The 72,089-nt window shown below is 40.7% G+C and overlaps 1 protein-coding gene and 1 long non-coding RNA gene across 2 annotated transcripts in view; both read right to left on the bottom strand.

The window, feature by feature from the left end:
• tmtc1 (transmembrane O-mannosyltransferase targeting cadherins 1) overlaps positions 1 to 11,489 on the bottom strand; it is an 83,169-nt gene extending 71,680 nt beyond the window's left edge. The window contains 1 exon segment of the mRNA XM_039601018.1: positions 10,010 to 11,489. Within this exon segment, the coding sequence (XP_039456952.1) occupies positions 10,010 to 10,314 (305 nt within the window). The 5' untranslated portion in view covers positions 10,315 to 11,489.
• A 14,900-nt stretch (positions 11,490 to 26,389) lies between these two features.
• On the bottom strand, positions 26,390 to 41,622 carry LOC120433829. Its single transcript, XR_005608796.1, has 5 exons — positions 41,452 to 41,622; positions 37,292 to 37,373; positions 34,946 to 35,050; positions 27,436 to 27,478; positions 26,390 to 27,350 (listed from the first exon to the last, which is right to left on the bottom strand). It is a non-coding gene; the product is annotated as an uncharacterized LOC120433829 (long non-coding RNA).
• Between the last annotated feature and the right edge of the window lie 30,467 nt (positions 41,623 to 72,089).

Here is a 72,089-nt window from a genome sequence, read left to right as displayed (position 1 = left end):
CAAAAACTATATTACCAGAGGGAAGGCCCACTAAGCAACTGCTTGAGAGGCTGCAACAGTGTAGAGCAATTAGAGTGTCATCAAACAAAGAAACAATCCTGCTGCTTGACCACACACACACACACACACACACAAGCATACACACGTTGCAAGTCTTACATTCAAAGGCTGTCTTTCAGTGCCAATTCGCTTTGCCTGGGGAAAATGGTGTCTGTCATCAAAAGAGCAGGTTTCCCCTTGCTACCTGAAAAAAAGTGCTTCCAGCACCTGCTGGGCAAAGCTGCTGGCCCTGAGTGTAGTTCTCGATACGAACAGAGGTGGACGTTATGAATTCCCTTGCTGATTTAAGGCCCCAGTATACCCGCCGCAATGGTTGCTTTGCTCACCGGAGAGGTGCACGACCAGCCAATTTGGCCATATTTCAATAAATGTGCTGCTCCACTCAGAGTGGGATGGATGCAGTCTCTCCTAATAAGACCAGGTATCCTCCAGAAAGTTTCCCAATTAATTATAAAGCCCACATTGTTTTCTGGACACCACTCAGACAGACAGCAATTTAAGGAGAACATGCAGTTAAACATGAGGAGGGGACCAGAGAAAACTACAGAGTCCGACATTGTTTTCGCAAAGTTACACACCGATTCAGTATTAATATTAGTGACCTTTAATTGACGCAGCTGAGTGTCATTACTGCAGATTATGTTTGGGTTTTTTAAGCACACTTTAATTTACTCCAATAATAACAAAGAGCAGCTCTACACTGTATTCACACATTGGTGAATATGTTTCTGTTTCAGTTGTTTACGTACTGGGAAAACTGCCACTGTTAATATTTTAGACTGCTCCTGCTGTACAGGACTCAGTGAGTGTTAAGTGTTCTTATCTAATGTCTCTCTGCCCTTTGTTTTCACGGACACCTTCAGTTTCAGTAAGAACAATTTGTTATAATATACTGCAGGTTGACTAGAGGTTGACTTCCAGAACTAGAATACGTAAAAACTCTTGCTGGTCAGGATTAACTTCCTGAGTTCAGTGTTTTTGGATGTAGAATACATTGATACTGATACCACTCCTAATTTTTCAGTATGTGAGCTGGATATCAAATCTGAACATCCATCCATCCATCCATCCATCCATTCGCTTCCGCTTATCCTTTTTCAGGGTCGCGGGGGGTGCTGGAGCCTATCCCAGCTGTCATAGGGTGAGAGGCGGGGTCCACCCTGGACAGGATGCCAGTCTGTCGCAGGGCTAATCTGAACAATGACAATTTATTTTTCTTAATCTGACTTAATATCGGTTTTATTACTAACTTGTGTCCTGTTTTAAGATCATATATGTAAAATTGTTGTCTGACTTGTGTCGATCCAGCCACTCAGAGTCCGTGGTTACCATGGTTACTGCATAAGCAGCTGTAATTTAAACAGCTGGCACAGCGGAAACCTACCGGCGACATGAGTGTTTATGTTTTTCATTGCAAAAGAACTGTCTGAATGGTTAACTGAAGTTAACTTGGATAAATTATAGTTAAGGAGTATCACAGATAACGCCCACGTGAGCTGTGTGACTGTTCACCACTGCACTGAGATAAGTAGGCTATTACTGAAATACACGTGCTATATCATAAACTGTGATATAAATAGGGAGGTCCTATTAACATGTTTAGTTTTAAAGGACACCTTCCTGCCTTTAGTCTCATTCATCAGCAGTATTAGTTTTCTTCTAACATCCAGAAGTCTGCACGATGTGTTTCATAGTTTGTAACAAGCCTTTGACAGGTAAACATAACATGACCAAAAAAGCAAAAAACCAACAACAAAAAAACAAAAAACAAAAAAACCCAGACAAATTATATGTTAACCTCATTTATTTTTAGTTAAGTACACTCTAAAAATTCTAACAGACAGCTGGTGCTTAGAATACAGTTGAATAACTATTAAAAAACAGATGATGTAATATTTCTGTCCAGGTTTCAGTCTTCATGATGAACATGCTGTTGCAAACTATGCTCCTCTCAGTGGAAATGTCCTTCTCTTTCCTCTTTGTATAAAAACACATTCTAAAAGTCAGTTTAATCTCAAAATTCACTGTTAAATCCAAAACACACCAGGTAATAAAGAAAAGCAAATGTGCCAGTGAGACATTAAACTTCAGTAAGACTACGCAGTTATAAAACGTAGCTTTAATCAGAGCCAACCAATTTGCTCAGTTGTAAATAAAACAGCGAAGTAAACGTGACCAGACAGACATAACCTGTCCAGGATGTGTACATCCACATCATTGAAAGAGTGTCCACTGGCCTGTAGGTGTAAATAGACTGCAGAGTCCTGGCCTGACGAGGTAGCTCTTCTGTGTTGTGCCATCCGCTTCGCCAGAGGTTGTTTGGTTTCCCCAATGTATAAATCCTGGCAATCCTCCTGGCACTTAACAGCGTACACTATGTTACTCTGCTTGTGTCGGGGGACCCGATCCTTGGGATGGACCAATTTTTGGTGCAGGGTGTTTTGGGGTTTAAAAGCCACAGAGATCTGGTGTTTAGAAAAAATGCATCTCAAATGTTCCGATACTCCTGACACATATGGGATCACTACAGGTTTTCGCCTGGGCAGCGGTTGTCCTTCTCTCCTGGATCGGCTGGAGCTTTCTTTTGGCGCCTTCCCAGCTTTGACAAGAGTCCAGCTGGGATAACCACATTTACTCAGGGCCTTCTTGATGTGCTGTTCTTCTGCTTCCCTGGCCTCTGTGTCTGTGGGGATGGTGTTCGCTCTGTGTTGTAGCGTCCTGATAACACCCAGTTTGTGCTCCAGTGGATGATGAGAGTCAAAACTTAAATACTGATCCGTATGCGTAGGTTTACGGTACACGTCAGCTTTTAGATGTCCCCCATTACTGATGGAAATCTCACAGTCTAAGAAGGCTAACCTGCCACTTTTTATATCCTCCCTGGTGAATTTGATGTGTTGGTCCACCGAGTTAATGTGATCCATGAAATGTGGAACGTCCTGAGATTTGAATTTCGCCCAGGTGTCATCCACATACCTGAACCAGTGGCTTGGTGGTGTTCCAGGGTGTTTAGCAAAGCCCTCTTTTCCACTTATTCCATACTGTTTATAAGATAAACCTATAAAGTGCTCTGTATGGGAAACAAGCTCCAGCAGCTCTGCGCTCGGGAATAAAGACTATATTTACTTATCTTTTGCAGAATAATGTGCCAACATTGCGTTAAATCAAGCACCGGCTGCACAGTTAAACTGTGACTATCACCAGGTAACGTGGCCTCGTTTCTTGAATTAGCAGCAGGTGTTAAACAGTTGACAGGTGAGAAGGAGGATGCATGCAGGTAAACTGAGGGCCTGTTGAGCTGTTGAACTGGTGTCCTGAAGAAAATGTCAGCTCGTTCTTTCTTTATGTTACAGAAGCACAGAGACATAAGACCAGGCGGAAAGAGACGATCGTTCGGTGAAAATGAGAATCTGCGAATGCAACATGTGGAACACGGAGAGTGGAATATGTAAACAAGCTGGTTAACGTATATATACATATATTTAAAACCACACACACACACACACACACACAAAACAGTTAAGCTGGAACACTGGGGCTGTGAGCTCGGTACACTCTAGCTAGCAACATCTCCGAAAACATCGGAGCACTTTGCAAACATGTCCTATGTTGACAACCTGACCAGACATGTGAAGATTATGCCGCTACATTCGCAGCTAAAACAATACTAAAAGTGTAGTTGGTGACAGAAAAACGGGGTCTTTTCAAACTTTGTGCCACAACCATTGCTGCCTGTGATTTGAAATGTATTCTGGGATACCTGACTGCCCCGAGTCCACAGTTGTAATCGATTATCTAGGATCGACCTGTCTTGACTTACTTTACATAGCAACCACTCAAATGTTAGAGAAGCTGCAGTGGCAGGGTTAACCCCGCCCCCTGAGTTTGATGGGTGAGCAATGACTGTAGAAAACATGGACGATGCGACAGCTCCCCAAAAATGAAGACAAAACGTCTCTATCGCCCCCTGGTGTCTGGCTGCAGTATAGGTCATAAACCCCGCCTCTTCCATGTTAGCGGATGGGACTGGGGGGGGACTAAAATAAATTTATTCTCCTCAGATAATTTTTTTCCAAAGATTCTTTCTTTTGTTTTCAATAGTTTTCATCACGCTGATTGATGTCCAAGGGGTCTCCTTTCCCATAAGTTTGATTCTAATTCCTACCGCGGTGATGTTAAATTGGGGTGAAACGTCATCATAGCAGCTTTGACTGGCAGCTGCAGTCACGGAGAAACTTGCGTATCTCTGTTCGGGAATAGCAGATAGAGCGTAGGCTCTGAGAGGCGGGCCAGCGTTTACGCTACGAAAACACGACCGACTGTTTTAACCTGACAGCCTGAGGTGTTCTTCAGTAAACTGGACTACCCGACAGAAGGACCCGAGGCCCCGCTGCACTTTTTCGTTAAGTTAAACATGTTTGTAAGCTAATCCGTAACTACGGTCCTTAGCTAGGTCCTGAGACCTAGCTAGCTAAGATGAGCACTCGACTGTCAGGGTTCGTTTAGCTAATCTGTGCAGGTGAATGAATTTACTAAAGAAATCAAGAGAAACGCCCCGGGCTGCTCAGTCACTAATTACTGTTACTGTACTTTTATTACAAGTATTATACTGTAAAAACAACAGGCTGCACGCTGCTGCAGCTCCTGTGCAGAGCTGAATATTAAATATGTGCAAACAACAGCATGTTTTCAGTCTCTTGCCACATCTGTAAAGACAGTAACATTTTTTTTAAAAGCTTGTACTCCAGTAACTCCTCATTAATCAGTAACTATGGATTAAAGCACTGTAGTGTACTGTAATACTGAAAAAATGTAAGAGAAGAACTTCAGATCCTGAGTGTGTGAGGACAGAAGAATCAGCTTTATTTCAATTTTGAGGGATAAAATTTATATCTGAGTTTGATGGTTCTGTTCTCTTTGTGATTACAGGAGCTGCCCTCAGATTCAGACCTCAGCACCACCCAGTGACAGCAGACAGATCATCCAACATGTTCACATGTTAACTGCAAAATGAACTGATGAAAACAGTACAAAGGTTAAAGTACCACACGTGTTGTAGTGAAAGCTGCAGCTTTATTGATAAAGTTAAAGACAAAAAAACAAAAGGATTAATCACTCATGTAACTGTGGCACTATATATCAGCATTAACAGGACCTCAGTTTGGTGTTTCACAAAGCTGCTGATCTCAGACCTGCACAGCTTCCGTTTTAAACACTTGATGTACTCAGCTGCATGAAGAGCATATGAGATTTTCTCTAACACAATTAAATAAAACCTGATGAAGGTCAAAGGTCGTCACTTGTATGTTGAACTACAAACTTGTCATCTGGAATTCTTTCACAGTTTTTTGCAGATAGTGTGTTATTTACCATAAAGTGATTCAGAGTTATTCATACCAGAGTAACCAGAGAGGATCATATATTTTAAATATATAACTTTCTACAGGACTGAATATAATATCTTTATGTAAAAGTCCGAGCCTCTGGGAGTATCCAGTATTTATAACATTACACAAACCAAAGGTCTCCATCACAGTGTTCATGAAATGCTGGGTTTATCCATCTCCTGGGGCGGGCCTACGGAGCAGTGCTGAAGATTTCCCTGTGAGGGAGCTGCTGGTGAAGATCATGAGTCCTGCTTAATCAATGCGATGAGCTTCAGTCTTCCTGGTGTTTCTTAAATGATGCCTCTCTCAGTGGGTCAACAGAACTTCTGGCAGAGGACAGCTGTGATGAAAGAAAAGGAAGAAGTTTCTCCAAACCTCTGGACCCAGGAAACCCAGCTTGGTCCTGGTGGTCTCCCTCACTAGTTTCTCACCAGGGTGAATGTAGCTGTTGATATAATATGGACTCTATTATTAAATGAAAAGAACAAATTAGACTACACTACTGAAACATTCTGCTGATGTTTTTAAAGTTTCCATGTTACCAGGCTGTAGAGATTTAAACAGTTTTAGATCCATTACACTCACAAGCTGTGTCCCAAAACGTCGGCAGCATCCTTCGGAGGACCCGGCCTTGGCGGGGTCACGCTGGCGGGTCCTTCAAGACCGAGAAGGCCGGAAGTGCGAGGCTGTGAAATGGGACGGTCTAGCCTTCAGATTTGCGTCACCGCTGTGTCGGTGGAGTTTAATAAACTCGGCCGTCTGCTCCTTGCTATCTAAAATATAACAGGACACTGGCGTAAATTCTCGACCGTCTCACACTTCTGTTTAATCAGTTTTCTGTTTGATGTTTATTCAGCTGTGTGAAAATCCCGGAGGAACCCACCCGATGGATTAATAAAGTTTTATTTTATTTTATTTTATTTTATTTTATTTAATAATCTAATAACTTTGATCTCAGCCAACCCGATTTACTCCGGAACAAATAAAACACAGAAAAAAGGCAAACAATTACATTTTGAAGTTATCCGAGTGACTTACATATCATGTTTAACCTGAGTAGCGAAAGAGCGGGGGTCTGAAAACAATGAAGCCGGGAGTCCGCTGCTCTCGCCGGCTCAAGTGACCAATTGAACCCCCCGGCTTGCTATCGAGCAGGTGGGTAACAGACGTCTCCGAAAACGTCGGCGCACTTTTGCAAATATGCGATGTCTTGATAAACCAAGCAGATATTTGAAGTTTACACAGCTACTTTCTCACCTGAAAATATGTTAAAAGTTTATTTTGTGACCCAGAAAGATTAATAAGACTAATTTTAAAACTTAGTAGCGGCCGCCATTGTTGGCAGCTGAAATTTGGCTGGGCCACGCTATGAATTCTGGGATATGGTGGGCCACAAAGGACACACCCGACCCATCCTTCAAATTTGGGGAAATGAAGGACGCATTTGTCGGCCGCATTTGAACGAGTCGACAAAATGGGACAGCCTTTGTCGCCTGGCTGTGACGTAATCGGCCTTCAAATGCGGCCTCCGGAGGATGCAGCCGACGTTTTGGGACACAGCTACAGTCTTATGTTAAAATCTCAAAGGACAGCATTATATTTTTGATATTAATAGTAATTCTGGGCCTCTGTAGAGTGTGCAGATGATCTCATCGCTGTCTAAAAATGGATAAAAAAAAAAAACCTAAGGAGTGCTGAATCCTTCAATAACACAGACTATTAGAGTAACAGGTGTGTAGCATCGCTAACTAGCTAGCAATAAGCCTCCAACACAGTGCGTATGCTAGCGGCTAATCTAGCTAACGAATTAACAACAGAGTGATTTTAGAACTATAAGATCATAAGCTGTGTGTCTTTTTTTTTTTTTTATAACAGTGACATGGTTGTATTTACCTTAATTAAACGAGTCGTCAGTCGCGGTAAACCAGCAAAAAATCTCGAGCCGCCGGGCTACGTAAAAAGTGTAGGGGGGCGTGTCACTAGTCGTGTCACAAGTCACTACTGCGCAGACTCTGGCTCCAAAAATGCAAGATGGCAGCCTCCACAAGCGGGGTATTTTGCCTTCATTTTTGCACAATGGGAGGAGGCGGTGTCGTGTCGTCCATGTTTTCTACAGTCATTGTGGGTGAGGCTGACAGAAGGGGACAAAATGCCAAAATGAATTAAATAAAAATATCACTTAATAATGAATGAAATATGTCAATAACTATTTCAATGTGTCATTAATTAATTAAATGTGTCATAAATATTTATTTAATTAATTATTTCCAATTTTAATTAATATTGCCACATTTAATTCCCTAGGGCCTTTTCTATTGCTGTTCCTAATGTCTGGAACAATCTGCCCCAGCACATTAGAGAGGCCCCTTCACTGTCCACTTTTAAAACACGTCTTAAAACCCATTGTTACTCCTTGGCATATGACGCGGTATGACCCTGATTTGAAGTCTCTAAGTCTAAGACCATAAGAGTTTTTCTATTGTCATTTTATTGTCGTATGCGTAAGAAACATTGAAATAGAAACATTGTGGGTCTGTATACAAGAGCAGTTATAGTATAATAAATAAATAAATATTTATTATATATTATTATATTAATATATAATAATATATAATAATGTAGTCGTTCATAATTGCCCTGGCTCTGGAGAGACATCTTGAGCTGGCAATTAAGTCCAGGGAGGAGAGTGGACAGCCGATCACCTTCTCTGCAGTTCTGATGACCCTCTGTAGTCTCTTCTTGTCAGCTGTTGTGCAACCAGCTTACCACACAGGGATGGCGTGCACCAGCACACTCCCAATAGTGGCGCGGTATAAGCACTTTTGGAGGTCAGTCTGCAGCCTGTTCCATCTGAGAACCCTCAAGAAATGAAGGCACTACTGGGCTTTCTTCACCAGGGCTGATGTGTTTGTGGACCAAGATAGGTCCTCAGATATGTGGGTGCTGAGGAACTTAAAAGAGGACACCCTCTCCACATAGTCACCTTTTAACCTTGGAGAGGGGAGGGGGATCAGTTCTTGTTTTACGGAAGTCCATGACCACTTCCTTTGTTTTCTTGGTGTTTAGGGTGAGGTTATTGTAGCTGTAATCTAATTTGCTGATTTTATTGTTTTAAATGTAATTCTAATTATCATTTTATTCTATTTTATGTTTTTGCTATTTGTCCTGATTTTATTACTTTAAATGTCTCACACTCACACACACACACACACACACACGGGGTGATCGTGGCTCAAGAGTTGGGAGTTAGTCTTGTAATCGGAAGGTTGCCGGTTCGAACCCGGCTCCGACAGTCTCAGTCGTTGTGTCCTTGGGCAAGGCACTTCACCTACCGCCTACTGATGGTGGTCAGAGGGCCTGGTGGCGCCAATGTCCGGCAGCCTTGCCTCTGTCAGTGCGCCCCAGGGTGGCTGTGGCTACAATGTAGCTTGCCATCACCAGTGTGTGAATGGGTGGATGACTGAATGTGGTGTAAGGTGCTATACAAATACAGGCCATTTAACATTTTTATAATCTTATATTTTATTTTATTTTTTTTTAACTTATTCAATGTATCATTTCTGGCATGTCAAGTGTACAGCACTTTGTGTTCAGCTGGGAGTTGTTCTGAAAGTGCTATATAAATAAATTGCTTGCTTGCTTAATTAATTATTTAATGGTGTATTTAATTAATTCATTATGCCAGTCCTGGTGTTCCATAGAGGAATACACAATACAATTTAATGCTAAAAAAAATATCCTCTTCCTGCAATCATAGTTGGACTGGAGTATTTGGGAAATACAACCACACACACACACACTATGAGAGTTGAAATAAAATGTCTGATTTGATTAATGGCCCATTGTATCCCACCAGAGCTTTATGTCTCGCAACAGCCATGCTCTGTGACTAACAAACTGCCTAACGAGCAGGAAACGTGGGGAATGATGGAAACATAGGTGAGCATTTATCTGGAGGCCATTGTGCGAGTTGTTTACGCATTATGCTCTCCCTTATCAGACATTCCCACCCTGTTATGGAAGCCCGACTGGGTACTCCCCACCCTCGCTATTTCCATCCATCGAAGACCCGAGCACAACAGACCAGCCCACTCCAAAACAGCTCCAACCACTACTACATCTCCACCCACACAGTATACCTCCAACTACACTACCAGACTTCAAACACTTAAAAACCTGCGCAACAGGTTCCACAGATGTCTGTGCGATACGTGAAACTTGAACCAAAGTAGTAACGTGGGCTGGACGGCTAGATGTGCTGAGACAAGCTGCTCTGCACGCTCCAACTCTACATAGAAAGAACTGGAAGCGAGCCTCTCGCTGTAACATCCCTCCCGAGAAGACCCTGCCTGGTATCGGCACATAACCGGGGTTAGCAGCGCTCAGCTATTGCAAAGTTGAGCATGACGCTACAGCAGCCCGTCCCTACAAGGAACAGCTGGATGACGTCAGCCTGAAACGCGTTTACATCGCGGAGCTGTCGATCCAGCTGAACGACTAGCACAAAGTGTTGCTGTTCAGCGCTCCAGGTAAGGCGGGAAGGCTGAGTTCCGAAAACTTACTTGAATGTGAGGATGCACAGCGGTCTGTAAGACTTGTGGCTCGTGTTGTCCGCCATCCTCTTGCCCCAAAAGTCGTCGCTGAAGATGTTTCTGAGGCTGGAGCCAGGTCGGACGTCCGGATTGTTGACGATAGCCCACACATCGTCGTGCACCAACTCCCCGTGGAGAGAGTTGCTATAGCACAGGATACACAGAATACACAGGGCGGCCAGCGCGATGTAGCGACCCGCAGCCCACACCGTCTCCGGACGGACGGTCACCCCCGACTGCTGGCAGAATTTCTTGTCCCGTGCAGACGCTGTCATGTCGGGCCTGGCTTTCCCCGCGGCTCTGGCGGACTGAGAACGGGAGTAGCGGAGAATACGTCCATTCCACCTGGAGTGTAGCGGCTCAGTGTTCTGGGGACAGCAGGGATGGTGGAGATGTACTTTGCTGCCTTTATGTTCTGTGGGAGAATGTCCTACTAGTAGGACATTCCTAGTATTAGAAAATGTGAAATCGGCTTTATTGTTTTTATTTCTGTTATATTTACATTACTCTTTTCATAAATAGCTGTTTCCTATTTACTATTAACAAACCAAAGTGTAATCTGTTTTGTTTACATACAAAGGTATGCACTTGATTGGTCGTTCTTGACCTTGACAAGTACAAAGACAAGTACATCAGTTACCCCCTTAGATTCTAGTCTTTTTTGGAGGAGGGAGGGGCAAAATCGCTGGCAATATCGTTCTTATGTTGTTTGGTTTGTTGTAAACCTAGTGTGACTTATATTTTTGAAAACAGAACATATGACATTGCTGCTAACAAATAAACAGACATGACAAAAGACTGAAATAAGAGAAAGAAAGGGGAATTTTTTCATTTACTATGTAAAAGAGTCTATTAATAGATGTTATTGGTGGACCAAAGGCAAGACGAAGCGTGCTTGTACGAGCTTATGTGAAGAACCTGAATGCGACATCAGCACAGATCGCGCCTGCAGACGCATGCGCAGGAGACGATCCCTCTCTCGGCTTTTAAAATATCAGCCGCAGATAATCAATGCAGGCGGGGCCAAAACTGCACGAGCCCATCATTGTGAACGCGCTCACGTGAGCTGTCCTCCAGCTCCGTGCCAGCCGGACCCCACACAGCAGCAGCAGCAGCAGCAGAGTCGTGTCTGTACACCTTGCTGCCTGGTCACATCTAAGAAATTATTATTATTAAGGGAGCATATTTCCTGATACACAGACTTTCGTTTCTAACATCTCCTGTTCAATTCTGTGCGATATTTCTGGGTTGTTGTATTTTTGGAGGGTTGTTATGGAAGCAGACTATATCTTTTTTTGGTTAATGCTAGCAGAGCTCTCACCAGCTTCAATCAGACATACTGCATTATTAGTGTGGATGCTGATTAAGCATCCACAGTTGGTTAAACATGTGCTTATTAGTTGTAGGAAGTATGTAAGTCACAGGAGGGTGATGAGGGTTGAAATGAGTGGTGGAAGGGAACTTGCGTTTGAAAAAGTGGTTAATCAGTTAAGTCAGTGGTTCCCAAACTTTTTTTGCCAGGCCCCCCTTTTTTACAAGAAAAATGTTCGCGCCCCCCCACCACCTAACCCCCCCGCACAAACACATCCTCCAAACACACACCCCCATATTTTGTTTACAAACTCCATTGCGGTTTATTTCACACCTCAAACATTTAGTAAACAATTAAGCAAATACAAGTAAATGGCAATAAATTACACTCCTTTACTCTTTTACGCTGCGTCCACACCTACACGGGTATTTTTGAAAACTCAGCTGTTTCTATGCGTTTGGGCTTTTCGTCAACACGTAAATGGCGTTGCGATTCACCGAAAACGGAGATTATTTAAAACTCCTTTTTTGCGTTTACGTGTGGGACGAGGATTACAGAGTTCGTCGCGCAGCGTCAAAGGTATGTGCCTCTTTTCACGTCACGCTGTGCGCCACGTTATTGTTTACATGAGATGAATTGCAGAATGGCAGATAGAGACAAAATACTGTTACTGTTAATCTGACTATCTTCAGGTTTTACACGCTTACATATACACACACAGCTACTGTCCCTCCATTTAGAAAGGCAGAGGCGTCACGGTGTAATTATTTTACGTGTAGTTGTTTTTTTTCCTGTGTAATAATATTCAACATTGCTATCAATACATTTTTCAAAAAATGCCTCTCTGTGCAAAATGGGTTTAAACACATAAACAGCTGTGGGATACTGTTTGTCCGTGATTTGAACCGGGGGAACAAATTACGGCAGGATCAGCCTGATATTATTTGTATCCCGCTGTAACTTTACTGCATAAAGAGCTAACATGTCCAAACTGTCAGGAGTAGTTAGTTATTACAAGAAGTGTTTGTGAACTAAAAATCAAGAATGTGGGATACTGTTTGTCCGTGATTTGGAGAGCCCAGCGCGTGCTCCCGACGCAGGGAAACTAATTTTGCAGGGGAGACCTACCTTGGCACTTGTGCAGGTGAAGCCAAAGGGAAGATATGCTTCACCATATTTTCCTGTCTTTGGCTTGGAAGGAAGTTGGTTTGGAAACATATTTGGCGATGTTTCATCTCCTGCTTTGCGTTTATGTGGGAGCCCCATCAAAAACCTGTCCACAGTGTCCAAGCGCTCTTTTTTTTTTTTTTCCTTTTCATACCGCGCCCCCCCCTGCAATGGTGCCACACACTTTGGGAACCTCTGAGTTAAGTCGTTGGCTGAATCCCAATTCAGGGTCTGCAGCCTTAAAGGCTGCATTTTAAGGGTGATTACGTCACAGCGGCGCGCCGAAGGCTGTCCCAATTCAAAGGCTGCTCGAAATGCGGCCCTGAAATGCGGCCTTCATTTCCCTGAATTTTAAGGCTGTGGCGATGTAGACTTCGTGGCCCAACATATCCCACAATTCATAGCGCGGCAGTCACTGTGGATAATTTTGCCGCAGACGACAGAAGCGGAGCGGCCGAAGAGTTAACCGTTAAACGTAAGTACTGAATATGATGTCACTTATTTATGTGCAAATGTTTAATAATGAGGAACATTAAAACATTACTGTTGGCCACATGTCGGCAAAGTTATTTGCCATTAGCGATGTTTGTACTTTCAGCGTTTACTTGGTTTTAAAGCCTTTAAAATATAATAATACAATAGTTGACCTTAATGTCTGTGGAGGTTCTCAGTCATCCAGGTCATTGTAGTCAAAGGAGTTTGCAAAGAAAAGCGTCTGGACTTCTTTAAGTTGCTTGAAGACGTTTCACCTCTCATCCGAGAAGCTTCTTCAGTTCTAAGGTCAAATGGCCGAGAGTCCCAGATTTAAACCCAGTGGGAGTTTCCCCCCAAGGAGGGACGAAGGACCCCCTGGTGATCCTCTAATCACATGCGCCAAGGTGTGAAAGCGGGTGTGGGACCTAATCAGCCAGGGTTTCGGGTGAGCTCATTGTGAAACCTGGCCCCACCCTATCATGTGATTTCCTGAGGTCAGATGGCCCAGGATGTGAGTGGGCGTTAAGGCGTCTGGGGAGGGAACTCAAAACTGGATTATAGATGGCAGACAGTTGGTGTCGTAAACCACCGCCTCTGTTCAAAGATGGTCGCTCACAGTGGACATAGATGGCCTCTTTCACTCCTCTTTCAAACCATCTGTCCTCTCTGTCCAAAATGTGAACATTGGCATCCTCGAAAGAGTGACCTTTGACCTTAAGATGCAGATGAACTGCTGAGTCTTGTCCCGTGGAGGTGGCTCTTCTATGTTGTGCCATGCGCTTGTGAAGTGGCTGTTTGGTCTCGCCAATGTAGAGGTCTGGGCATTCCTCGCTGCACTGTACAGCATACACCACGTTGTTAAGTCTGTGTTTAGGAGTTTTGTCTTGCGGGTGAACCAGTTTGTGTCTGAGTGTGTTGCTGGGTCTGAAGTACATTGGGATGTCGTGCTTAGAGAAAACTCTCCTGAGTTTCTCTGATACACCGGCTACAAAGGGGATGACAACGTTGTTGCGTCTGTCTTTCTTATCCTCCCTCGCTGGTGTCTGATCTTCTTTTCTGTGCCTCTTTGCTGACTTTATGAACGCCCAGTTCGGATAACCGCATGTTTTCAGTGCTTCCTTTTTATGTGTGTGTGTTCCTTCTTTTTCCTTCAGGCTTAGAGGAACATGTTCTGCCCGGTGGTGTAGGGTCCTAATTACTCCAAGTTTGTGTTCCAGAGGGTGATGGGAGTCTAAGAGGAGGTACTGGTCCGTGTGTGTGGGCTTCCGGTAAACTTCAATGTTGAGGTTGCCATTCTCTTCAATGTGCACAGCGCAGTCCAGGAAAGGCAGAGAATGTGATGATTTTATCGATAATTACAGTCAGTCATATATCCACAAACACAACAAGCTGAAAGTCAGTGATGCTGCTTGGTTTGCAGTCCTGAATATCATGGCACAAGCAGGATTCACTGCACTGTTAATGTTAGCTATGTTATATTGCTGCCTCTGTTCGGTGGTGTCGAGCCAGACGGACTTTAACGTGTGTTTGAACGAGCTGACGGTTCACTCGTTAAGCTGAAAGAAAGATGCTTTAATCACAGGAGTCACACATGTGTCCACTGGACCATCTGGGAACTCTTCTTGTTTAGCACTCGTAATAACACAAACACTAAATCCTCCTTCTCTTGTGCCGTTTTGTAGCAGTGTATACACCTGAGACTGTCACCTGTCTGTCTGTCCTGCACTCTCTCTCTGTTTCTTTCTCTCTGATTGTGGAATAAAAGTATGAACATGTATTTATAAGTTACACTTGTGTTTGAATCCTGCAGCTTATCACACATTTGATTTCCATGTGTGACAACTGCAAGTGTCCAGAGTGAGGACAGACTGAGGGACCCACTGCTGCACATCATCTGTGAGGCTTTGCACCCCTGATGATCCACCAGGACAAACTCAGCAGTGTGTGAGGAAGAGGAGGAGGAAGAGCCAGCAGCAGCTGACAGATGGAGAGAATAGACAGACTGTTCCCTGTTTGTAAAGGACTGCTAGAAAAGTTTAAAATAACTAATTGTCTGTCCTGAATCAGTCTTATTAGGTAATGTTCAAATCATTTTATCATTCCAGTGTTTTCAGTGTGGGAGAAAGTACTCAGGGCCTTCAAGTTACACACTATGAAAGGCAGCAACAAGTTTAATATTCAGAAACCTAAAGTATGTATCAGCAGCAGAATGGAGCTAAAAATAAATGTTTGTTTCAGTTCTATGAAGCTTTGAGTATTTTGGATTAGTAGCACTGCTGTGTTTGTTGCATCATATTGCTGTAATTGTTTATATGCTTTATATATTCTGAGGTAAGTTGATCTTTAGTGTTACATCATATTCTATAAGGATGTTGTGTGTTTGTATACTTTCTGCCCAGTTTGACCCATTTAGCAGAAGTCGGCCTGTTTAAGGCTCTGATATCTATTCTGTATGACTTAAAGCAGTTATGACATGGTCTGATTTTCTCACCCAATAAATGAATATTTCATATATCAGTCTACTCTTCATTCTATCAGAAACAGTTTTCACAGCTCGTACGTTTTCCTTTTTACACATATATGTAAGCACTGAGCCAAATGTAATAATGCCAACATATTAAACGAACAATATTTGTCTCTTATATATAATACATGTATATATACACTGTCAAAGATACTTGTCTTTGAGTGAAGATTTAAGGTGATAGGACATATAAACAACTACAACTTGAATCTTGTAGTGCAGCAGGATGAGTATGTTAGTTTAAATGAATCAACACCCCCGAGTCATTCTAACCACCAGAAACCTCGAAGCACAGGCCGAGGGGGCGGTGTGGCAGCAATTTTTCACACCAGTCTATTAATCAACCAAAGACCAAGACAGACTTTTAATTCATTTGAAAGCCTGATGCTTAGCCTCGTCCACCCCAGCTGTAAAACTCAGAAACCAGTCTTACTTGTTATCATATATCGTCCACCTGGGCCTTACACAGAGTTTCTCTCTGATTTCTCAGACTTTTTATCTGATTTAGTGCTCAGCTCAGATAAAATAATTATTGAGGGTGATTTTAACATCCATGTAGATGCTAAAAATGACAGCCTCAACATGGCATTTAATCTGTTATTAGACTCAATTGGCTTCTCTCAAAATGTAAAAGAACCCACCCACCACTTTAATCACACTCTAGATCTTGTTTTAACATATGGCATAGAAACTGAACATTTAACAGTGTTTCCTGAAAACCCTCTGCTGTCTGATCATTTCCTGATAACATTCACATTTACAATAATTGATTACACAGCAGTGGAGAGTAGACTTTATCACAGTAGATGTCTTTCTGAAAGTACTGTAACTAAGTTTAAGAATATAATCCACCCACTGTTATCATCTTCAATGCCCTGTACCAACATAGAGCAGAGCAGCTATCTGAATGCTACTCCAACAGAGGTCGATTATCTTGTTAATAATTTTACCTCCTCACTACGTACGACTCTGGATACTGTAGCTCCTGTGAAAACTAAGGCCTCAAATCCAAGTACCTGACTCCGTGGTATAATTCTCAAACACGTAGCCTAAAGCAGATAACTCGTAAGCTGGAGAGGAAATGGCGTGTCACAAATTTAGAGGATCATCATTTAGCCTGGAGAAATAGTTTGCTGCTTTATGAGAAAGCCCTCCATAAAGCCAGAACATCTTACTATTCGTCACTGATTGAAGAAAATAAGAACAATCCCAGGTTTCTCTTCAGCACTGTAGCCAGGCTGACAAACAGTCAGAGCTCTACTGAGCCAACAATCCCTTTAATGTTAACTAGTAATGACTTCATGAACTTCTTCACAAATAAAATTTTTATCATTAGAGAAAAAATTACCAATAATCATCCCACAGATGTAATATTATCTACAGCTACTTTTAGTACCATTGATGTTAAGTTAGACTCTTTTTCTCCAATTGATCTTTCTGAGTTAACTTCAATAATTAATTCCTCCAAACCATCAACGTGTCTTTTAGACCCCATTCCTACAAAACTGCTCAAAGAAGTCCTGCCATTAATTAATGCTTCAATCTCTAATCTTTACTGGAGCTCAGTATTTGACACAGAGTTCACTCACATGTGCTGTACCAGTGTACCTTCACATGTGATGTGACAATAAAAGTGAATTGATTTAAGACTTCAAACTCAGTGCTGTAATAACTAATAATGATTAATATAATAACTATAATATTGGCCATATCATATTTACACTGACTTTAGTCTCATGAACAACATTAACTAATTGTTACTTACTAGCTAATCTTAAAATGACTGTTCAGTACAGAAATGAAGTCCAACAATCATGTTTTACAGTCCTGTGGTCTCAGCCTCAGATACTCAACTAATCAAAGTGATGTCATGACAAAAATGAATGACCAACAAAACATTTTTCTCCTTCATTTCTGTCACACAAAGCTGTATGAAACGTTTCTCGCGGTTAGTATCATGGTTGCTAGGCAACCTGAACAGCGCGACGAAGGCCAGACCGTCCTGTCACTACCCGATCTGTACCGGAAACCCGATCGGTACCCCGCATGCGCGAAAGGTGTCTACTTCCGGTCGAAGCGTTTTACGATAGTTACGGGTCAGAGTATCTGTTAAGATGTTAAGAATAATAAGTATATCTTAAAATGTTTGCAATAATGAAGCATTTCAGTACAATGTAGACAAAAACGAAAAATAAAAAGATAGTTACGGATCAGGACTCCCCGATCCTTACTGCGCATGTGCACAGTCCGACCGTACAAATCGGGTCTGTCACTACCCGATCCGTACCGGAAACCCAATCGGTACCCCGCATGCGCAAATCTTACGTCACTTCCTCTCTGTGCCAGCATTGCGACATTCAATATATTTGAATGATACGGTTAGCGCCCAGTTAGATCCTAGCATTTCTCAACAGCTGTGCCTCCTTTTCGACTACCGGGACATTTAAACAATGGATAATCCGTATACAAACAAATTCATGCTTTTCTCCTCGACAGAGAGCGTCCCCCGATTGAACAACAGCGCCGTAAAATAAGAAGAATGGCGCCTAATTACAGAGTTAATAATACAGACTTTGTAATGTGTCACATGAAGATTCATCAGCCAGATGAAGTGTTTACTGACAATTGACAGTGATAGCGGACATCATCATCACTATTCCAATCAATCCTCTCCACACAGACAAACATAAACACGCTCGACTATCACTAAATCAAATTTAATACACATTTGTAATGACGCTAATTCAGTTTACAATAGGGTTCGTTCGCTCGGTCAGCAGGGGGCGGTATCCTCGAACACTGGGGAGTAAACTGCCATTAAACGAACAGAAGAAGAAGAAAACCCCTGCACATGCGCGGTACGGATCGGGTAGACCCGATTTGTACGGTCCGACTTTGCACATGCGCAGGAAGGATCGGGGAGTCCTGATCCGTAACTATCTTTTTATTTCTTTGTTTTTGTCTACATTATATTAAACGTTTCATTATCGGAAACATTTTAAGAGACACTTATTATTCTTAACATCTTAACAGATATTCTGACCCATAACTATCGTAAAACGCTTCGACCGGAAGTAGATACCTTTCGCGCATGCGGGGTACCGATCGGGTTTCCGGTACGGATCGGGTAGTGACAGGGTCTACCCGATCCGTACCGCGCATGCGAGAGGGGGGCCAAGATGGCGGAATAAGCGGTTGTACAATCTGCGGGTCTGATTAAGAAACGTGATTTTGATGTCCTGAAAAATACTTTACTGACAAACAGTTACTCCAAAAGGAAGTAGAACGCAAGCGAAACCCCCTGGAAGTTACTTTGACAGACCCTCAGACGGACACAAAGATAAACTTAGAGCGATAAAAATGGCTAACCCCAAGCTAGCAGGTAGCCTTTCCGACCACGATTACAACCTTGCTGCTATGCAAGAAGCATGTGAGGAGGAAGATATAGAAGAGATGGAACTTCAGAAAGAGATCGAAAGACCCATGGGTGACCACACTCCGTTACCAAGTCCCAATCCCAAAAAATTGAAAAGCAAAACTACCGGGAAGCAGGTGAGCATCGAGAATATATATGAAGTTTTACTTGGCTTCACAAAGAGATGCGAGGAAAGGTTTGATTCGCTTGAAAAGAAGTTGGAAGCCTTCGAACAACGCATTGAAGTAAACACACAGGCGACCCAAAAAAACAGAGAGGAAATTGACAAGCTGAAGTCGAAGGTGGAGTCGCTGATAAAGGAAAACAAAGAATTAAAGGAGAGCTGTCTGGAGAGTGCACGTTACCGCAGAAGATGGGACCTCAGAATTTTGGGTCTGACAGAGAAAGAAAACGAGAATACACGTGAAACAGTGATCGGCATTCTAACAAGAGTGGTTCCTGTGTCAGTGGAAAAACTGCAGCTCATGGTTGATACAGTACACCGACTGGGGAAGAAAGACAATGCGGTGAGCAACAAGGTGCCAAGACCAATCATCATACAGTTCAGCATGAGGACGGCAAGGGATGAAGTATGGAGGAAATCCAAAGAGGCCAGGGTCTGCAAAGAACTGAACATAAAATTTAAAGAGGACTTCTCCAAAGAAGACCGTGAAGCTCGGATCAAGCTGTGGCCCAAGGTGCAGGAAGCTCGAAACAACGGCAGAAGAGCATTCCTAAAGGAGGGTTATGCTATAATAGACGGTAAAAGGATTGATCCGTGAGATGCACTTGAAGAAGTCACTACAAGTTAACTAAAAAATGTGGGTATGTATGTATGTGTGTATATATATGTTTATATATACATATTTATTAAAAATACATAAATAAAAAATATGGGAGGGTCAAAAAGCAAAGTCGTAGTTAAATGTGAGCTATGCAGAGCTAAAATTGCTACGTATATAAAGGGGTAGTACTGTGATAGGGTCGGAGTACTGTTATGATTACATAGGTAGGACACTAGGCTTATTCCTGCTTCAAGCACTTTTTTTCTTCTAGTAAGTGCCAAAGAAGCCGTTACTGTTCTTGTTTTGTATTTTGTTCTTGCGTTTTTGTTTTTGTTTTTCTTATATATGGCTGTTCTATTAAGTTCCTTAAATGTTCGAGGTTTAAAAAACAATGTCAAACGTAAGGCCATGTTTCTATTCTGCAAGGAAATTAAGGCAAACATTTTGTTTTTACAAGAAACACATTCTGGTAAGGAAGAGGAAACATTTTGGAAACATCAATGGGGAGATAGTATTCTTTATTCACATGGTACTACTCACTCAGCAGGAGTGATGATCTTATTCAACAAATTTGCAGGGAGAGTTATCGATCATAAAAGCGATGGAATGGGGCATTGGATCATGGTGTTGGTAGAAGTCTGTGAACAGAAAATTATTCTTATTAACGTGTATGGATACAATAACAGGTCTCTAAATAGAAACATGATGTCAAACTTAAGTAAATTAATTGCAAATTGGAGTACTACATATGGTTCTACCCAGGTAATAACTGGAGGCGATTTTAACCTGGCTCCTAACTCATGGCTTGACAGGGAACCACAGAGAGGGAAACAACCAGAACACGATAGCATTATTTGGGACTTTTGTACAACAACTAATATGATCGATTATTGGAGGATGACAAACCCAAATACGAAGAAATACACTTGGTTTAGTCCATCAAATAAAAACGTATGTTCAAGATTAGATTATTGGCTTGTCTCCCAAACAGTATCATCATATGTTACGAAATGTGAGACCCAGTCAACCCCACTTACTGATCATTGTCTGATAAGTCTCTTATTATCTCTACGTAAACAACAAAGATCTGAAAACATATGGAAATTTAACAATAGTTTATTACAAAACGAAGACTTCTGTACACAAGTTAAAAAACTTAAATCAGAAATTAACAATATGAGCATGACTAATGTCAGTAAATGGGAATGGTTTAAATATAGTGTTAAACAATTAGCTATAGAAACGGGAAAGCAAGTGTCTGCCCTACGCATACGTGAACAGAAAAATCTAATTGAACAAATTCATTTATTATGTGGTAAGCCTTGTATGACTGCAGAAGAGTCAGAACGCTTACAATCTTTACAAAATCAGCTAGATGAGGTGTACTTGAGTAAGGCTAAAGGAGCATATGTAAGGTCTAGAGCCAAGTGGATTGAGCATGGGGAAAAAAATTCATCTTATTTCTATAGTCTAGAGAAGCATAGACAAACAAAGAAAAAAATAACTAAATTGAGTAAGGATGGCACTATAATAGAGGAACCAAACCAAATTAGTGAGGAAATTAACATATTCTATAGTAATCTGTATAAACCAAGAACTGAAAAAGAAAATGCAGACATCTTTTTTGATATGATTAAAGACCAGGTAAAAAAATTGGAAGAGGATGATAAAACATGGTTAGAAGAAGATTTGAATATATCCGAATTAGATACAGCTCTAAAACAAATGAAAAATGGAAAATCGCCTGGAATTGATGGTCTAACGATTGAATTCTATAAAACCTTTTGGCAAGACATTAAAGATTTGTTATTTAATGGCTTTTTGGATTGTTTAAAAAATGAAGAACTATCCCCAACAATGAAAACAGGATTAATAACCTTATTACCCAAACCAAACAAAAATTTACAAGTGCTAGACAATTGGAGACCCATAACACTTTTATGTAACGATTACAAATTATTAGCCTTAGTATATGCAAATAGGATCAAGAGCGTCTTAACCAAATTAATTGATGAGTGCCAATCAGCATTTATTAAAGGAAGGCAGATTCATAATAACATAAGATTAATATTAGATATCATTGACTATCGATCCTTTATTAATTCAGAAAGTTTAATACTATTTATTGACTTTTTTAAAGCATTTGATTCAATAGACCATAATTTTTTATTTAGATCTTTAGAACTTTTTGGATTTGGAAACAAATTTTGCAAAGTGATCAAACTGTTCTACAAGCAGATTTATAGTTATGTTTCGCTCAATCCAGGCATAACATCTAGGATAGACATATTCTGTGGAATTCGACAGGGTTGCCCAATTTCTCCAAAATTATTTATTCTTTGCACTCAATTAATGGCTTACCTCATTGTGAACCATTCAGACATCGAAGGAATAAATATTTTTGATATTAAACTGAAAATAAGTCAGTTTGCAGATGACACAGTAATATTTTTAAAGGATAAATCAATACTTGAGAAAGCATTGAATGTCATTTCAATTTTTTCTAAAGCTTCAGGCTTGTGTCTGAATCTAAAGAAGTGTGAACTTTTGCCACTTTATGATTGTTTGGAAAATAGCATGAGGACGATTCCAGTGAAAAATGAAGTCAAGTATCTAGGCATCTACTTAAACAAAGACATCAACACTAGAGAATCAAAAAACCTAAAAGACAAAATTGATGGCATGTCCAAAACACTAAATCATTGGTTAACGAGAGATATTACAATTTTTGGACGCAATCTATTATCCAAATCAGAGAGGCGTCTCAAAGATGGTTTATCCAGCATACTCATTATACATTACCCGAAAAGTATTAAAAGATTAACTCTATAATCTATCAATTCATTTGGCGCAATAAAACACATTACATTAAAAATCACAACTTGTCAAAGATTACGCTAAAGGTGGTATAAAGACAATTGATTTTCAATCAATGGTTGGAGTATTTAAAATAAACTGGATAAAAGCCTTCCTCTTGAAACCTGACTCCATATGGTTCCATATCCCTAAAAATATTTTCAAAAAGGTGGGAGGGTTGGATTTTCTCCTGAAATGTGATTTTGATATATTGAAGTTGCCTGTGAAACTGTCAGAATATCATAAGCAGGTCTTGTCTTATTGGAAGATGGTTTTTGCCCATAACTTTTCACCACATTGCTCCACCTTGTGGAATAACAGAACAATTACAATCAATAAGAAGTCATTGTTTATTAAAGAGTGGTATGAAAAAAACGTAATCTTTATAACAGACTTACTTGATGAAAGGGGTCAGTTTCTCTCAGTGGGTGTTTTTAATGCTAAGTTTAACATTCAGTGTTCCCTTAGAGAATATGACAAGGTTTGTAAGGCAATCCCTTACCTCTGTTGAGTTTGATTCAAGGCTATTTATATTACTCTAAGGCACAAATTAGTTTACCTTCTTTACATCTAAATCAGATTCCTTTGACTGATAAAAATTGTAATAATAAAACCATGAACAAAATATTTAAAAACAAATTATTTCACGACTTTAACAGTAACACAAAATTAAAAGGGAGTAATGTTAAAATAACGAACAAATATACGCACTTTTTAAAATGGCCTATCCCCCCCAAAGTCAAAGAAATGCAATTTAAAATAATTAATGGATATTACCCAGCAGCTGAAATGCTTAAAAAAAGGTTTGGGTTTGAGGTGGAGCCATGTGGATTTTGTTCACAAAATGTGGAAAGTATTGATCATTTGTTTTTTTCCTGCTCAGTAACGACTGACTTTTGGCAGGATTTGGTAGACTGGTTGAGTATAAGAATGGATGGGATGACCCCACTGACTCTAACACAAGTTTTATATAATAATGGTGATCCATCTAAGGAACTATCCATGCTCCACAAGGTGGTGATAATTATGGGCAAATACCACATACACAAATGTAAATGGCAAAGTAAAAGACCTTCCCTAACTGCATTGAAGACTGAATTAAAATCCTTTTTGTCATCTTTAGAATTACTGAGGGATTCATGTAAAGAGGCTGCTTTGATATGTGACAATGGGACTCAATTTCTATCCTTTTAATGAATGTGTTTTTTTGTTGTTGTTTTTTTTTTTGTTTTGGTGTACTAAGTAAGCCACATGTATGTTAAAGTGTTCACAGAAAGGAAACTGTTAAATGTCATAAGAATGGCCTTCATATATTTATATATATATATATATATTTTTTTTTTTTTTGTTTTGTTTTTGTTCTTGTTTGTTCTTTTTGGGGGGTGGTTGTATTTTTTTTTCTTTCTTTTCTTTTGGTTTCTTATTCAACTTTTTCAAGATGTTGTTGCACCAATGTTGTCTCCCAACGAGAGATTGTAAATGTGTGCATAAATTTAATAAAAGTATGAAAAAAAAAAAAAAAAAAAAAAAAAAAAAGATCCGTACCGCGCATGTGCAGATGTTTTCTTCTTCTTCTGTTCGTTTAATGGCAGTTTACTCCCCAGTGTACGAGGATACCGCCACCTGCTGACCGAGCGAATGAACCCTGTTATAAACTGAATTAGCGTCATTTCAAATGCGTGTTAAATTTGATTTAGCAATAGTCAAGTGTGTTTATGCTTGTCTGTGTGGAGAGGATTGATTGGAATAGTGATGATGATGTCCGCTAGTGATGGGTAGATGAGGCCTCGTGAAGCGTTTCAGCACATTCCCCAAACTGTATTGATACTGTGTCGACACAGTGTTGCTGTTTTGCTCCATACTGACACCTGCTGGACCTTAAATATCATTGCAGGCAACTTACTTGAGACTCACAACAGACACTGATTCAATGACCTAGTCATACTTGTACACTGTAAGGTATTGTACTTTCCATGGAATCATTTTATATCTTTTACATTTCAAATATTGTAGACATCTATAAAATATATTGTGAATGACACTAAGTGAAAATTAAAATGAAAGTATTGTGAATGTAATATTACCCATTTGACTCAGAGTTTATTATAAAATTCTATTCAGAAAAATAAGTTTATCCAATGTTTTTGCATTCAGTCTATTGCGTTTTTTTGACACCATTTCCCCAGCTTTGGAAAACTCACAGGCACAGATGAAGCTGGGGTACACAAAAACTGTAAAGCCAGGTGGAAAAAGTTCTGATAAGATGTCTTCCTATTCCCCCAGTACCTTAAAGGATTCTCTGATCTTGGAATGTTTCTCTCCGACACTCTCCACAATACTAAGGGGTTGGCAGTCCCTTATAATAAAACTCAGGACTCCCTGGTCCAGAACAGTCTTCCTAGATGCTTTATTTCAAAATAATAAAACACATATTAATTAAAAAAAATGATGATAAAGCTGTTCAGTGTCAATATAGGCCGACCTGTGTTCATTCTCGGTGTGTTTGTCTCCTCATTTTCATGTTTGGCTCTGTAATGCCTAAACACTGAGGCGCTGCTTTTGTTTGTGTAAGAAATGCAGAACAGATGCGACATTTAACCTGCATAAAATGAAATAAATAATTTACACTGCAAGTCACATTGCTGTTTTTCTTATTCTAATAGATTACACTGAAATAAAACAGACAAACAGTTACCTTATTTGCAGTTAAAAGATAAAAATGATCCCACACAGCAGAAACATTTCTTTTTCTTTCGGGCTCCATTTTGTTATGGAGAGATGTGTGTGTTTTTTTTTTTAATCTTTGCGAGAGTAATTTCGTGTTTTTTTGGTGGCGACTCATTCCGTTGACAGATGCGGATGCGGTACTTTTTAAACACAGTTTGGCGCGTTGGCAATGAGCGATACAGCAGCTGTATCGATCACGTGACTTTTTCTTAAAGCGACGCACGCACCGATACAGGCTTCGCTAGGTGAGCTTGATACATGCGTCGGTGCGTCAGTGTTGCAGGACCCATCACTAATGTCCGCTATCACTGTCAATTGTCAGTAAACACTTAATCTGGCTGATGAATCTTCACGTGACATATTACAAAGTCTGTATTATTAAGTCTGTAATTAGGCGCCATTCTTATTATTTTACGGAGCTTTTGTTCAATCGGGGGACGCTGTCTGTTGAGGAGAAAAGCATGAATTTGTTTGTATACGGATTATCCATTGTTTAAATGTCCCGGTAGTCGAAAAGGAGGCAGAGCTGTTGAGAAATGCTAGGAGCTAACTGGGCGCTAACTGTATCATTCAAATATATTGAATGCCGCAATGCTGGCAAAGAGAGGAAGTGACGTAAGATTTGCGCATGCGGGGTACCGATCGGGTTTCCGGTACGGATCGGGTAGCGACACGTCCCATTTCACAAGCCTCTCACTTCCGCACTTCTCGCACCATACGTAGTACGCGTAGTGCGCGTACTTCAAGCGTGCGGACGCTGGATTGGGACACAGCCTGGGCCTGCCAGAGTCAGAAATGAGGATAAAACAGGAAGTTTGACAGCAGTGAGTTCCTGCAGCGACCTCTCGTTCTCTCCTCAGTGCTGCATGTTCGTGAACGTGAGCCCGGACGCGAAGGACGCGGTGGAAACTCTGAGCACGCTGCAGTTCGGCTCCACCATACGGCAGGTGTCGCTCGGCAAAGCGACGCAGAAAAACAGAAACGCCAAGTAGGACAGATGTTTCAGGCACGAGAAGTCCCTGTACTTTTTGAGGGAACAACAACAACAATAACAATGTGCAGTAATTCTTTTCATTTATTAAGTTCCTGTGTTGTGTTGTTTGTGTTGTGCGTAGTGCCGACGCGGGACAGTTTCCAGTTGTGTAGTACTGTTGTTCTAAGTGTGACTGTGCAATGACAATAAAGAGTTCTCTCGTCTTATCTTGACGATGAGCTGCCTGTCCACCACAGCACTGAATCCAGCTCAGTTACAAGTTACAAAAGAAAATCATTTTTACTCGAGTAATAAAATTCATATTCAAGAAAACGCATGTTTCAGCTTCATTGCACGAGGCAGAGCAATTACGTTTCAGCGGACATCATGACATCCGCGTGTCCAGCTGTGGAGAGGACTCTTCTTTTAAACATTTTCTTTTGCCTTTCTTATCTTTACTAAGAAGAGACGTACAGGAAATAGTTGAGAGGGAAAGACCATGGGCCACGGGCCGGACTCAAACCCGTGCCGCTGCGTTCCAGCCATGTGGGATGTGGTCACCATGAGCTGAGCTCAGCCGACGTCAGAGACGACTTTGAGTCAAACGTATGACACGTGTCCGTCTGTGGTCCTAGCTGCTGCCTCCTCGCTCCTTCAGCAGCTGCTTGAGGACGCTGGACTGTTTCAGCGCTCTCAGGTTAGAGATGTCCTCCGCAATGACCGGGATCTCCTCACCGCGATGCTCCTCGTCACCGCTGTCAGAGAACGTGCACAGGAGAGCGTCGTTCTCGTGCGTGGGGAAGTAGTGGCGTTGACCACGTTCATCAGCAGCTGTACGCCAGCTTTAAAGCCCGCGGTCTCATTGGTTAATTCTGCGGATCACAGGCGCTTCGTTAAACCTACTGCGGCTGGTCCCAGGCGGACATGTCCGGCAGTTTCATCACGTGACCTTCAGCCGCGATGTGACGCAGGGCGTCCATCCGGCAGTCGAACAGCTGCATGCAGCCGTGGCAGCGGCTCTGATGGATCTGCCGCCGGACGAAGTTCACCAGTTTGACCTGCTGGTAGAACTTGAGGTCTGAGGGAGGACAGAACATTAGAAACACTCAGAAGGAAGAAATAGAAGAAAACTGTGCTCCAATTACCACAGAGATTTCACTCACTGAGCTCAGTCTTAAGGAGGTGGAGGTCGAAGCTGTGAGCCTCCTGCAAAATAATCACAAAACAGAAAGATGTCAGGGTCACGCGACGCTCGTTACAGACTTCATAAATAATAAAACCATAAAGCAGAGAGAAACTTTTCTGCCTCTCAGGTAAACTCGTCACTCGTGAGCAGAAACTTAGAGTCACGTTTGGGAAGCTGGTTCTAACTTTAACCCATCAGAACGTTTAATCAACGACAAAAATCTGACTGCAGTCGACGTCGAATCCTAGATTTTATTTATTGTTCACGAGTGTTAAGTCTAATTGTTGAATGTTGTCATTGTGTTTCTTACATTTGTAAGGTCTGAGTTCAATCTACAGCATCAAGACATTCTTTTGTCTCTGACCACCTCTCCAGCCCCTCTGTGCTGGGGGAGGTTTTATTGCAGATACATCCTGTCTGACAGATCTGTTTCTTGTGTTGTAAGCTTCCTGCTTTTATGATCCTTTTGGTCAGCAGGAGGACTGACCAAAATCTCGTTTGGCTCTCAGCGAAGGCGGTCGCACTTTTCTCCTCTCCTGCCCTTATCTTCCCTGCTTAGCTTCTTGTGTCCTTGTCTTGTCTGTGTTTTATTGCTTTCCCTGGAACACTCTCTCACAGTCTGTGTCTAAAACCTAAAAGAGAATTATGGATTTGATCAACTGGTCTCTGAACGCTATTGACACCATCTTCTCAACGAAGTCTGGGCTCGGGAGAGCCCGAGTGCCCTGGAGGACTTTCCTGCGGATACACGATGGACGGGTGGCAGAACTGGAGGGTCGTGTGCCTGGCGGGACTGTCGATCGAGGACGCTGAAGATATCTACCTATTCGGAACCATGGTAACAGGGTTCTTGCTGATCGAGCTGGCTTGGCCCTGGCTTATCGGAAAATTGAGAGAGCGGAGCCGGCTGTCCAAATCCCCACAAGGCTGCCCGCTGGGATTGAAACGATTGGACGAGGTGCGAGTTCTCAGAAAGGGCTCACTGAAAGCAGCAGCATGGTTAAGAGCTTGAGGCGCTTACGACTGCAGTGAATGCTCAAACTAACACCTCTGAGCGTATGTTGGATTACATCAGGAACGAATCCACCGAAACAACAACTCAGGGAGGAAGCTGGACTACATCTCGAATCAGTTGGCTGCGGTCGTGAGGTCTCAGGATCTGCTTTGTGAGCAACAGAGTGACAAGATCTCGGGATCGATGGCTAATAACATCTTGGAGAAACTCGAGGCTATAAAAAGGAGATTGAGAGACCAGTGTCGAGTGCTAAAAACAGCCTGAAATTCTTATGAGTTGTTTGCAAAGAAAAAATCACCATCATTATGCGGCTACCCCTTGGGCGCCAGCTGCGGGCTCAAGGCTGGAGCCGATCAAAACAATCCCTGATAACGACTATGTTGTGACTGTTCCTTCCCATCCCATAAGGCCACCTGGGTTGGCTGGTAGACTGTTTACTTAGCCTGGCAGGGCGAAGGACACTGTCTCCGCTGAACTATGGACACGCACACACATACACTTACACCGATAAGCAAACACTGATCCCTCTCCCTTCCAAACGCCTTCGATGCTTGTTTCCTGCGGGGAACACGGCGGGCCTATGTGCGCTGGAATGATAGCGCTGTGCAGGGCGGCTGCTGTGTTCGCTTCGGATAACTCCTCACCCCCCACCCATCCCCGTGGCTTGTCATGTCCTTCATAATGTTGTGCTGTGGACATTCATGTGCTTTTTGTGCAGAGGAGTTTTTTTGTTTCCTGTTCTCATGCTGTCCTACCATGGAAGCACAGCATGAGTAGGGGTCTCTTTTTTTCCTCTTGTACTTTCCCATTGTAATGTACATTTCAATGTTTTTCTCTAATGCTACCAATCTCCGACCTGTATCCCCATGTAATGTCTGTGTTTTATGTGTAAGGTCGGGGGGGTCCCATTTCACTGCAGGGCAACCTGCATGTGGCGAATAAAGCTTTGATTGATTGAAATGATGTTCGCTCGCTTTGTGGTAGAGTATCACTTTCTGTTCCTGCTCAAACACAGTGGTGTTTCTGAGTAGCTTTTCTGCTTAGCAATTTAATTTAAATCTTTTGATACATCCCTTTTTCATAGTATAATCTTAATGTGCTTCATCTGAATCACCCTTTCTGTGTACTCACTACCTAATTTATAGCCAAAGTATTCACTCACTGTCTCTTTACTGTTTCGCTAGCTTAGCCTAGCTCGTAGCCGACTCGTTAGCACCATGGCTACATCACCTGTCCCTCCTGCACTTTCCTGCTCATTGTGTCAGATGGTAAATGGTAAATGGCCTGTATTTATATAGCGCTTTACTAGTCCCTAAGGACCCCAAAGCGCTTTACATATCCAGTCATTCACCCATTCACGCACACATTCACACACTGGTGATGGCAAGCTACGTTGTAGCCACAGCCACCCTGGGGCGCACTGACAGAGGCGAGGCTGCCGGACACTGGCGCCACCGGGCCCTCTGACCACCACCAGTAGGCAACGGGTGAAGTGTCTTGCCCAAGGACACAACGACCGAGACTGTCCGAGCCGGGGCTCGAACCGGCAACCTTCCAATTACAAGGCGAACTCCCAACTCTTGAGCCACGATCGCCCAGATGTTTAGTTACTCCTCGGCCTCCTTTAGCAGTAATGATACCTGCAACAAATGTAGCATATTTGCAGCTCTGGAGGCCAGGATTACTGAATTGGAGACTCGGCTTCGCACCCTTCATTCATGCGTAGCTAGCCAGGCCCCTGTAGCTGGTGCAGCCGAAGATAGCGCAGGCCCCGCTAGCTGTTCTCCGGCAGACCCCAAGCAGCTGGGGAAAGAGGGCGGCTGGGTGACGGTGAGGAGGAAGCATAGTCCTAAACAGAAGCCCCAGGTACACCACCAACCTGTTCATGTGTCTAACCGTTTTTCCCCACTCGGCAACACACCCGCCGGGGGTCAAACTCTGGTAATTGGTGATTCAGTTCTCAGACATGTGAAGCTAGAGACACCGGCAACCATAGTCAATTGTCTTCCAGGGGCCAGAGCAGGCGACATTGAAGGAAATTTAAAACTGCTGGCTAAGGGTAAACGTAAATACAGTAAGATCATAATTCACGTCGGCAGTAATGACACCCGGTTACGCCAATCGGAGGTCACTAAAATCAATATTGAATCGGTGTGTAACTTTGCCAAAACAATGTTGGACTCTGTAGTTTCTCTGGTCCCTCCCAATCAGACCAGGAGTGACATGTTCAGCCGCATGTTCTCCTTAAATTGCTGGCTGTCTGAGTGGTGTCCCAGAAACGATGTGGGCTTCATAGATAATTGGCAAACCTTCTGGAGGAAACCTGGTCTTGTTAGGAGAGACGGCATCCATCCCACTTTGGATGGAGCAGCTCTCATTCTAGAAATATGGACCAATTTATTAACCCCGTAAAATATGACTATCCAGAGTTGGGACCAGGAAGCAGAGTTGCAGTCTTACACGCCTCTCTGCAGCTTCTCTCCTCCTGCTACCCCCAAAAACCCATCTCCACTGAGACTGTGTCAGCTCCCAAACAGACAAAAACAAACTAAAACCAGCAATAAACAACTTAAACATAAAAAATCACAAAGAAAGAACAATACAGTATCCACATCTGAACCAAAGAGTAAAACAGTGAAATGTGGATTATTAAATATTAGGCCTCTCTCCTCCAAGTCTCTGTTAGTACATGACTTAATAATTGATCAACAAATCGATTTACTCTGCCTTACAGAAACCTGGTTGCAGCAGGATGAGTATGTTAGTTTAAATGAATCAACACCCCCGAGTCATTCTAACCACCAGAAACCTCGAAGCACAGGCCGAGGGGGCGGTGTGGCAGCAATTTTTCACACCAGTCTATTAATCAACCAAAGACCAAGACAGACTTTTAATTCATTTGAAAGCCTGATGCTTAGCCTCGTCCACCCCAGCTGTAAAACTCAGAAACCAGTCTTACTTGTTATCATATATCGTCCACCTGGGCCTTACACAGAGTTTCTCTCTGATTTCTCAGACTTTTATCTGATTTAGTGCTCAGCTCAGATAAAATAATTATTGAGGGTGATTTTAACATCCATGTAGATGCTAAAATGACAGCCTCAACATGGCATTTAATCTGTTATTAGACTCAATTGGCTTCTCTCAAAATGTAAAAGAACCCACCCACCACTTTAATCACACTCTAGATCTTGTTTTAACATATGGCATAGAAACTGAACATTTAACAGTGTTTCCTGAAAACCCTCTGCTGTCTGATCATTTCCTGATAACATTCACATTTACAATAATTGATTACACAGCAGTGGAGAGTAGACTTTATCACAGTAGATGTCTTTCTGAAAGTACTGTAACTAAGTTTAAGAATATAATCCACCCACTGTTATCATCTTCAATGCCCTGTACCAACATAGAGCAGAGCAGCTATCTGAATGCTACTCCAACAGAGGTCGATTATCTTGTTAATAATTTTACCTCCTCACTACGTACGACTCTGGATACTGTAGCTCCTGTGAAAACTAAGGCCTCAAATCCAAGTACCTGACTCCGTGGTATAATTCTCAAACACGTAGCCTAAAGCAGATAACTCGTAAGCTGGAGAGGAAATGGCGTGTCACAAATTTAGAGGATCATCATTTAGCCTGGAGAAATAGTTTGCTGCTTTATGAGAAAGCCCTCCGCAAAGCCAGAACATCTTACTATTCGTCACTGATTGAAGAAAATAAGAACAATCCCAGGTTTCTCTTCAGCACTGTAGCCAGGCTGACAAACAGTCAGAGCTCTACTGAGCCAACAATCCCTTTAATGTTAACTAGTAATGACTTCATGAACTTCTTCACAAATAAAATTTTTATCATTAGAGAAAAATTACCAATAATCATCCCACAGATGTAATATTATCTACAGCTACTTTTAGTACCATTGATGTTAAGTTAGACTCTTTTTCTCCAATTGATCTTTCTGAGTTAACTTCAATAATTAATTCCTCCAAACCATCAACGTGTCTTTTAGACCCCATTCCTACAAAACTGCTCAAAGAAGTCCTGCCATTAATTAATGCTTCAATCTCTAATAATCGGCTATGTACCACAGGCCTTCAAGGTGGCTGTAGTTAAACCTTTACTTAAAAAGCCATCTCTAGACCCAGCAGTCTTAGCTAATTATAGGCCAATCTCCAACCTTCCTTTCATATCAAACATCCTTGAAAGAGTAGTTGTCAAACAGCTAACAGATCATCTGCAGAGGAATGGCTTATTTGAAGAGTTTCAGTCAGGTTTCAGAGCTCATCACAGCACAGAAACAGCTTTAGTGAAGGTTACAAATGATCTTCTTATGGCCTCTGACAGTGGACTCATCTCTGTGCTTGTCCTGCTAGACCTCAGTGCTGCGTTCGATACTGTTGACCATAATATCCTATTAGAGCGATTAGAGCACGCTGTAGGTATTACAGGTACTGCACTGCAGTGGTTTGTATCATATCTATCTAATAGACTCCAATTTGTACATGTAAATGGAGAGTCCTCTTCACACACTAAGGTCAATTATGGTGTTCCACAGGGTTCAGTGCTAGGACCAATTCTGTTTACATTATACATGCTTCCCTTAGGCAGTATCATTAGAAGACATAGCATACATTTACACTGCTATGCTGATGACATGCAGCTCTATCTATCCATGAAGCCAGGTAACACACACCAATTAGTTAAACTGCAGGAATGTCTTAAAGACATAAAGACCTGGATGGCCGCTAACTTTCTGCTTCTTAATTCAGATCAAACTGAGGTTATTGTACTCGGCCCTGAAAATCTTAGAAATATGGTATCTAAGCAGATTCTTACTCTGGATGGCATTACCTTGGCCTCCAGTAACGCTGTGAGGAACCTTGAGTCATTTTGACCAGGACATGTCCTTCAACGCACATATTAAACAAATATGTAAGACTGCTTTCTTCCATTTGCTAACATCTCTAAAATTAGAAATATCCTGTCTCAGAGTGACGCTGAAAAAACTAGTTCATGCATTTATTACTTCCAGGCTGGACTACTGCAATTCATTATTATCAGGATGTCCTAAAACTCCCTGAAAAGCCTTCAGTTAATCCAAAATGCTGCAGCAAGAGTCCTGACAGGGACTAGAAAGAGAGAGCAGATTTCTCCTGTTTTGGCTTCCTTCATTGGCTTCCTGTTAAATCCAGAATTCAAAATCCTGCTCCTCACATACAAGGTCTTAAATAATCAGGCCCCATCTTATCTTAATGACCTTGTAGTACCATATCACCCTATTAGAGCACTTCGCTCTCACACTGCAGACTTACTTGTTGTTCCTAGAGTATTTAAAAGTAGAATGGGAGGCAGAGCCTTCAGTTTTCAGGCCCCTCTTCTGTGGAACCAGCTTCCAGTTTGGATTCAGGAGACAGACACTATCTCTACTTTCAAGATTAGGCTTCAAACTTTCCTTTTTGCTAAAGCATATAGTTAGGGCTGGACCAGGTGACCCTGAATCCTCCCTTAGTTATGCTGCAATAGACGTAGGCTGCCGGGGGAATCCCATAATGCATTGAGTTTTTCCTTTCCAGTCACCTTTCTCACTCACTATGTGTTAATAGACCTCTCTGCATTGAATCATATCTGTTATTAATCTCTGTCTCTCTTCCACAGCATGTCTTTATCCTGTCTTCCTTCTCTCACCCCAACCGGTCGCAGCAGATGGCCCCGCCCCTCCCTGAGCCTGGTTCTGTCGGAGGTTTCTTCCTGTTAAAAGGGAGGTTTTCCTTCCCACTGTCGTCAAAGTACTTGCTCATAGGGGGTCATATGATTGTTGGGTTTTTCTCTGAATCTATTATTGTACGATCTACTGCAAATTATAAAGCGGCTTGAGGCGACTGCTGTTGTGATTTGGCGCTATATAAATAAAATTGTATTGAATTGAATTATCACTTTTAATTATTATTTTATATTTAATTATTGATGACTTGTTGATCTGCTTTTCATTTTTAATTTTCTTTATCCCTCCTTTTGATCTCCTTGCAGTGCCAGGATTCCTATATCGAATGTTTATTTTGATGTCTTCTTAAGTGTTTTATTTTCTATTTATTTCCAATCTTGTCTTTTTCACTAATGGTAAGTCTTATCATTAGTGGCTACTTAAACACAATGAACAAAAAAATGCCAAAGAGGATCAGGGTTAGTTAACGCTCCTATTGTTCATTTTTGTAAGTGGCTTGTCATAAATCAATGATGTAGCATAAATCGGCTGCCTGGACACATCGGATTGTTTTTCCCCGTGTATCAGACAGTTCAGTAGCTCCAGACCTCCACTCCCGTCCACCACTGATATAAAAACCATATGTATGTATTTATGGCTTACTGGACAATATTTCAATGTTAGAAACAAGTTATATGGATATTAGAAGACTTTTTAGGACAAAATGTTCAATACCACATTCTTCTGTCTATCTGCGTGTGATGCTGACCTGGTGAGAAAATGAGGTGAAAAGGACGCTGGATTGTCTTGTTCAGAAAAAAAGCGGCATGGATCCTCCCATCAGCCAAAGCCTGAAAGACACGATGATCACTACCTGCAGGATAGAGGAGAGAAACATCTCAGCAAGCCACTCCTTTTAAAGTCTTTCCAGGGATTGTGAGTCTACAGCAGGTAAAAAAGGTATTGAACATATCACCAATTTTTTACGTAAATATCTTTCTAAAGGTGACATGGAATTCTCATCAAATGTTGGAAACAGCCTGTCCAGACCACACACACAAAGACATTAAACCATAAATTATGTGTAATCATTTCCATTCATCCTTCCTTCAATTATATGAACCATGCCAGTGTCATATTCTGAAAAACAGCCCCACACCTCCAAACTTTTCTTTTGATGTTGTGTTTTTGGTTATTTTTGATCTGCAAACATGGCGTGTATTATGGCAAAGAGTTCAGAGTTTACCAGACCATTCTTCTAGGATTTCACAGGCTTATTTAAATGTTGCTCAACAAACTTTAAAGGTTGCTTTTGCGTGGTGGGTGTGCATACTTGCCAAGGCACTTGACTGCATCACTTATTGTTTTCTTTAAAACAAGACCAGTCATTACCTGCGGATTCCAGGTATTTCTGCAGCTCTCCACAAGTGCTCCTTGGCTCTTGGATAACTGAGAGTTCTATTCACTCCTCTGTCTGAAATATGGCTGGGAGGATCTGGTCACAGCCAGTTTATGGTGAAATGATGTCTTCCCACTTCCCAGTTATAGATCCAACACTGCTCAATGGGACATTCAGTGTTTAATCATTTCTTCTGTAACAATGCCATCAGCATGTTGTGAAGGTCATAGGAGAGCTCAGCGGTTTTACCCGTCGTGAGATGTTTCTTGTGCAACACCTTGGTAATGTCGCACCATTTACAGGCCATCAGTTGGAACTGAAGCAGCTGATGTTCATTTGCACTAAGTGGCAGGACTGCTTTCTAATTACTGATAGATTTCAGCTGATGTCATGAATTTCCATGGCTTTTTGCACCTTCCCTGTACAATACTTTCTCCCTGTGTCTTTTCACATTATTACACATATAGTGTTCCCTCGTTTATTGCGGGAGTTACATTCTAAAAATAAAAAGCAATAGGTGACAGCTTTATTTTTTACAATTATTATAGATGTTTTAAGGCGGTAAAATCTCTCACTACACCCTTTATACACGTTTTTCAGACAGGCATGAACATTTTCACACTTTTCTCTCTTGTTTAAACTCTCAAAGTTCAAACCTTCGTAGAAAAATAAGCCCAGTATTATAGAATGAAACCAAAGATCAAACCCTGTTTTCAGGCCAACAACACGGGAACAGAGCAGCTGCCAGAGGATTCAACATTAATGAATCAATGGTACGGAAGTGGAGGAAGCAAGAAGAATGAGTTGAGTAAAGTTTGCCTTATCTGACTGTTTTGTTTCGCTTAATGCACCATAAAATCCGAAAAATAGGGTAACTAGCATGTCCAGAAGTCCAACTTTTTGTGCGATGGATAGCATCTTCCTCTGCCCTTTGGGTGCAACCGCAGGAGCCTTTGACGGTGCAAAATGTTTCGTCGACATTGTTGTGTTTGTTGGAGAGAAAACTTACAAACATACAGTACAGCACCTCAGAGTCACACTGCTGGGATCGAAGATTTATGTAAATTTGACAAGCTGAACGCATTCTGGAGACACGGCACAAGATTGATTGACAATTGTCTACAGCCAATCAGGATGCAGAACACAATGGCTGATTAGGTCCCACACCCGCTTTCACACCTTGGCTCATGTGATTAGAGGATCACCAGGGGGTCCTTTGTCCCTCCTTGGGGGGACACTCCCACTGGGTTTAAATCTGGGACTCTCGGCCATTTGACCTTAGAACTGAAGAAGCTTCTCGGATGAGAGGTGAAACGTCTTCAAGCAACTTAAAGAAGTCCAGACGCTTTTCTTCGCAAACTCCTTTGACTACGATGACCTGGTTGACTGAGAACCTTCACAGACAATGGCTGTTTACAAAAAAAAAAAAAAAAGAAGAAGAAAAAGTATGGCAAATTGCCCCCCCAAAAATCAACGAAACAGCAAGGCAGCGAATGGTAGACTACGTTATAGCGGATGGAATAACTTAATTCTTGGAAATCTATGGTTTGATTTCTTGGAATGTGTGGAGTTGATGGGTTGTTACCAACATTTGGTGATAAATTCATGTAAATAGCGCCTTTAGAAATATATTAACATAGAACATTGGTGAAGTGTTCGATACTTACTTTACCTGGTATATATACACTGCAAAGCTATGCACACACAAATACTCACATAGCTGGTGATAAGGCAGGCTCGTTTGATGAAGGGGCTACAGATGTGGAGGAGCTCCCTGAGTGTAGAACTAGACAGGTGACTGTGAGTCAGAGACAGACAGACAGATAATAGGTCAGACAAACTATATCCTTTATCTGTGGGCCTGAGTGAAAACAATAAAGTTGGCAAAGTTAGAATTAAAAAAAAAAAAAAAAAAAGGTGTCTATGATAGACTCCATTTTTAACGGCAAAGTTATAGTTTATGGGAATAAACTAAGAGCAAAAAATAGCAAAAAAAGGGAAATAAAAACAGGAATTATGCATAATGTCAGTTCCAAAAAAAAGTTGACTGCAAATATCTTTTTAAAAACCAAACACTTTTTTTTAGCCACGTTTATTTTTCTAATTTTTTCTATTTAAAATGTGTTTGATTTAACTTCGGTGTGCCTTGTACGCTTTCGAAGCATTGTTTCAGTTTAAGCATTTATTGGTTTTCTGTCCTACTGTAAATGAAAAATTGATTTTTGAGATTTTCAGGCCATTGCATTTTGTTTTAAAAATATCATAACATTTTTTATTGGTGTATTTATACACCTCACTTTATGTCAATGTGTGTCTGTGTATTATATCATTATTAACATGTCCAAAACGTGGCCAAATTACACAATGATCGCAGCAAGAAATTGGAAGTGTAGTAAGTGTAGTGTAGTAAGCAGATTTCAACTTTCCAACAGTCTTTGCAATAACCATTTGTGACATATAGAAACACCTGTTGGTACTTTATAAATGTATTGCATGTATCAAGGTCAAGGTAACTTTATTTATACCCATAGGGAAGGTAAATTTGCTTTACAGAAAATGATAGCATTTGGCATCCTTCAAAAAACACACATACCTAGTAAAAATATAAACCTCACTGTAGCATATAGTAATAGTAATTTAATGTTTTGATTCAAAAACAGTTCTTATTTAATTCAGTGACAGCAACAGGGACAAAGCTGTTTTTATAACGCTTTGTCCTGCATCTTGGAAACACAAACCTCCGTCCTGAGGAAAGAAGCTGAAATTCACCCCTTAGAGGATGGCAACCATTTTTAAGAATTGATAAAGCCATCCTCTGTACCTGCTTGGAGTACAGGGAGGCTAAACAAGACTGTGGCTCACCTATCAGACAACTGGACCATCTCACTATCTGATTTAGAGAGTTTTTCTCTGTGACAGAGGTCTGACCGAACCATGCCACCAAACAAAAGGATAAAACAGACTCAATAAAAGAACGATAAAACAAAGTTAAATTTTTTGGGTCAATGTGGAAATGAGCAAGTTTCCTGAGGCAATAGAGGTGCTGGTGACCCTTTTTACAAACTGATTTGCAATTCTGATCAAAGTTCAGTTTTTCATTGATTATGGTCCCAAGATATTTATATGATTGTACTTGCTCTATTTTCTGACCTTTAATTAAAGTGACTCCGTGCCCATTTTGTTGTTTCCTAAAATCAATAACCATATCTTTTGTTTTAGATATGTTCAACTGGAGATAAAACTCCTCACACCACTGAACAAAGTCATCAATGACTGGACCGTGGCCAGTTTCACCCTCTTTCAGTAAGCTGACAATAACAGAGTCATCTGCATATTTAATGATGGCCCTGTTTTCATGTCTGCTCTGACACGTTTGTATAGAGAATGAATAATAAGGGCGATAAGACGCACCCTTGAGGAGAACCTGTGGAGGAGAACACTGGGTCAGACAGAATCCCGTTTATTCTTACTCTTCGTGATCTGTCAGCTGTGGGCCACCTTCGGCGCCAGCTGTGGGCTCAAGGCTGGAGCCGAACAAAAACTCCCTGATAATGACTGTGTTTAGACTGTTCCTCCCATCCCATGCAAGGCCACCTGGGTTGGCTAGAAGACTGTTAACTTAGCCTGGCAGGGCGAAGGACACTGTCTCAGCTGAACTCTGGACACGCACACACATACATATACACTGATATGCACACACAATGCAGAGAAAATTTCCCCACGGGATCAATAAAGTGTACATTATTATCATTATTATTATTATTATTATTATTATTACACTCATCCCCTTCCCTTTCCAAACGCCTTCGATGCTTGTCTCCTGCTGGGGAACACGGCGGGTCTGAGCCCAGCTGGAATGGTAGTGTTGGGCAGGGCGGCTGCTGTGTTTGCTTCGCATTACTCCTCACCCCCTACCCAACACTGTGGCTTGTCACGTGTTCCATAATGTTGTGCTGAGGACATTTATGTGCTTTTTGTGCAGAGGAGTTTTTTTTGTTTCCTGTTCTCATGCTGTCCTCCCATGGGAGCCCAGCATCAGTAGAGGTCTCTTTTTTTCCTCTTGTACTTTCCCATTGTAGTGCACATTTCAGTGTTTTTTTCTGTAACGCTACCGATATCCGACTTGTATCCCCATGTAATGTCTGTGTTGTGTGTGTAAGGTCGGGTGGGGGGGGGGGGGTCCCATTTCACTGCAGGGCAACCTGCATGTGGCGAATAAAGCCTTGATTGATTGATTGATTGATTGATTGAAATCTAAAATCCAGCCCACCAGGTTTTCCTGATTTCAAACTGTTCTAAAAGTCTTTTAATTAAAATATGGGGCTGTATTGTATTAAAAGCCGAAGAAAAGTCAATGAAAAGAAGTCTTGCAAAAGTCCCTTTACTCTCTACATGTTTAAGAATCAGATTTAGTAAAGTCAAAAGTGCGTCCTCCACTCCTCTATTGGGCCTATATGCAAACTGCATTGGATCCCGCTGATGTTCAGTCTCTTTCATAATCACATTTCTGATGATTTTTTTCAAAGACTTTCATTACAACTGAAGTGAGGGCAACAGGCCTGAAGTCGTTTAGAATTTTTGGACGACTAGATTTAGGGACAGGAACCACGACTGCTTCTTTCCAAAGAGAGGGCACATGTTGTGTTTGCTAGGATTTATTACAAATAACCTGAAATATAGGACTTCAGTTCTATATTAAGTTCTTCAGCACAAGATTTAATTAGGCGGCCACTAATATTATCAGGACCCTGGCTCTTGTTCACATTAACTGTATGAAAGGCCTTTTTGACATCGCTGAGTTCAATGATAAAGTGCTGAGTATCTCTCAGTTTCTGTTTCAGTTCCAAAATATCCTCGCTAAAATCAGAAGAACTAAAACGAGCATAAAACATATTTAAAGCATTTGCAAAATCTCTGTTCGAATTAAAACCATCTAAAATGATCTGACTGCTGCTCTGGGGATTTTGAAACCCTGCTATGGTTTTCATACAAGTCCAGGCAGACCCAAAATTTTTGCAGCAAATTTGCTTTCAAGAAGGTTTTGTAGCTCTGTTTGCTTTCAAGATCTCGATTTTCAGTTCCTTGGTGGCTGTCTGAAATCATCAGTAACAGCCCCTCTTTAAAAGCCTGTCTCTCTTTTTCTTTAAACAGGATTTGACACTTTTAGTGACCCATGGCTTATTGTTAGCGAGACTTTAACGCGCTTTACGGGTATAATCATGTCTTTACAAAATACTGCATAAGAGCTTGTTCACTTCCTGTTTAATAACATCAGGTGTACACCTCTAATAAAACATCTGAAGATCCAAAGGGCATCACGCTCTGTTACAGGCACAAATTAGACTGCTCGTATTATTTTCAAACACTGATTAAAAAGCTGTTTCTCTCTGAAGGTCTGACACTTTTATTAGATTTTTTTTATTTCATACCGCACTATTCCTACAAGTCCAAAGCAAGTCTTTCAGAAATATAGAATGAAATGTGAAGACGGATAAAACATAGATCATAAAAAAGGCATATCAGATTAAAAGCGTACAGATTGGGTGTAAAGATGTGTAAATCAAACCTTGACATTTACATAAGACTTACACTAGACCTCTTTATGAAAGCTGTCATTATTGTTTCAATATAAAAGTGTTTTTTACTTGGAGAAAGTAAAACCCAACAGAAGCTTTTCAGTGATGTATTCTTTATGCGCACAGTGCCTGAAAAAGCCCATTTTGTCTGCTAACAAACAAATTCGTTATGGTTGTAGTGGTAGCTCACAGGTGTTAGAATTTGCTGAAAAACTATGCCCACGTTCAGCAACATGGTGGCCAGATAAAAGAAGATGAGGAAAAATTAAACAGGAAGAAAGGAAGAGCCTGTGTCCTTACTACATGAGAGGCTTGCGGCAAAGCACCAGGGCGTCGTAGAGCAAGCACACTCCAAACACGGTGATCCCTGTCTCTTTCACCAGCATGGCACAGGTGCCCAGCAACAAACTGAGGAACAGCGAAGATGACGACACCGTGAAGGCCAGCGAGTCCTCAGAGACACGCCCACTCACACTCCTGAGAGAGGAGACGAGACAAAAGTAGGAGAGAACAAAACAGCTCGGCTTTTGTAAAGTCACTAGCTCCAGGACAGCTTCTGTTTGTTAAATGTGACGTGGCAGTCATGTTGCAGCACGTCTAACACAACGACAGAAATCACTTGTGTTAGGGTTCAGAAATTGAGGAGGAAGACCAAAAATAATGACCACTGATCCAGCCGGGTGCAATTAGACGACATTTTAGTGAATACACATGTGGAGCCAACACTGTGCAGATTCAGTGTTGAACTGTCTTACAATAGTCAGAACAAAGGTTTTATAGGGGTAAGATAGTACAGCCCCCTCCTCTCAGACACAATACAGCATACGCCAATTAAAAACCACAAATGTTCTGTTGACAATTTTTAACATAGTTTAAAAAGAACATTGTCTTCGGCTCGAACCCAGGTGTCTTCCTGTTGTCCCCGGACGCTCGCTTATCTGTCTGGAACATCAGGCACACGTTCTGCACAAACTTTCACATAGGCAGGCACAACTTTGCAGTTGCAAGCAAAACATGATTAACTTTTACCTATATCACTGAGTCTATCTACGATGTGTGTGTATGTGTGTGTATGTATGTGTCAGCTTCTGCTGCCTTTATTTCACCCTTCACTTCATCAGCTAAACCTTGTAACCTTTCCACCAGACAGAAGGCCAGCACGTACACAACTGAAACTATGTGTGTGTATGTGTGTCTCGTCCTTAAATGCTCTCTCATCTCACCCGTTGCACTTCTGACCTTTCACCAGAACACAGGCTCATCCTTACATGTAATACCCTAATTGGAACCATATATGTAATATGTTGAGTAAATGTTTTAACCTCTACTAAAAGCTTAATCCAAAGATATAGATACATAAAAGATACTAAAGATTCATAACCGACTCAAAATACTTGCACTCAGACTCTGCTTTCAGTTTCACTTCCTGCAAAGCATGTAACTTCAAAAACATGTAACTTCCTGTCTTATTTTGGCACAGAGTTACTCTTTCACACTGCAGTCTGCATATAAACATTTAAGATTATAGATTCAACTTAACAATTTAAAGTGGTTCTTCTTGGATCTGTAATAAAAGCTTAATTGGGTGCCAATATGTTTAAACATCTAAATGCAATATCAATATTAATTTTTCCCTCGAGCGCGCTTCCTGTAGGTGTCTTGGAGGGAGGAGCTCACCTCAATTATCCGTTCAACACGCTACTCTCTGGAGAGCTTTGCGGTTTGCAGCGATAGTGTTGCCATACCAGGTGGTGATGCATCCAGTGAGGATGCTCTCAATGGCACAGCGATAGAAGGTCCTGAGGATGCAGCTCATGCGAATCTCTAGGTCTCCTGAAAGAAAGGGCGCTGCTGCGCTCTTCTTCACTGTCTTGTTTAGTGTACTGACCAGTGATCCTCAGCCAGATGTGCACCAAGAGCGAAGCTGCTCACTCTCTCCACAGCGCCGTTGATGGTGATGGGGTGTGTCTCCTCTGACCTCGGAGGTCCACTATCAGCTCCTTTGTCTTTTCTGCGGCGTTGAGGGTGAGATGGTTGTCTTGACACGCAGTGGGTCAGGGCGTGACCTCCTCCCTGTAGGCTGTCTCATCACCGTTGGTGATAAGACCCACCACTGTGGTGTGGTCACGCAAACTTCACAATGATGTTGGAGTTGTAGTGGCGGTGCAGTCGTAGGTGTAAGTGGTACAGGAGAGAACTCAATACACACCCTGTGGAGCACCAGTGTTCAGTGTGTGGGGGATGAGTGGTGCTGCCAGTCATGACCACTTGGCGTCTGTCAGACAGGAAGTTGAGATCCAGCTGCAGAGGGCTGCTCAGTCCTAGAATCCTGCAGTTTCCTGTCCAGCTCGAGGCGATGGTGTTGAATGCTGAGCTGTAATCTACAAACAGCATTCTCACATCGTGTCTCTCTTCTCCAGGTGTGACAGGGCAGCATGGAGTGTCAGGGGCTATGGCATCATCAGTGGACCTGTTGTGGCGGTATCGCGAACTGTAGAGGTCAGTGGGTCGGGTGAGTGCGGGCAGATGGAGTCCTGACCAGCTTCTCGAGGCATTTGCTCACGATGGGGGTCAGGGCTACAGGTAGCCAGTCGTTCAATGATGAGATGATGGAGGATTTGGGTACAGGGACGATGGTGGCCATTTTGAAGCAGGCTGGGACTACAGACAGAGAGAGGAAGGTTGAAGATATGTGTGAAACACTCCAGCCAGCTGAGCCGCGCGCCGGCTTGAGGGCGGCGGGAATCCCGCGTCGGACCAGTAACTGCGTGGGTTCCTCTCCTGAAAGTACCTCAGCATCCTCCTCAGACACAGTGTGCGCCTGGCGTCATCCACGGTGCGCACACTGTCCGGTCTCCTGGTGTTCGCTGTCGAATCTGCGCGTGAAATCGTTTAGAATCCTCACACAGAGAGCGTGGTCTGCGGTGTGCTGGTTTTCCCTCTAAAGTCTGTGATGGGTGTTTAGTCCCTGCCACATACTCCGAGGGTTGTCAAACTGTTGCTCCACCCTGTCCCTGTACTCCACGTTTGGCTGCTTTGATCGTCTTCGGAGTTAGTAATGTCGTGTTTGTAGATCCGATGTGTTCGCGGAGGCAAGCGGTGCTCGTGCCGCTAGCGCCGTCGAACATCTAAATAATGGGTTTTGATTTGGGAAGAGTTGCTGTTCTGGATGGGCGGGCATCTTCCACGCATTTTCTGATAAATCCGCAGACTGGTCTGCCTTCATCGATGTCTTTAGCAGCCGTGAAACTTCCCAGTCCGTGATGATCAAAAACGGTCCATAGCGTGAACTCCGTACAAATACCAGTAGCGAAATACTAGCAAATTACATATGTGGTAATAACTTGCATTACAAATATGGGACATAGTGAAGTAAGCCTGTATTTATATAAGCGCTTTTATGGTCCCTAGGACCCCAAAAGCGCTTCATATCAGTCATTCACCCATTCACACACACTGGTGATGGCAAGCTACGTTGTATCCCACAGCCACCCTGGGCGCACTGACGAGCTGCTGGACACTGGCGCCACTGGGCCTCTGACCACCACCAGTGAACAACGGTGAAGTGTCTTGCCCAAAAGACGCGACCGAACTTGTCGAGCAGACTGAACCATTAACCTTCGATTTAAAAAGCGAACTCCCAACTTTTGAGCGATCGCTTCACTTGGAAACACACATGCACAGAGACACACACAGGATGCAATTCAATCAACAGTGTAAAATATATTGATTTTAAATCACACAATAGATACACTTATAAAACTCTCTCTCTGTCTGTCATACAGACACACACACACACAAACACACACACACACACACACACACACACACACACACACACACACACGCAGCAGCATGAAGCAAGTGAACAAACAGAGGCTGTACATACAGTGTTTTCCTGGTGTGTTTCTAGAGTAGGTCAAAAAGCATGGAACTGCTTAATTTGGATCCACCAATCAGAAGGCTATGTACTTTTCCGCCAAAACAGGTGCACCTGTTTTTACACACATAACTGAGACTGGGATTTGTGCGGTCTATTTTTTCATAGTGAGACTCCTCAAACAAATAACTATAATTTCCTTACCAGCTGCGCCACCTGGGGCAGTGACTCTTGGGAAACAGGGGTGATGAGCGGTCAGGGTAGATCCTTGTGGTGAGAGAGGCAAGTAGCGCCGAATTTGGAGTGATAAACGTCGTGTAACTAGCAAACTAGGTGGGCTTACAACCCATAAGCCCAATATGGGTGAATGTCTCCAGCCTTTAGGACTGAGTTGGCTGGCGGGAAGGCATGAAGGAATCAATATGCAAATTTGAATGTGTGCTGACCTAACGTTTTCATTGGCTCTTTGTACATCCGTCGCATGAAGAGATATGTCGAGGAAAATTACAGACCTCAGATATGATTGGCTGGCTGAGGAAGCTGGCAGGGAATATATAGTAATGCTAGCTGATTAAGCATAAATACTACATTTGGCAGAAATACTGTGTATTAACTTTAAATACTATAAAATGGCAGAAATAGTATGATTTAGCACAAATGCTTGTGTCACTTTCGCTATGAAAAGCAGCAGAAATACTATGATTAAACTGTAGTAATAATCCTATAGAAATGGTATAAAAGCAAATGAACAGCTGAAAAATGATTTGGTGAACATTCTAAGGCTCCCTCAAATGTAATTGTTGAATGAAAAAAAATCAGCAAAAAAAAGTATAACAGTCACTTCAATCAAAAATATGGACACATATGGAAACACACATGCACAGAGAGACACAGGATCAAATTCAGTCAACCAGTCTAAATATATTGAATTTAAAATCCATACATTAAGATGCTCCCATAAAAGCGGCTCTCTGCCCCTCTCTTTCTCTCTCAGTCTCTCTCTGTCACACACACACACACACACACACACACTAGCAGCAGCAGCAGCCAAATAGCCTGGGGCTGCTGGTTGAATCCACCAATCAGAGAGGCTGTATGCTTTTTCCTGCCAACACAGGGTGCACCTGTTTTAGACACACATGCAGCACAGAGACAGGATTTGTGCTGTCTGTTTTCATAGTGAGGATTCCCCTCAAACAAATGGCTCTAATTTCCTAACCGTAGGGGCTGGAACAGTCATTCTTACACAGGTTAGAGTTCAGAAGAGATGGGGGATCTTAAAGTGTTGACAATTTATCATCGGCGCCCAATATGAATTATTGAAGATATTTGACTTCTAATGCACCATAACTGAGTGAGGCAAAGCGAAAACTGCCTTGACTTGCCCTCAAACAATGCTTTCTAACTCTAAATCTATTTAGATGTCGATATCATTCTTTCAGAAATGTGAGACAGCAGGCTTTTGGTGAACAGTCATGGAAATTTTCAGGTCTCTGTGGAAATCCATCAAAAAGATATGACGGAGAAAAATGGTTTCATTTCCAGAGTTTGAAATCTGAAGAAATCTGGCAGAGGGATGAATTTCCTACCCCTCAAACAAACCCAATTCATGGCCAAATGGTAATAGGTGAGAAAGAAATTCTTGAATTGTGAGCGTCAGGAGTGTCTGAAGATATATTGTACACAAACCTCATGTACTTAAATTTGCTGCGTTGAAGATGCGCCGGTTTGAAAATACCTCTCATTAGAAATCAGTGGTGATTTTGAACAAGCTCTCATTGACTTTCTATACGGTTTTCGAGACTTTGTGTGTTGGGTGTGGAAATTTGCCAAAATTCTATTATACAGAAATACTGTAATCAACACATATACTGTAACATTTTAGAAATTACTCCACTTAGTAGTAATACTATAACATAACACAAATGTTATATGATGAGTTGGCCGGCTGGGTACTCTGGTGCAGTCAGCACAATCTGGGCTGAACACTCTTAAAACTGTAAGGGAATGACGGTGGACTTCAGGAGACATCCCCTCAACTCTGCCCCCTCATCATATCAGACAGCCCTGTGTGAGCTGTGGAGATCTTCAAGTTGCTGGGTACCACCATCTCCCAGGACCTGCAGTGGGAGACCAACATCAACTCCATCCTCAAAAAGACCCAGCAGAGGATGTACTTCCTGAGACAACTGGGGAAGTACAGTCTTCCACAGGAGCTGCTGATCCAGTTCTACACTGCAGTCATTGGAGTCTGTCCTGTGCTCCTCCATCACAGTCTGGTATGGTGCAGCCACTAAACCAGGACAGAGTGCAGAACTGCAGCCCGGACTGTACTGAGCAGCAGAAAGGATCATCGGGGCCCCCTGCCCTCCATCAGGATCTGTTACCTCTCAAGAACCAGGAAGCAGGCAGGGAAAATCATCCTGAACCCACCCTCACACCCTGGACACAGACTTTTGATCTGCTGCCCTCTGGCAGACACTGCAAGCCTGCAGACCAGGACTACCCATTTACAGGAACAGTTTCTTTCCTCACGCCATCTCCTTATAAACAGTTGAACTGTCACACTGCTCCCACTGCCAGACTGCAACTGCACCCTTATGTACATTCTGTAGTATTCATTCCACCTCATTTCATTTCTGTGTTTTATATATCATCGTTTAGATTAGTTATTTATAGTTGGTTTACACAGCTTTGATGTATGTATGTGTAATATTACAGTAATGTATATGAATGCGTGTGTGTGTGACATGTGTGTGTGTCATGTGTGTGTGTGTAATGAGATTTACATTGCTGATGCTCCAGAGCCACCATCTACGAGACAAATTCCTTGTATGTTGTCTGCACATATACTGAGGCCAATAAACATGATTCTGATTTGGCACAAAAACCATGATTTAGCAAAATACTGTGATTTAGCAGAAATACTATGATTGAGCAGAAGTACTAAGATGTAGTAAAAGTACTTTGATTTAAGAAATCAATTATGGAGGAGTACATGCTTTAAAATGGGAGAAATATTGATACACACACACATTCACAGAGCCTAAAGGGAAGAGTATTTGTGCCATGGAGTGTTAAGAAGAATCTGAGGTCCATATTAGAAAAGCTGGTAAAAGGTTTCAGAATTGTAATAAATGATGAATATGAATTAGTGGTCTGTGATAGAATGTATTAATTTGTAGAGACCAAAAAACATGTTGTCCAAGGTGGAGTTGAACCCACGACTTTTGGGTTTGCAGACCTGTGTCATTACCAACTGCGCCACTGGGAAAGACAGTGAGTTACTTGGGAAACAGGGTGATGAGCAGTCAGAAGTAGATCGCGGTGTGAGGCACAGGCGCCGTTTTTGGAGTTACAAAACGTCGTGTAACTCAAAAACTGGGTGGACTAAGACATAATTCTTGTACTGGGTGAATCAGCGGACTTTGGTGTGCTTTGACTGCGATTTTCATTGCTCTTTGTGCATCCGTCGCTGAGATATAGCGAGAAGAAAACTGCAGACCTCAGATATGATTGGCTGGCTGGGAAAGCTGGCAGAAATATATAGTAATAGTGTGATTAAGCATAAATACTACATTTAGCAGAAATACTGTATTAAGCTTACAAATCCTATCACAAAAAGCAGAAATACTATATTAAACAAATCCTAATTAATCAAAAGCATGAAATCCTATAAAAATATGTTGCTATAAATCTTAAAGCAAAAATACTGTAGATATGATTTGGTGAAAACTATAATTAATCAGAAATACTATATTGAACTGAAATACTATGTTTAGCACAAATCTTATAAAATAACGAAATAGTATGATTCAACACAATAGTAATAACTTAAACAGAAAAACTGGAAAAGCAAAATGGACAGCTGAAAAAATGCTGAACATGCTGGAGGGTCCTTCAAATGTACTTGTTAAATGAGAAAAAAAACTTCAGCAAAAAAGTGTAACAGTCACACAATCAGAAATATGGAAACATATGGAAACACACATGCACAGAGAGACACACACAGGATCAAATTCAGTCAACCAGTCTAAATATATTGAATTTAAATCATACAATAAAGATGCTCCCATAAAAACTCTCTCGCCTCTCTTTTTCTCTCTCTGTCACACACACACACACACACACACACACACACACACACACACACACACACACACACACACACACACACACAGGGAGACAGACAGGAGCAAGGCGGTTTCTAGAGGTCAGTCAAGCATCCTAGGGCTGCTGAATTTGAATCCACCAATCAGAGAGGCTGTGTGCACTTTTTCCCCATAAAACAGGTGCAGCCGTTTTTACACAGCACAGAGAGACAGAACAGGATTTTTGCAGTCTATTTCTCATAATGACTCCCCTCAAACAAATGACCATAATTTCCTAACCGTATAGGGCTAGAAACGGTCATTCTTACACCGTTTTGTTCAGAAGAGATGGGGAATCTTACAGAATGTTGACAATTTATCATTAAAATATGAATTAAAGATATTTGACTTCTAATGCACCATAACTGAGTAGAAGCAAAGCAAAAACTGCCTTGACTTGCCCTCAAACAACGCTTTCTAACTCTAAATCTATTTGGAGTATCAATATCATTCTTTCACCGTATGAGACAGCAGGCTTTGGTGAACAATCATGGAAATTTTCAGGTCTCTGTTGAAATCAACAAAAGTTATGGCGAGAGAAAAAAGTGGTTCATTTCAGAGTTTGAAATCTGAAGAAATCTGACAGCGAAGGGCGAATTTCCTACCCTCAAACAAGTGTAACTCATTTCAGAGCGGTAATAGGTGAAAAGAAATTCTTGAATTGTGAGCGTCAGGGGTGTCTGAAGATATACTGGGACAAGCCTCATGTTTAACCCAACCGTTAAGGAGATATGATGATTCGAATATGCCTCTCATTACAGAAATCAGCGGTGATTTTGAACAAGCTCTCCATTGACTTTCTATGGAGAGTTTTTCGACTTTGTGTTGCTCTGAGGAGATTTGCCAAAATTCTATAAATCTCACAACAATGATGGTGAGCATTTCGGAAAGCCAGCAAAAATACTACGTTTTGATGTATAATTTGTGGAAGTTGAGTGAAAATTGAGCAAGTAGCAAAGAAGTTGTTCGGACATGAAGAAGACTGCAAAACCTACAGTGGCACACTGGAAGCCAAGTGCAGTGCATAACCATAACAACATGTATTTTGTGAAAATCACAATTTTCCAACTCAAAACTTTAAAGAGGCATAAAAATAAAACGGTAAAAGATTTGAAAAAGCTGAATTATTCATGAATAGCCCAATAATTTGAGAACATTTTAAAAGTTTGAATGGTTTGTTCTACGTGAAAGTGGAAAAAAGTAGTTAAGTTTCAAAAACAAGCAAATTTTAGCAGAATTGCAGAAGAAGTTTCCCATTCATTTCAATGGGACAAATTAAAGGAAAAAAATAGAATATTTTAAAAAGTATAACAGTAATAAATACCAAAAGATATAGCGATCATTGGCAAAAATAGCAGAATAGTTTAAAATTTGAAGCATTTGAAAATCGGCTGGTGTGGAAGTAGATAGTTAAGTGTCCAAAGAGAAAATAGCGTGGGATGAGGTAGCAACGAGAAGAACTAGAAAAATTTGCAATGAAAATGCAGTGTGGATGCTTTAAGAATGAGCTGTCTGCTGAAACTGGGCTGTCTATGAAATAGCTGAAGAAGCTGAAGAAGCATCAAAGTCAGTGTTTAAAAAGTTGTTGAAATTTAATAACGTTGCAGAACAACATCAAGTAAACAAAAATGTAATAACTTAGAAGAAATGCAATAACGAAGAAACATCTGTAATTCAACTAGAAATGTTGTAGTTTACCAGAAGCTACAACTTAGCAGAAATGTAATAATTTAGAATAACATAACATGTAACATAACATAACAAACAAAAAGTAGTGTAACCTAGCAAAAATAATATAATTTAGTGAAAATTAAAACTTAGCAGAAATATTACAAGTTATCAGAACTGCTATAATTTTGCAGAAATGTAATAATGCGGCAAAACTGTCAACAGATAACAGCTGAAAAGGCTGAAGTAACCTCAAAGTTACTTTTTAACTGTTAAAAATTACCAGAAACACTAGAAAAGGAAGAAAATCAGCCAGCAGATAAACTGATGTGGAACAAAACCAGGTAAAAGGTGCAGGTTTACACAGCTGGTGAAATCTAAAAATGGCAAAAAACAAAAACCAAAAAGAAAACCCACACAAACAACATTTGGGTAATAAATGCACAAGATACTGCGGTCAGAGATAAAAAACACCCAAAAATAATGTTATTGAAATGCCAAAGAGTGGAAGAAAGTTTGAAAGTAGAAAACCAGTAGTAGAAAAGTAGAACATTCAAATACTTTTAGAAACATATGATACAAAATATTTATTCAGTTGTTTCCAATGATTACAATAATGGCAAACAGAAATAATCCCATTTGGGATAAACAGAAAAATATTAATAGAAAATGCAAATCAAATGAATCTAACATCTATACAAACAATTGAAGCATCTGTTGGAATTGTGAACATATCCTTGTTTGCCATGTTTATGTTTATGGGCCTAAGATGCGCTTGAACACATGATAGGCTATTAACTGCAAAATATACACATATTTGCATATCACATGTGAGAGACAAAAATATATCCTCTGATTTTGCTGGGGTTTTGTGTAAATACCATTTGGCAAGAGATAAACACATGTTCCAATGCCACATTAAAAATTTTCCATAAGCTTCATTTTTTCAATTAGTTTACAGTTTCCTGATTTTATGATAAATGTGGTGCCAATCTACACAAAAATACTGTTAAAATGAAGTCCACATTTGTGATATATTTGAGGTGTGGAGGTCACACAGCTGAACAATCGATGTGCATATTTAAAAAACAGGGATCAAATAAAGAACATTATTGTGGAATAAATTACAGTGAAAATAATCACTGCTTTGCGTTATAGAGTGACTTATGATGAGGTATTAATTGGGTTAACTTTACCTTTAACAGCTTTTCTCATAAGTGCTGTGACCAGGATGAAATCCATCATAAAGTAACTGTAAACAGTAGAACCATTAGCATGAATGTTGTGTTTTCTCTGATCAAAACTCAAGTCAGCTGTGTGACCTGATATAAAATGATAAAGAGGAACACATATAAATGGATGTGACCTTTATGAACTTTCAAAATGACTTATATGTCTGACCCATTATCTATATATATTAAGAAACAGATGTGGAAAACCACTGTTAGACCTACTCTATACTAATGTAGATTACTGACACCCCATACTAAGGCAGGATTCATACAAACACACATTATTTATTCTCTTAAACATTTTCTTTTTCACACATTTTTGAGATTGTGTAATTTCTATAAAGAATATATGTAATGGTTCAATAGAATATAGTTATTTAAATGTCCATAATAATCACATGATCATTTTGTACATCCTACAATTCAAGATTTAGAGCTGTGTGTTTGTATGAGATTCAGCACTATACTTATAGACTTAGATATATTAATCCACTGTTACCCAAACAATGTAACTTGTTTGGGTAAATAAATTGGGTTTGTCCTACAAAATAATTATTCAACAATAAAAAAAAACACAAAAACATCTGACATTAATCAGGAGTTCAGTTTCCTTATGTCTGATATTGTTTGTTAAATCTGGTGACACAAAAACTGATCAAAATTTCATTGCTAGCGTGACATGTGGTCCTTTTTGTCTTTGACCAATGATATGCTGGTTACTTGGACCAGTTTAGTATTTCCTGTCACAGAGGAATGTTAAATCCAAAAGACAAAAGCTGAAAAAAATATGTTAATTGCAAACATGTTTTTGCTTAGTCAAATGATTGAAATCATGGAAACTGTCACCTTAAAACCTCATTGTAAATATCATCACAAACAGATGTTTTTCACACAGTTAACAAGCTCCACCACATCTGATAACTGCATATAAATGTAAAAGAAAAAAAAATAAAAAAATAAAACAATTAACACAAGGAAGACTTTTGAGTTTAATAAGCTTAAAAATAAGTGTTACCTTTGAATATTTCATTGGGAAAAAAATCTGATGCTACCCCAAGATACAAAGCCACACTGGAAAGCGATAACAGGCTTGCAGCCCTCTGTCTTCCTGGGTGAGGTGCCTGATCAGTAGCAGTGAGTTGACAGAAGTCGTGTCTGTAAGGTGGCCAAGCACTGATACTCTGTCCCTTTGCGTGAGAGTCTAGAAAGCTGGAATGCAGGCACACTGTACGAGCTTGTTCTAAAAAAATACAGAAAAAGACATTTTATTGTGTTAACTAAAAACTACGAAAATAAGTTATAAAATGAACAATGTTGAAATACCTTATAGGTGCTGCAGGCCACATAACAGAATCCAGAGCAATCTCACACTCACATGATGGTGAGGAAAGACATGAGCTCTGCAATGAGGTTTGAATGTTTCAGTTGGGACAGTGAAGAAACTCAGAAGACAACAATACCTGCACAGAGACAGAGTGAAAAAGCATAGATTTGTAATCCATAATGTGAATTAAAACTCAAAAAGTGTTAACAAGTGTAATCATTTGGTGTGTAATTCTTTATGCAATAAACAGGTTTAAATTAATTAAATGAATTAAAAGCACTGACATTTTTATCAAAGATAAGAATCATACTCTCTCTGCTCTGAGGATCACTGAGCATCTCTGACAGGAAATACAGTTTCCTCAGTATGAGTCATCATTGATGGTCTCAGAGTGTGTGCCAGTGTGGCAGCATGGTGATGGTCTCCAGATCAGGCAGGAGGTCCAGGTGATGGGTGTGTCATCTTCTCCACTGAGACACACTGGTATGGCAGTTCATAACACAGCAGTCTCCTTGTGGCATGTAGTTATCTGTGCAGTCCAGCACTGATGGATCAGGTTTAGCTCAGCAGTTCATGAAGATGGTGTTAAGATGTTGTTGTTTCAGCTGAGGATGGTGAAGTTTGAAGGTTTTTCCACAAAAGGAGACAGGACTGTGTGTGCCTGTCTGAAAAAATACATCTACAAAACATAAAGTGCTTTTTAACACCAACCCACCCTCCCACCACCCATCTCAGCCCCCAAGTGTCTATGTAATGCTGGTATGGGGTGTCCAGTTGCTAAATCTGGTAGTGCGTCAGAAAGCGGGGCTACACTAAAGCCCCGCTTTCTGTCTTCATTATTCAGCAGCTTTCCAGCTGCTCAGAAATCTCTGACAGCGCTATCCACCCAAACCCAAACCCACCGGATAAAGGCCAAGTCAGAAAATAGATCTGAAACTTTCCATGTACTTCTAAATCGGTTTTTTATACATATTCTGTAAGCTATAAAAATGTTTTCTCTACATAATGAATCATTATAGACATCTCTGGTAGCCTAAAGATAGTTTAAAACTTTTAACATTTTTTACCTGTAAAACATGATAAGCAAAACCTCATTCATCCCAAAAACATTTGATTCTACAAAATTTACTATAATCAAGAAAAATATAATTGTCTGTTATTATTCATGTGACCCATAATAAATACCTGCATTTATCTGGGATTTATTTACTATTTCTATTTGAAAGCCCTTTGAGGGGAAGCTCTCATTTGTTGAGCTACATACGTCACATAAAAAAGTATCAAGGAGATGACAATTAACATCCATGAAAAAATCGTAAAAGAGTGGATTTAGTCATTTAAAACATGAGCAAAATAAATTATGTCCGTTTAATACTTTTTTGCAGCATATTTCAGATCTGAGGCTGCATGATAACAGAAAGCAGATCTCCGGCTCTGCATGAAAGGTACAGCCATGATTTGGTGAAATGATTAATAACATTGCAATAAGAAAGGGTTTTCTTACAGACAGGTAGGGGAAGACAATATGAAGAAATATAATTATTCAATGAAAATCTTTTCATGCTCTACAAAAATAAACTCTGTAACAAACATGATCTGTAATTGTTTCAAAACTCGCAGACGACTTCATGATTGGCTGGAGGACAGGACACTAAAACACTGGGGTTGTGGTAACTGTAATATGTTCTCAGGACACCTGAATAGAGACTTTTCTGTGGCTGAGAAACAAAAAATAGGTCAAGCTCCAGGGTGTTCTTGTCTGTAGTGGCAAGTGATCAGCTGTGAATACCCTCTCAGAACTGAAACTGCTCCAGAATCTGTTTCCTTCCACTCTGTAACTGGTTCTCATTAAAATCTCCACACACAATTATTGGGTGACAGTCCATTATTTCAAGTGAATCTAAAAGACTTACCAGGTTTTGCATGAATGGTGTCAAACTGTAGTCTGGGGAGGTCTGTACACAACGCAATGGCGCGGGGAATGGGCCTGAACCTTCAACACTAAGAACTCAAGATCAGTGACATTATGCAGATACTGTTTTACCTGAACCTGAAAATGATTCCTCAAAGCCACAACAACTCCACCACCACTTCTGCCTGGCCATGTGAGGAAAGTTTGTGTAGGACACATGTCTGTTGCGTTTGAACATGGTGTAGCCGTCCAAATGAAGACTGTCTGCAACAAAAGACCTTGGAGGTGAGACTCTGTGAGACACAAAACATCTGCTAACACATTTCATGATGACTCTTGATGTCACTGATGTGAGATAGCAAACCCTCCATGTTAGCGATGGATCAGGTGTAAAAGTGTCAGGTCTGCTGGCTGTTTCTCTGACCTGAAGAAGAGCATCATTTCTTCAACATTGCTTGTCTCATGGTTTGGAGCGCTGCAGTTACCTCGGGGATTGGCGTAAATCTTGTTCTCATCCAAGTCCTGCAAATAGAGTCCACTGAGAGAGCGTCACCCTGCTGAGGCAACATAGCCATACCTGGTTCAAAAATGTTCCTCATTGAAACTACAGCTGTCTAATGTTTGTAAGACCCTGAGTTTTGTGAATTGTGCAGGCGAATGCTAGCTTTACAGGAAACTGTCTGCGTGCCGCTCCTTTAAACTTCAGACTCTCCTGCTGCTCTCAATGTAAACCAGATCATCAGATGCTGCATTAGAACTGCGGTTGTGTCTCGCCAGGTTGCGGTTGTCCATTCTGAGCCCCAGTTTAATTATTTGTCCATCATTTTCAGATCTCACCACCTTTATCAGTATACCAAAAGCACCAGTGACTAAACACGTTTAGTGTGTCCAAGTTTCTGGTCAGCATCTCTTCGGGCTCCTTCAGCAACATTCAGGGTGTCCGGGTAAATCATTTTGCCCACCTGTAAATGGTTTGTCTCTTCGTGCCATTCTGCCTGCACATTTATCCTTCTGGAAATCGTCTGCATTGATGATTATAATGTTTGAATAAACTTCTTGGCGTGTCTGCATCTGTGTTGTCAAGGATTCAACATTCTTGTTGGTGGCATAAATGTGTAAGACCTCAGTTGGACATTCTTCTGGTGCAGTCACAGCCTGTGACAACAAATCTCTGTCGCACTGAAAGCTCATCTGTCTTTTCTTTGATTCTAATCCTGTTCAGCATCTCTGCAAAGGCCACATCATCTTTCTGACGCATGATCTCTGTTAGAGTGATCATCTGAAAATGTTCCTGCCATAGGTCAATCTGTTCTGGATCATAAACACAGAGGCTTGAACTGTAGCCACTGGTGGCAGCTGGCCAAAAATCTCAACAGCTGAAGCAGCATTCCACCAAAAAGGTCTCTGAGTGCCTTTGATTTGTTTCAGTCTTGCATCCACCAAGCAAAAAGGGGTTTGAAACCATTGAAATCTCATCAATAACAATGTTTCAGCATTCATAAGCTCAGATCCAGCTTCATCAGTTGGTTACCAAGTCCTTGAATGGTGGATTCAGACTCCTGGGTAGTTTGGTAGAGAATGTAATGTAGAAACCATTGATAGAAAAAGCTGCTGTCGGTAAATGACGTCAGTAAAACAGATGGATTTGATCAACTTCTTGCATTAACCAGGGGGGTCTGCTCAGGATCTTTGATGCTTCAGAGTGAATACATTTAATCAGATGTGACTTTCCAGTTCCTGCACCACCGTTGATATAGAAAGAAAAATGGATCTGGGTTTAAACCACAAACTCGCTGAATACACCAGTCTCTTATAGCATAGAACACATGAGCCTGCTTCTGGTTCAGATTCTGATACATTACATACCACGGCTGGATCGACTACAGGTTGTTCTCTGATGACTTCTGATCTCTGTTACAGCATCAGGACCTGGACTAATGATAGTCAGGACATTCTCCTGTTCGTTCTCATGTCAGAATGTCTCTCAGGAAGATTCTCATCACATTGCAACCTCACAACTTCAGATTCCAGGAGCAAATTACACCATTCATCGATCCACAACATCCCTATTCTGTTCAAACTCTTCCAGTGCACTCTCAATATCCTCAGAGTTCTTCTCATACTTGTCTTGTCTTCTCTTCACAACCCTTTTCTGCAGACTCACTGTGGTCAGAACATGGAAATCGCACAAAACCTATTTTGAAACCCTTGTGGTTCAGTTCCTCACTCACCAGTTGTGGAAGGTGGAGTCTCATGAGGTAACTCACTCAGGATCTTTCCTCGATGGTTACCAGATTCTAGCTCAGATTATTAAATCAACTGGTTTAGAGAGGAAGCATCTTTTCCTTCATTGGACCAGTCACCAACTTGACACAAGTCATAAAATCAGCCGAGGTTTCCTCATATTCTGGTGTCTCAGGTCTGCATTTGAACACCTTTGCTTATGTCATGTGTTGTGCTAGTGCTCATTGGGCGACTCATTTTGCTGGGTTCTTCATCTGTTGGTACCAAATCACACTGCGAGAACATTTTTCATTTTTAGGTTAGAGACTCAGGTGCACACTCTGTCTCTCTTTTTTGAGTAAGCCTGCATCACAGCTCTCATTTCATCACATTCATTGACCGTCTTCTTATCAGAGTTGTCCAATAACTGTCTTTTAGGTATTCAGAGGCCAGATTCTTTCTTTGGTTATGTATTTACAATTATTCTATAGATGAGCATTCAATATTAACGAGACATCTAAATGCAAGTTCCAGGCTTCAAGCAGGTGTGGGTTGTAATTGTTGATCCAACAGTCCTTTGGGTCACGTTTCAGAATAAAACTGTTTTTCTTGTTTATGTCTTGGAGGCATTGCTCATGCTCATTCATTGTCAGTTACATCGTGACAGAATCTGCTCTATGGTGAGAGAAGCAGCTTCAGGTTCCTTCATGCAGAAGGTCCAACAAGGTCTGAGTTTGCTTTTGCAGCTTCAGTGTCTGAATCCTCATCCTGTCTCACAATCATTGTTCTTGTGGCTGGTGGTTTTGGAAACCCAAATCTACAACTAGAGTTTACACTCTTAAAAGCATGTTTTGTGTGGTTTTGCTGTTAACTTTTGTAGTTCAACGACTTTTTGTGCAGTTCAGGTTGTTTTCTGGATCAGGAGTTGAGCTGAGATGTGTCTGTCACAAAAGTCACAGACAGTTTGGTCATCATCCCACATCTACTACTACCTTTTCTCGAATCCACAGCAACATGTGTATATGCGGACTACCTCTGTGCTGGAACTCCAACTCTGTGTAAAGTAATCAGTGGTTCACCAAGGGGGCTGTGCAGGAGAAAAAAGCAAATCTCTGAACAAAAAGCCTCAACACGCTTATCAAACATTAGCATGGTGGTTACTGGATTTGATCTTAGAATTTCACACTTTTCTGACCAGTCAGGGCTTCGAAATCAACCTCTTCACCTTGTTATCTCTCTCTTTGAAGCAGATACTGAGCCATCTCATCTCAGCAGCAGAAAGTGACAAAAGAACTGAGGTGTTCTATTTGAAGCGGACCATACTGAATAGATCTTTGGTGGTTTTCTGCCAGTAAGCTGGAGTTCCTCTGGTGGCTGCATAAATCTGATTGCATCTTTATTTCTTACACCAGCTTCTCTACTTCTGTGCCACTGCTTTTGTAACATTCCTGATGTGATTTTGCCGTCCATCTTTGGTCATAGTTTTACCTTTCCTTAGCTGTATTGTCATGCTGGAATTAGCCAGGTGTGTTTCAGTGACAAACTGTGAGAAAAACAGGTAATTTGTGTCTTTACTAAATCTTGCATCAATGTTGAAAAGCCTTGACTTGATAGTAAGCACTTGGTGTGAGTTTGAGGCGTCTCTTTTCATCAGTGTATTCGACCAGTGAGCTGCACAGAAATACCATAGCTTAAATGAGGGAGTTCTGAAGAAGCTAACAGGATTGTTTCTTTCTGCAGGCGCCACACAATATATGTTATCACTGAAACAAGAGAATCTCTTCTGAAATGTCAACAAGGCTGCAGACAACTTTCTGAAGGCGAAACCTCCATTGTTCAAATCACTTTCTGGTTCCTCTGGTTGATTTTCCTCTAAGTTGTTCATTAAAGGATAATGTTAATATCTTGTTCACTTTCAGACTCACTTTCGCACAAAAGGGCATCTTTTTTCATGAGTTGTCAATTTCCATTAAATCTGCTTCATTATAATCATCACTTGCCATGCTGGCTTCATCACTGTCATCATCAGGTAGCGTTGGATCACAAAGCAATGCATCATCTCTGATAACAATATCTGTGTACTGTGGATGAATCTGTTTCAGGTTTACGCGGGGCTTGGATCCAGTTTAGACCAGGTGACAGTCTGGAACAACTGATAGCCTTGTAGCACAGTCGTCTTTTCAGCTTGATCCTCGTAGTATTATCTGCGATTGGTTTCTGGAGCCTCGATTAAACAGTCAACTGTTTGTTGGACTGAGATGGTACACACACACACCACCACGTATGAGTCTTTGTCTGCCCTTTGGAAGTGGAATAATCTTTGCAAATGGGATCATGTTGGCAATCAGATGTCTCTCAGAATCATTGAGATCACACAGTTCAGCTGGAATATCCTGCAGTTCTAAACCATTGACAGCAGCAAGCTTGGCATGCGATCCCATTTTGAGGGAACGCTGTGACACATGTGACAGATATACTCCTTTTTCTCTCAACAGGAAGCTGCAGTGATCATTACATGCTTCATCCACACACATGAACAAATTTACCAGTTAGACACTGCTGAGCTACAGTTTGGTGTTTGAGTAATTTTCTCTTTGCAGATTTTCACCTGATTAGGAAAAGAAAGCTTTTGAACAAACAGTACAAACATAAGATGGTGCTGACTTAATGTTTGATCTGAAGCAGATATGGCCTCATTCATTAAACTGTTATCTGGATACAACACTGTAAAACTTTCAACTGGTGATGCATCTCCACGATATTTTCTTTTTCCATGTTCACTGCACATCTGATATTATGCATCTGTCTAAAAAGAAAAACCGTTCCAATATTTTACTCATTCGTTCTCTCATATTGTCCTTGTGTTTCTGCTGAAATTGTCTCTTCTCATAACGTTTAGTGATGTGCGATCGTTTTTCTGTTTAAATTCTTCGCTATATACATTATATATGACGATTATATACACTGTATGACCTCATGTAAGCTTTATGTTCTTCATCTCTCTGAATCCAGCACAAGTTCTGTATGTTCTTCTTATTACGTTCCTTCTGCTTGTTCTTTGAACATAGGAGATTGTCTATAAGATTGCTCTCTGTTTTCTCATCGTTCCTTCTGCTTTTCTCGGAAAATAGGAGATTCTCTATGTGTTCTGGGTATCCTTCTGCTTTCTCGGAAAATGGGAATTCTCTATATGTTCTTGTTATCGTTCCTTCTGCTTTTCTCTGGAAAATAGGAGATTCTCTATATGTTCTTGTTGTTCTCGTGTCCTTCTGCTTTTCTCGGAATAAAGAATCTTCTTTATACATCCTTATATTACGTTCTCTTTTTCTCTCTCTAATTTTAGCTTACTATCTCTATAGATTTTCTCAAATGTTCTCTCTGTTTCTCTCTATATGCAGCATTGAGTTTATACAAGATTATTTTTGTACACACCTCTTTTTCTTACTGTGATCAGAATCATTAGACTTTCTACTACAATCTTTTTCTTTGCCTTAAAGCTTTCATCAAAGTGTGTGTCTGTCTTTCTTTCTTTTTTCTCATTTCCTTTCCTCTGTGGTAGTTTTTTCTTGGACCAATAATGCGTCTCTAATCTTTCTCCTTTACTGTTTATTATGCTTTAACAGTTTATGTAAAAAGTTCCTCTGTTGTCTCGGATTAAACAGGAGGCAATGTTTAAATCATTCTGAGGAACAGATTCTTTTTTTGATACCTAGGTGTCTCTTACAGAAGATACAGAGGTTTCTATTTCTAAATAATCAGAAGGACGATTGTTCATCTCAACGGCTGGCTCATTTGAATAATCCACTCTGGATGACATCACTTCAGTGGCTAAAGTATGGGTCACAGTTTTCTGTGTCTGCTCAGTGGATTTTAAGGTTTCAAATTCAGGTTCATTTAAAAGCTGGTGCTGGAACAGTTGGCAGCTGTTTGTCTGTTTCATCAGCATCTCTTTGGTCAGCTGCGTTTTCACTGTGGAACTCGACAGGCTGTATTAGCTCATAAGTGCAGGTTGGCGCGATGCTAAACATTCGGTACAAAGCGTTTGATCTGTCAATCATGTCGTTAAGACGTGTGAATTTTAACATAACTGCAGTTCCACCACTTACAGCTAAGCGACAGTAGCATTCCTGTAGACTTACGTGGGTGAGGGTCAAAGTATGCACCTTCACCTGAAGTCAACCTGCAAACTGCAGATGACCGTTCCTCCCATATTCCTGTAAAGCATAGCGAACCGCTGAAAGCCAAACACTGTAGTCCCTGTTCAAGGCTCGGAAGATGATCTGTTACCATCAAATGTGCCATAGCCGAGCCAGCTGAGACATGTCCACTTGATACTCGTGTCTGCGGCTGGTGACCTGTGGGAAGCTCATCACAGGCTAGAAACACACGCTGTTCCACAAACCTCTTTCTGGCATCTGAATACAGCACATGGCCTTTGTCCAACACACGGTTAAGATCGGCTCTGGTAATGAATTCATCCTCGTGTAAGAATGAGAGGAAAACCAAACTGTTCGCCATGCATTGCTGATTCCTGTACTTTCCATGCCTTAGCAAGCCTGGCTTCGGAATGTGCTGAATGCTACTCACTCGTGGATGAGGTTTCACTGTTTGTAATCTGTACATGAGACGGTCCTGGGTTTCTCCATCACACTGCGTTTGCATAGTTACCTGGGGTTCAGTCTGGATTACCTGCTGTGCTTTTAGCATTTGGCACAGATGATGAGCAAACACCTCTCTTTACCACATCTGCATAAGACACTGCAGCTGTCTGGCATACTGCTCTGCACTTCTGGACTGGGAATACTTGTGACAGACACCTTTACCTCCTCACCACTCTGAAAAGCATTTACCTATTCCTTCTCCTTTTGCCGATCTAAGCTTCTGGGACTGGCGGAGCCTTTGACCTTTCCTTGGCATTTTGTGCAAGTACAAAACTGGACCTTATATGTTTATACACAAATGTAAACAAAACTCAACCTGTATACACTGAAAAACTAATCTATTAAATGGAGAAATGTAAAAACTCTACAAATGGGTAAAGTGTTCTTATAACTGATGCTGTAGGTGAGTGTAAAAGGCGACTTAAATACAAAACTCTATATAAAACTTATTTGAAAGTTACTTTCATGAAAGTTTTATTGTAGCTTTTCAAAAACTGTATATTATTTACTTCCCCTATTTTTAACCAGACTGGATAACAAATAGGTCTATACTTCTGTAAAGTAATATACAGAATAAATCTCAATAACAATCAACAGTCTATAATAAAACTCTTAGCTTTTAAGTAGACTTTGTGTAAATCTTTGAGATATCTAATATTTTAAGCAAATATGAGTGGTGAATTGTGGTGATCAGATGACAGGCGATGATGAAGATTCTTCAGCTGGATGTTCTGCAGCAGTCAGGAAACAGGAAGTCTGGGTTCTCAGGGCAGCCTCTAGATGACAATTCAACTGAATACTTACAGAGTGACAAAAAGGGTTTGTCCTTAAATAATAATAGTATAAACTTGCAAGTCAAATGTTATAGCCAATGAAACAGACTTGAAAATATATTTGAATCAATTTATTATCTATGTGAATATAGGAGTCTGAATATGTCATTACAAAATAACAGATTATCTTATTACAAATAAACCTTGAAAAAGGTGTGTATTTTATATAATTTATCAAAGTAACTGCTACGCATAATGAAGCTATCAGTGTTTATTCAAAGTGTAATGTAAAAATTAAACCGGCAAATGTGGGACTGTGTAAGTAGTTTCTGCACTGTGAGTTCTACTGTAGTGTAATTCTACTACTGTAATTTCAAGTTTCTACTTGTGATTTCCAACAAAATGACTGGATATTAACGAGAGAGTTTAACGACAGGAAAGATGGAGCAGTGAGCAGAGATCTCTCAGAATTCTGAAAACAAATTCGACAAAGTTCTGGTAACTTCAATTCCAAAAACTTGAGATTTCACGGTAGTGGCTTGGTTTCAAGTCACAGGATTAGTTTCAACTCAGGAGTTCCAGCTTGTCAACTTAGATAGAGCTCATGGCGGAGGAAATGATAGAAAGATAGAATGGCTTGTCGAGAAAAGATGGAGCAGGGAGAGAAGGAGGTGATGGGACAGACTGAATTGCTTGTTAATGATAGAGGAGAGGGTATTCTGCAGCAGGGTCACCTGTAGAAGACCAGAAAGAGACTGGAAGCAGGCATATTTTCAATAAACATGGCTTCCAAGTATTTTCTGACCTATAATTTTACGTAAAAGCCTTTAATTTTCAAAAAAAATCGCAACAGTTTACCGATAATAATATTAATTCTGGCTTGTGCTTGCTGACCTCAAACCAATTTATGTGTTACACGAGCTCAAACATCTGTCAAAATGTTTTAGTGCGACTTTGGAAAGCTACAAAAGCTGCAGCGCTTGATGGATTGTTGAACATTACAGCTACAGTGGTCAGGTGCCTCGCGGGGTAATTCCCTATTGTCCTTAAACATAATATTATGGTGTTGATATTGTGGCGAAGATCTGGCAACTTTGTTTGAGACACTCTGCGTGCTGAAGCAGATTTCAAACCGATCAATCCATGAAGAATTTGATAGAGGTTGTGGGAAGAGGACTGAACAGAAAAAGTTAGTGTATTGTTGTGTGTTTACCACGGAAAATGTTGAGGGATTTTGTGAATGATTTATGGAATAGTTTGAGGTTATGTGAATATTTGGTTAGCTGTCGCCTTATAACCCGAAAAATACAGTACATACAGGCTTTGCTATTGAAGAGTTCTGAGCTGTTATTGGACTGGTTTGATAGAAAATGCTCAAAATGGTGGTGGAACTATCCTAAAAGAAATTTTTACATTCTATTAACATAACAAAAACAAACGATCTATAAACTTAAACCAAGATGTGCTGCTACAATAACCTACTGTAAATATCATATGGTCCAACAAAACACACACACTGGGGTTAGAGCAGACAGTTTCAGGCCACCTGTAGGTCATGCCACATCACATGTTCCCCGCCGTCCCGTTCTCAATCTGTTTCTGTGTGTACTTACCTGGGACAACAGTACATCATAATATCTGGGCACACAGAAACAGGGATTTGAGATCGTTAACATAAGTAACAATACATTTCTACATATTTCAGTCACATTGGGGGTGTGTTTAATACACACGACCATAAGCACTCCACTAAATCTAGGACATGCTTATATTGACCGATTTAAAGGCCTAATTAAAAATATATATGACCATAATTTCTTTGTAGATCATTTAACCTGTAAAATACAGAAATGAATGCTGTATGCTGCGCTTGAGATTGTTTCAGTCAGTCAACAAAATCTTTAATTACTAAAAGACTAATTCGAGCACGGTTCAGATTGGTGACTTAATTATTGAAGGGAAGAAGCTTTTGAAATCCTGACAAGGCTATTTGAAGGCTTAAATTGTATTACCTAAAGCTGCACAATGTTCATGAGCTGCTCTAATGTGAAAAAATATGTGCTGCTGCAATAACCTACCTAGGACCTCTGTGGGTCTGGAAATGTTACACAGACTTTACTAAGTTTGATGACTGATGATCACCAATAGCTGTGCTGACTCACAGCACTACACTGAATCTCTCCTATCGCGATGAAACTTATTTCCCAGCACTGCACCTCAGAAAGACAGCACTTTGCCACCAGACTTAGGCAGTCAGGTCAAGCAGTCTAGAGAAAGGAAGCAATTCATCAGATCACTGTTAAAGATGATTCAGACTGTTGAGAGCCTCTTTCACACACAATCAATTTACTGTGACAAAGTAACTAGTAAAATCCTAAGTACTTTAAGCTTTTTTAAGTTTGCTGTAGTGATGAAGAGGAGATGGGTGAACTGCAGGGGTTCTCCATGGCTTTAGCATGTGTAATAAAAAGCATTATTACTACAGAAATGCAAGAGACACAGGCACCAATATTTAACGGCACAGAGTGCAGGACCACACCAAATATTTCCTACACAGAAGCCTTATTGGCTCAAAACTTGTTTTTTCTACAACAGGTCAGTGCTAATAAAGTGTGAAGAGTAAAACTTCAAACTGTCCTTTCAGGTTAAAAACATTAAATACAAAGTAATTCTTGCAATCAGAAGCAACAGAAAACCTCATGCCATGTTTACATGATGGGGTTTTATGTAATGTTGACATGTTCTATTAACATGAGGTGCAGAATGTTTGTGATTAAAATTAAATGTCCTAAAGGCTACACTAAAAAGTCCTTTCGTGTACCCGTTGCTAAGGAATATTTGTGTATTTTGCAATGTCCTTTTTTGGCAACATTTCTGTTAATTGTAAAATCATTATATTCACTAAATAAGTAATAATTAGACACTGGCTGTAATTTACTAACAACAATGTCCCTCACTGGTTCTCTTCATTTTATTGCTTAACTGTTAAGCCTTACTTATACCGGTGAGGCAAAATGCTTCTGGTGTTCTGACTTTAATATAATACATCAACAGGGGTGAGAGACAATGAATCAGCCTTACTGTTGTCTTAAGTGTTTGAGCAGCCACTTATACTGACTCTCCTGAAACTTACTTTCATTGTTTTGTCTTCGTAAATCCACAAACATAAGGACAAAGCGAACACCTGGATAAAAGACATCGACATTTAACTGTTTGATTCAATAAGCCATATAAATTTAAATCATACATAAATGGGCTGCCTAAACTGGGGACATTTTCAAGGAACAATCAGAGGCCCTGTGTGGGAAAACTTTGCTGCTACAGGTCACTAAATCTTGTACGTTCAATAAGTGGAAGCGTGTCACAAAAGGGTCAAACTTCTGTGTGGTAAGAGTGGAGTGAATGTGCTACACAATGCCAGTTCATGCTACTTCAGATTACAATCACTGTTAACTTTTTACCAGCAAGGCAAAACCAAAGATCTCGTTCCTCTGTGTAACAAAGACAAACAGCAAAAATACAGAATGAGGACAACTCAAATCAGCATCCAGAGTCAATACTGCATCGTCCTGCTTGATTAAAGATTCAGTACCTTCTTTGTTTACCACAGCAACTTAAACAACTCTCCTCTTTTTTCTACACTTGATAAATATTGCCTAACTTCATTAAGGTGGAAATATGTGGTTTCATCCATTTTGTAATAAAGCCACACAAGTTTCTCAGTTGTCTTGATTAGCTCTATTGGTTTGGTGCTATTAGATAACACAGTGAGATTTCATAACCATGATTTTGCTACACCCTAGCACTGCACTTTATCAAATTCTGACATCACTGTTTCAAAGCTGTGAACAATCATAAATCAAGCTTGGATAAATATTTTGTAGGCTGTCAACATTTGAGTTGGTCTGCATTCAAATTCTGCTTCCTAAAAATATTACCTGCACACAGTATCATTTAATAATAACTGTTGTTTTAAATATCTACATATCATATTTATAATATTAATGAATGCTACTGCATTTTATTTATTTGAAAGGTGGCCCTTTTTGGAATTTCATTAATGGTTTCACAAAGTGAGAAGTTAAGAAAAACAGAGCACAGGTGTAGGTTTTAACTTTTAAAAGCACACCTGCACAAACAAGTGTTTGTTAAACAGTTCTTAAAATTTAACTAAAAAACTAAAATTGAATTAAATTAAAAACTTCTTCTTACATTAGAAATACTCATTATTCTTATATTATGTCCTCCTCTGACTAACCTCACTTCTATTGCTAATTCTTCTTTGTAACCCACAACCCGGCTTCAGGCACGTAGAGCTCTTTTCTCCCGGCTTTTCAGTCAGAGAAGCGGTAAAATGGCTCTTGTGAGAGTTGCCGAACCCTGCTGCTCCAGCAGCTAATCCAGTGGTTCTAAAATGGCGGCTCATTGCCTTGTCTTCTATAGGGCGAGGCAGGTTTTAACTGACTGATTTGTGAAGGAGAACTAACTTCAGCTTCCTAAGAGACTCAGAAACACTAACACACTGAATGAACCAAATGCAACACAGCTGTGCAACATTAAACAATCAGTGAACATAATCATTTCACACTAGGCCTATAGGAGCTAGGCTAGGCGTTACCAGCGGCAGGGGCATACCAAACACTCCTTTTAAATACTAAAAATTCACAACGTTTTCACTAAAAAGCAGCCATTGTATTTACTTTAACATGACTTATACTTCGACTGGCTTCATAACTCACTAACAACTATTTCGGGTAAATCACTCAAACAGCTTATGGACATTTATTTCCAGAGAAGAGAGACGAGAGCAGGAGAAACTTACCCGGCAGGGATGGAGCAGAAGACTGGAGGAATTAAGGTGTCAGCCAGAGACATAAAAAGAGGCGTTCACGCGGGTGGTGGAAGCTTTGCCATTACACAAAAGTGGCGTACAAAGCGATGAAAATATGTATAATTTAAATGTCTTGTTCTACTAGATTTTTGCATAAAAGCAACAACAACGTAGAAATTTAATTCTATAAGTTCATTAGTAACAAACGGATTCTAACCGAATTTACGAAATAATGGTTAAAAAGACATAAATAAACATAAGGTCGGTATGTTAAAATGTACTGTATTGGCCATAGAAGAATGATTTATGACTGACTGCAGTAGCCAGAACAGATACTTCAGGACAGTAGGAGCTGCAGGGCTCATCTCACTGCTCACTGCAGGACTCAGAGAGTTCAGGAGGTCCTTTAGCCTTACTGCCATGAGACTTTTAACAGTGACCCCTGAGTGTTCATTGCACATTTTGTTCTTTTTCTAAAACATAATGGTTGTAATCATTCTCAAATTCCCCCTTAATGGGACTAATAAAGGTATCCAAATATCAAACCATCAAAGTGATGAATATGAATTGGTGGTCTGTGATGATGTGTAGTTAATTTGTAGGGAAAAAAAGCATATGTGTGCCCAGGTGTAATTGAACCCGCGACCTTTGGGTTTTGCAAGACCTGTGTCATTACCAACTGCGCCACTGGGAAAGAGGCGGCGCCTGGAGAAAACAGGGGTGATGAGCAGTCAGGGCCGATTCTGGGTGAGGAGAAGCCCACGCTGTTTTTGGATTTACCAAAGCGATCGTGTAACTTTCAAACTAAGGTGGACTAGACTAGCATAATTCTTGTACTGGGTGAATCAGCTGGACTTTGGTGTGCTGACTGTGATTTGCATTGCTCTTGTAGCATCTATCGCTTGAGATATATTGAGGGAAGAGAAAAGGCAGACCTCAGATATGATTCAAGCTGGCTGGGAAGCCGTTACGAAGCCCTGATATGTAAATTTATTATGTATCAGTCCTCACAGAGGATTGGCTGCCTGGGGACCTGGCGAAATATAGAAATACTATGATTAAGCATAAATACTACATTTTTAGTAGAACTATATTAACAAATCCTATAAAAGCACAAATACTATATTAAGCAATATAAATATCTCTAAAATCCTATAAAAACAGTAAAAACTGTACTGGTTTGAGTAGAAAAAACCTAATTAAATCAAAAACTAAATTTAGCAGAAATACTTGAAACACTATATTTAGTACAAATCTTGTAGAGCCTTGAAATAATTATGATTTGCTTGAAATGCTGTGACATACCGTCTCATAAAATAGCAGAAATAGTATGATTTGGCAAAATACTGTATTTACTTTAAATACTGGTGACAATGCTAGCAGTTAGCACAACAGTAATAACCTTGAAGGTGGAAAGCAAATGGAAAATCCTGAACATGTAAGAGATTCCCTCAAATCTAATTGTTAATTGATCAGCAGTATAACAGTCACACAATCACAAATATGGGCACATATGGGAAACACACATGCACAGAGAGACACAGGACCAAATTCAGTCAACCAGTCTAAATATGTTGCATTTAAATGATATAATAAGATGACTCCCGTCAAAAGGCTCTCTCGCTCTCTCTCTCTCTCTCTCTCTCTCTCACACACACACACACACACACACGCACACACACACAGGGGCTGAGATAGTGTGTGCCATGGAGTGTGCAAGGAATCTGGGTCCATATTACAGCTGCTAAAAATCACAAAAGGTTGCAGGGTGTGTCGTAATGGTGACTATGAATTGAGTGGTCGTGATGGTGTATCAATTTGTAGGGACATGTTGCCCAGGTGGTAATTGAACCCGACAACCTTTTGGTTTGCAGACCTGTGTCTGCATTACCAACTGCGCCACTGGGAAGGAAGCGGCGCCTAGGAAAACAGGGTGATGAGCAGTCAGGAGGTCAGGTGCGGTGGGAGGTGACACCCGTTTTTGCAGTTACAAAAGCGATCGTGTAACTCAAGAAAACTAGGTGGACTGAGGCATAATTGTATGTACTGGGTGAATCAAAAGCTGGACTTTGGTGTACTGCTGGCTGCGATTTGCATTGCTCTTTGGCATCCATCTAAACTGGGAATATGAGAGAAGAAAGCAGCAGGGCGCTCAGATATGCAGTTGGCTGGCTGAAGCCTGATGCAGGCCTGATATGTAGTTGTATGTCTCCAGTCCTCCCAGAGTTAGCACTAGGGACCTGGCAGAAATATAGAAATAGTATGATTAAGCGTAAATACTACATTTTTAGAAAAACTATAATAAGCACAAATCTATAAAAAGCAAAATACTGTTAAGCAATATAATGTCCTCTAAAAATGCAAAAACGTAAAACTTTGTACTATGATTTGAGTGAAAAACCTAATTAAATCAAAAATACTAAATTTATGAAAATAGCAAACACTATATTTAGCACAAATCTTATGAAATAGCAGAAAAGTATGATTTTGCAGAAATGCTGTATTTAGCACAAATACTGAAAAGCAGCAATGCTATGACTCAACACAATAGTAATACTCTAAATAGAAAAATTGGAGGAAAAGCAAAATAATGGACAACTGAAAGATATAACATGCTAAAAGTTCCCTCAAATGTGGTGTTAATGAAAAAATCAACAAAAAAAAGTATAACAGTGACACAATCACAAATATAACATTTTATGAACACACATGCACAGAGACTTTTACAGGATCAAATTCAGTCAACCAGTCTAAATATATTGAATTTAAATCATACAATAAGATGTATAAAAACTCTCTATAGCTCTTCTCCTCTCTCTGTCACACACACACACACACACACACACACACACACACACACATACACACACACACACACACACACAGGGAGAGAAATGGGTTTCTAGCTCAGATCCAGCAGCCTGGGAGCTGCTGCATTTGAATCCGCAATCAGAGCCTGTGCACTTTTTCCCGCCAAACAGTGCATGCAGCACAGAGACACAGGTTCTGGTCTATTTCTCATAATGATAGCTCCTCAAACAAATGACCATAATTTCCCATATAACAGGGCTACAGGCAGTTAATTCTTTTTGCGTTTTAAGAAGAGATGGGGAATCTTAAAGTGTTGACCATTGTCATTGAAATATGAATTATTAAAGATATTTGACAATACCTGCTGAGTAGGCTAAAGCAAAAACTGCACTTGCCCTCAAGCAACGCTTTCTAACTCTAAATCTGTTTGGAATTATCAATATCATTTTTACCGTGAGAACCTTGAGCTTTGGTGAGCAATCATGGAAATTTTTCAAAGACCTCACCGTGATCCAACAAAGTTATGACGAGAAAAAAGTGGTTTCATTTTCCAGAGTTTGAAATCTGAAATCTAATGAAGGGCAATTTCCCTGCAGCTCGACAAGTGTAACTCATCTCAAGATGGTAATAGGTGAGGAGAAAATTCTTGATTGGCGTCAGGAGTGTCTGAATGCTCACTGGGACAAGCCTCATGTTTTAACTTCCTTCCAAATTCAGGAGATATGGCGATTGAATGCCTCTCATTTTAGAAATCCATGATTTTAGGACCCAAAACTCTCATTGACTTTCTATCAGGTTTTGAACTTCGTAGTACTCTGAGAGATTTGCCAAAATTCTATAAGTCTCTAATGATGAAATGACATTTTCGGAAAGCCAACTAAAAATACGTTTTTGATGTATAATTTGTGGAAGTTGAGTGAAAATTGTGAGCAAGTAACCGAAGTTTGTTCGGTTCAGAAGAAGACTACTTGAAACCTGGTGGCACACTGGAGCCAAAGTGCACTTAACCATAACAACATGTATTTTGTGAAAAGATACAATTTTCCAACTCAAACTTTAAGAGCATAAAAATAAAACATTAAGGTTGAAAATCTGGTTATTCCTGAATAGCCAATAATTTGAGAACATTTTGGTTTTCAGTGGACATTCTACGTGATGAAGGAAAAAGTAGTTAGTTCAAAACAAGCAAAATTTAGCAGAATTGAAGTTTCCCATTCATTTCAATGGGACAGTGAGAAAAAAGTGTAATATTTTAAAAACAGTAATAAACACCAAAAGATATAGCGTTAAATTGGCAAATAGCAGAATGGTTTAATTTGAACAGGTAATCGGCTGAGAATTGTGGAGTAGGTTGGTACCCGAAAAAGTGAAAAAGTGGCAACTAGAGCAACTGAAGGTGCATTTCCTCCAGAAATGCGGTGTGGATGCTGGAGCTGAGCTGTCAGCTGAAATAGCTGAAAAAGCGGTGCAAT

The sequence above is a fragment of the Oreochromis aureus genome, linkage group 17, assembly GCF_013358895.1.
Source record: "Oreochromis aureus strain Israel breed Guangdong linkage group 17, ZZ_aureus, whole genome shotgun sequence".
In the NCBI taxonomy this organism is placed as follows: domain Eukaryota; kingdom Metazoa; phylum Chordata; class Actinopteri; order Cichliformes; family Cichlidae; genus Oreochromis; species Oreochromis aureus.
This window is presented reverse-complemented; position numbering and strand designations above follow the sequence as displayed.